The sequence below is a fragment of the Prionailurus bengalensis genome, chromosome C1 (genome assembly GCF_016509475.1).
Source record: "Prionailurus bengalensis isolate Pbe53 chromosome C1, Fcat_Pben_1.1_paternal_pri, whole genome shotgun sequence".
NCBI classification, from domain to species: Eukaryota; Metazoa; Chordata; class Mammalia; order Carnivora; family Felidae; genus Prionailurus; species Prionailurus bengalensis.
Window position 1 is genome coordinate 172,830,215 of NC_057345.1, and position 72,089 is coordinate 172,902,303.

Sequence of the window (72,089 nt, forward strand, 5' to 3'; positions counted from 1 at the left end):
TTAGTAAGCAGTATTCAGTGTTTCTACCAAAGATATCAGAACATAAATAACATGATTATATATGTATCTATACATGCTTGAGATTATGTGTGTATATATGCACACATGAGTATATACTTGTATATGTGCATGTATGTATGCATTATAATGTACACATATGTATTAAGTACCTAAGCAGCATTATATATTATATATTATGTATATATATGAGTATACACATATACATGGGTATATGTATGTTTTACATATGAGTACATGTGTATGTATATGGGTATATGTTTACATGCTTACACATTTATATACATATATATACACACACACATATATATTACATGCTTACATATATATACATATATACACACACACATATATATGTAAACATGTAAACATATACTCGTATACATACACATGTACTCATATGTATAACATACATATATATGTAATGTGCTTAGGGTAATGCTTAGGTTCCATTTTTATAGCAACTATATACCTGCACTCTGTTAATTAACAACATGTATCAGTATCTACTATGAACTGGGACCTAGTTGTTAAATGCATATTTATTCTAAGGGTGATTTGCTAATTGATAGTTTATTTAACCATTTATTATTAGTGCATGTGCAGGTCTATAAAGTTAATATATATATCTATTCCTATTTTTGTTACAATAATTTATGCTGGAACATGTCATATGAGTGGACCACTAGATCATGCTTCTAGCATTCTCTTTCTTTTCTCCATAAATGTTTCAGAGGAAATATTAGAAACATATAAAAATAGACACTAAAGAATTACTGGAGTAATTCAACACACTCCTGCTTCAGCAACGTTATTTGAATCTTTTTTATATTTGTTATTTACAACAACCCTGAATAAAATGTAAATTTCCCCACAGGTTCTTAAAATAGATGTGTTTAAAAAATTCTCAGGAGGAACATATGAGTTGAATAACAAGAAGTTTTCCTTTTATAAGTCTCTTTAGCATATTTTTTCTTGGGGCAATTCAGGCAGACTAAACAATTTTGACACAAATAAGAGCTGCTTAAATTGTAATTTTAAAAGAAGTCTTGAAATAGGTATGTCTCCCCTTGAGAAGAATTGATGTGCATGTAGTATGAAAACTCATTCCCAAAAGATAATTGGAGCATTTTTCTTTTATCTGTGAGGTGATTCTTAATAATCAGAGAGTGTTCTAATTTTAAAGATCACGGTGAATAAAAAGAAAAAAATCCCAGTTAACTCAAAAGTTAATGGTAGAATCAACTAACTGCAAATATAACTCTCTCAAAAAGTTTGTTCTTTTAAAATGTATCTTACTGTTGTTTCTAAAATTAGTTTAAGAATAAAGAAGAAATAATTTCCATGTTTCTTCTTTTCATTTTAAGCATTTTCTATGTGTGTATGTACATATGTATGTATGTATAAATTCATATAATTCTTAACCTTTACTGACAACAAATACATCAGATTTGTTTTCTGTATCTGTACTTCAGATATCATTAAATCTGTTTTAAAATGTTACTATCTGAAATGATCCATTACACAATGACTCAAACAAGATTATACAATTAAAGTTCTCTCACATTTTCACTCGACTAAACTTCAAGTTTATCATTCAATCCATAAAAGGTATTTTTAAAAAGCTAATAGTTTCTTATTGTTTCAAACATACATTCTTACACTTCTGGGAGTCAGGAATCCAACATGGGTATTACTGGACTAGAATCAAGGTGTCTCAGGGTCATATTTCTTCTGGAGACTCTCTAGAAGAACCCATTCTTGGTTTTCTAAAGTATTTGGAGGCTTCCTGTATTTCTTGGCTCATGGCCCTTCCCATTTTCAAAGCAGGAATGACCAGTTGAGTCTTTCTCACATCACATCACATCACTCTGACCTCTGCTGTCTTCACATCTCCTTCTCTCACTCTGACTCTCCATTTACCTCTCGACATTGAAGGGACCTTTGCCATTACAGTGGACACAAATGAGTAAACCAAAATAATCTCATCTCATGATTTCCAACGTAATCACAGCTACCAAGTTCCTTTTGCCATGTCAGGTAAGATACTCACAACTTCCAAGGACTTTCGTGTGAACAACTTGGCAGAGCTATTATTCTGCACAACACCAAAAGACATATATATTTTCTTTATAATTTCAGAGAACTTCTCACTCTGCCTTCCACACTCTCACTTAATAGCAGGTAATCATTATTAACTATGCAGTGTGCATCCTCCCAGACCATTTTTGATATGCACCTACATATAAATAGGTAGACGAATATGTCATGGGATAATTCATCCTGTTTTTGAACTTGAACTTTCCCTTCAAATATATTTTGTGAATATTTTTCAGAGTTTATTTTATTTATTTTATTTTGTTAATTTTTTTTCAACGTTTTTATTTATTTTTGGGACAGAGAGAGACACAGCATGAACGGGGGAGGGGCAGAGAGAGAGGGAGACACAGAATCGGAAACAGGCTCGAGGCTCCGAGCCATCAGCCCAGAGCCTGACGCGGGGCTCGAACTCACGGACCACGAGATCGTGACCTGGCTGAAGTCGGACGCTTAACCGACTGTGTCACCCAGGCGCCCCAGAGTTTATTTTTTTAATGGACCTACCACAGGTTTACATGTAAATGCATTTTTAATTTGATGATTACTGGCAAATTGTTTATGAAAATTTTGCAAAATTTAGACACTGCCTTACTGTGTTGGGAGTATTCTTTTCTTTACAATCTTTTGTGAAGATTGGACATTATAATTTATGATAATAGTAGTCAAATTGGAAAAATGTTTTTGTTTAGTTGTTTTAACCTACATTTCCATGATCATTACTGAATTTAATCATCTCTTCATAGATATTGTGATTTAAAAAAAGTGTGAATATCTAGAAGGAAAAGAAATGAACCATGTTATGTGATGAAGAGACTTACCAGAAATTAAAATCTGTTTTAAAAATGATTTGTATAATGCATACAATCCATATAATGGATTCAATTTGCTTTTCTATTATAGGTTTCTAAAGGTAACTTAAACTATTGATTATATATTTTTCTTTTCTAACATACACATTAAATGCTATAAATTTTCTAGACCAATGTCATCAAACAAGTTTCCTTCTTATTCTCTAAAACATATTTGAAAAAATATGTACCCCCTCATATATACCAAGTTAAAATCTAAAATATGTCATGGTAAGTCTATGATGTTCCAAATAATGCATTTTTTAAGTTTTATAAATTTTAGGATAAAGCTATTTCTACTTTTAAAGGTGATTTGTAGAATTTAAAGGTCATCCCAATGCACAAGCATTTATTTTAAATAATGAATATGCTCTTTAATATTAAGCAAGAGACTTTACAGCATTTATTATTTTTCATTAACTTGTATTTCCATTCCACTTCTCCCATAGAATTATAACAATGATGAATCATTTTATGTCTGGAATTCTTTTATTCACCTGAACTCATACTTCTTTAAATAAAAAATATGCATATAAATTTAATTTTTGAAAAATTTCTCATTAAACCTGTGTGTGTTGATCATGGTCTTTACTTTCTATAAATAAAAGACGCTCCAGCCTTATACTGCATATATCCTGACGTAATCCTTGCATTATACATTTATTTAAGTAGCCCTGGTTCCTTTTATTAAGGAATGATATTAGAAAACAGATTCTGAATGCTGGGTGTTTTGTTTTTGTTAATATTATCATTTAGAAGAGTAAGAACACAACTTAAAAAATCTGTACATTAAGCAAACATAAATGTCTATGGTGATACTACTTTTACCCTATGTGTATTAGTTTTCTGTTGTTGCAATAAGTAGTTATAAACCTAGAAGTTGAAATAACACAAATTCATTATTTTATGGTTCTATTGGTCTATAAGTCCCACACAAATCTCACCAAGCTAAATTCAAGGTGTCAGTCAGTGGGGTTTTTTTTATTAGAGACTCTAGAAAGAGTATCCGTTTCCTTGCTCATTTGGTTGTTGGTGGATTTCACTTTCTTGTATTTGTTGTTGTAGGAGCCAAGGTTCCTATATTCTTGGTGGCTATCATCTGAAGATCATTCCCAGCTTCTATAGGCTGGTGCATTCCTTGACTTACAGCTCCCTTCTCCATCTTCAAAGATAGTCAGGTGTGGTTGAGTCTTGGCCAGACTGCATGTCTTTAATTTTTCTGTCTTCATTTGTTCTCACAACTCTCATTGGTCACAATCGGGGAAGATTATCTGCTTTTAAGAACTCATGTGATTAGACTGGGGCCACTTACATAATACAGGATAATCTCCCCATCTCAAACTCTTTACCTTTAATCATATCTGCAAAATTCTTTTACCATGTATGATAACATATTACTTCCAGGGATTAGGTTGTGGACTTCTTTAGTGGGCAGTTATTCTACTATGGGATGATTGAAGATAGTCAGAAGAATTCTTCCTTAAAAGGCTAGAAAATACATTTAATGGTATACTAAATAAAAGTATATTTAGAGGTAATCAAGCAAAGTTGACTATTTTATTTGACTGTTAAAACTATAACTGTTATAACTGTTTTTTAACTATAACTGTTAAGACTCAGAATAAGGTATATAGCCTTACTGTAGTCTTTGTAATCAAAATATCTGTAATGTTAAGACTAAAGAGATCCTCCATGTTTAAAAAATAATGGCCCTTTTTTTTTGAATGGGTATGAATGACATACAAAATTTTCATGTTAAGTCAGGCTTCTTCCAAGTAACATGTTATAATGCAACCTCCATGAGGGCAATGGCTCTCAATGTCTTGTTTCTTGAAATACTTCCAGTACGTAAAGGCATAGTAAGTGCTCAAAAATGTGTGTGAATGAATTAAATAATGGATTGAGTGGAGTGTAATTAATAATGACTTAATAAGGAGTACTCAAATTTGATATAAAAAGTAAAATTAATGTTACTAATATCGATGACAACTATAAATACTGTAATAAAAAGGGCTGGTACACAACACTGCAAAGTTCCTATTATATTTTTTCACACAGATAGACTAACATTTCATACGTACTTGCTACCACTGTATCTTCAATAATGTCTTTTGTTGGTCTCATTTTTCAAGTCTTAACTTTGCTTTTTTACTTGTAAATTATTGTAAGTATAGTGTAATCCTCAGTCGCTTAGTTTAGTTTAGGCTTCTTATATGTTTACTTGTTTGTTTTTGGTTATGTTACAGTGTCTAGTAATAAATATTTCATCCATAATCTTTAGCCTATGGTTTTCTATATCCTGGCCTTTAAGATAAACATGAATTGCAATTCAAATATAAATAATTCATACCCTTATTTATAAAGCTGTTATATGCATAATTTGCCAAATTTTATTTGTACAATGTCTTGATTGTCATGGTGATATTCATTTTCTAGAGGCAAAATAGTGTAAGTAGGGAAGGAAAGTTTTTAGTCCTTCTTAACTGAGTTCTGGTAAAGAAATTACCATAGAGCATTAGTACTACATTCAGTATTAGATTTCATATATTATGAAAAATATTAGTACATTTTAAATAAAACCTTAGTACAATTTTTCAGAGGGCAACAGGCCATATGGAGAAAATATCTGATAAATACATTTCCTGAGACAAAATTAAACAGAAGTTTTTAAACCTGGAAAAGAGATGTCTTTGAAAGAGCGTAATAGCACTTTCATTCTAATAGCTGAGGGACCTTGTGTGTTAGAGGAATTGGACTTCTACTATTAACTCAGTAGGTAGATATGCATTAAAATCAATGAGGAGGCATTAACTAAGGCATGTTTTGGTCAAGGAAAGCAAAACTTTCTAACTTACTATGTTTAGAAATTAAATAAAATATAATACGTGTTGTAGTGAGTGCACTATCCTAGGAGGAATTCAAACTGAGCTAGCTACTAAGCCATAAGACATGAGAAGAAATGATGACACTACAAGCATAAAAGCATTTTGTTCCAGTAGAACTTGGAGGCAAAACAAAGCAAAAATTTCATCATCCATTGCTAAAAGTACATACTCATTTTAAAAGCTCATTAAGTGGTGAAAATGAAAACATATTTTATTCAATAGCATTATTTTCACATGTAAAATATGAATTTATATTCAACATGGCAGTATAATTTATGTATATATTATTTTTATTTTGTTCTGGGTCCTCTTCTATTCTAAAAAGACATCCATGAAGTTTGTGATTCCTAGCCCCAAGTGATGTGTCAGGCCAAAAGCTATAACTAATTGAATATCATCCCTTCCCTTTAGTTTTTATTTAGCATGAAACGGTCCACATTGGTGGTCTCTCATCAAATGTGCCGTTTTGGGGGGTGAGCAGAGTTACTAAAGTATTTAGTGACTTTTATTTAAAAAATGTGAACACTTATGGGACATGCACTTTTGAATTCATCAGTCTCCACTCCTGAAGGTCTTATACTCTGCTGACTCCCACCAAAAAGTTACCTGTTTCCCTCCTGAAGATATTTGAATTTCTGACCCCTAAGGTTGAGGTAAGGATTGGGAAATGAGAGAAAAGTGAAGAGAGAGACATTGAGAGAGAGTGTGGGAGAGCACATAAAATGGAGACTACTGATATGCAGATCACATGAGTTGCTTTCTGTCGTTTGTGTTATGTGCTGACTTGTAATAGGGAAGTGATAGAAACTTCTGTGCAGAGGGATGGAGAGGGAGAAGACAAGAAATGAAGGAGGGATAGTGCCTGAAAGACTGAAGCTCAGGCACTAAAGCTGTCAGTCTAGGCAAAAGTTCCTTTGGACCAGTTAGCATAAAATTCTGAAAACACTGGACACTAAAGAATCATGCTTACGTGGGCAATGATAAATGTATCAAACAGTGGCCACACAAAATTTAAGATTAGATGATCTTCCATTTAGTATATATCCTGTAAGCTTCCTGAAGTTATGGGGAAAAAAATTATTCCAAATTAGGATTGAGATGACTTGTTTTTACCATTATATAATACTAGTTATCTTATGAAGAAAACTAAAATAGGGACACCTGGGTGACTCAGTCAGTTAAACATCCGACTCTTGATTTCAGCTCAGGTCATGATCTCATGGCTCATGAGTTTGAGACCTGTGTCAGATTCTGCACTAACAGTGTGGAGCCTGATTGGGATCATCTCTCTCCCTTTCTCTCTGCCCCTCCCATTTCTCTCTTTTTCTTTGTCTCTAAAAAATAAATAAATAAAAACTTAAAAAAAATACAACTAAACAATTTGTTCATATCTTAGAGAAAATTATATATATATATATGTACATACATATACATATATATGTACATACATACATAGACTGAACAATAATCACTCTCAGGAATGGGATTTTGTGGAAAAGTAGAAGGGGACAACTTTTAATTTCTTTAACAATCTTCTGTGTTCTTTAAAATTTGCAATGAACATATATTACTTTGTTATAAATATATTTTTGAAATTTCAATAATTAAACTATATGACTTTGTCTATTCTTTCCTCCCCCCACCTTGACAGGTGTTATTTTGTGTGTAATTTCTTCCTTGATGCATCTTCAGAGCCTATAATAGTGCTTGGCATAAGACAGGCACTGAATAAATTTTGGATGCTTGAGTTATTACTAGATAGATAGGATCATACTCTAAAGGGACAGAATTATTTCATTCATGTTTAATGAACATATGGTAATATGTTGTCATTAAAAAAGGTAAATAGCAGTGTTTGGCTTTTTTTATTTTTTGATGCTTTATAACAGTTTCAAATAGTCCTTTCAAAAGAAGAGAAATATATAATATCTTTAAAGTACCTGTCATAATGATGAAAATTAAAGAAAATTTCAGTTCCATCATTTGCAGATTAATCTCCATTATCTAGACACTGTGTGAAACAGGGCTTGCCTGTTATGTGAAGGGTCCTGGGCCTCATTGCCATGAAAAACCTAGCATGGAGCCTTTTGATATTAATCTCCAGCTAAGGTTATTCACGAAGTGGGTGTATTTTTAATGTGCTAAACTATCAATTGGCAACTGTAATAATTTAAAGTCTAATACAATTTTGGGAAAGTTGCTTTCTAGTTCATCATTTCTAATTTAGTGGGAATCTCAAAATCAAAATGTCCTGGGCCTTTTTCAACCTCTTAGAAACTCACATGGGAAACATCTGAAAATGCCAGATGCCCTGAGAATTTTTTTTTAATTCTTGTTCTAAGAAGTTATTTATAAATTGTGACAAAACGGGACACTTAGGCTCTAAGTGTTAATTCCTGATGGATATTATCATTTTCTCTATTTATCATATTTTATGTAATGAGAATTAAATTTGGACATCCAGGTCTAAATTTATTTATCCCCTTCTCTGTCTGTCTTTCTTTTCTTTTTGTAGATATCACCGGGGATACTGACTAGGAATAAAATATATGAGAAGTCAAATAAAATTTAACTGGCTAGTTTACTGATTAAGCCAGACACTCTGCTAGGTATTCTCCTGTATGGGATTCCCTTCATCTTTTACTAAAGGTTGTACTATGCATGAACTTGAAAAGCATTGGTTCCAATGTGGAGGAAGGTTAAGAGAAAAATATTGAATATTTTGCTAATTTCTATATTTTTGTTTATGCTGGGTCTACCAAAAGTAAGGCTGTCATCCCTCCCTGGTGTAGTGACACTTTGATTTGTTTTTTTTTTTTTAATTTTTTTTTCAATGTTTATTTATTTTTGGGACAGAGAGAGACAGAGCATGAACGGGGGAGGGGCAGAGAGAGAGGGAGACACAGAATCGGAATCAGGCTCGAGGCTCCGAGCCATCAGCTCAGAGCCTGACGCGGGGCTCGAACTCACGGACCGCGAGATCGTGACCTGGCTGAAGTCGGACACTTAACAGACTGCGCCACCCAGGCGCCCCTGATTTGTTTTTAAACCACAGAAGACAGAAACTTTGGCAAACAAATATAGATAAATTGAATTCTAAATATATCTTCATTTCTTTATTAAGGCAATGCTAAACAATATCCATGTATTACCAGCACCCTTTTCAGTCTTGAATGGAAATTTGGAATTTTTTCCCAGATGAACACTTATGAACTGTAAATGCTGAGATCTATTTATAACTGATTTTTGCCTTATGAGGAACACAGAGAGGTATGTTCTTCCCTAGTCTCTCTGGTGGCACAGGAGTATCACACAGAAGTAAGATTTCATATAAAGGTGGTTGTAGGCTCACAAAGTTCAGATATTTGGCATTCTTTACTTAAAAACAGCTGTCTTAATTGAGTACTTCCATAAAATCCTTTGAAAAGGGAAAACACTATGTTAGAGCTCTTGGGCAACTTTTGGGAACAGAGAACTTCAATGATGAACGATACAAATGAGCAGCTTTACATAAGAGACTCTTAAACACTGAGAACAAACTGAGGGCTGATGGGGGGTGGGAGGGAGGGTAGGGTAGGTGATGGGCATTGAAGAGGGCATCTTTTGGGATGAGCACTGGGTGTTGTATGGAAACCAATTTGACAATAAATTTCATATATTTAAAAAATAAAATAAAAAAACAAATGAGCAGCTTTATTTGATTAAGCAATAGTAAAATCAATTTGTTCAGCATAACTGTGACTGTGATCTTGTTCATCAAAGTTAGACTGGCTCTGATAATTTTATTAAAATTACCAAACTGGTTCAATCCAACATTTTATTTGAAAGATTTCTCAAAAACATTCAAAAAAAGGAACTTTCAAAGATTCTGACTGTGATCTAAACATCTTTGTCTAAGAAAGAATAAAATAAAAAATGGTTGAAATTTTGTTCCATGTAGACATCATTTGGAAGCAGAATAGCAGGCTTTGGAAACAAATGGAAGTTAGCAAAGAAAAGTAATTATTTCATATATGCTACCTCCTTAAATAGAAGTTATTTATTCTATCAAACAAATGAGTCATTTTAAAATTGAAATAGTTCATTTATATATGCAGTACACTACTGTTTGCCATTATCTGAGGTATGTTGTCCTATTACTCCTACTGGTATTTACATTTGTTACTAAGCACCTTCTTTTACCAGTATTTTACTGAAATTTCAAAATGCTAATTGACCAAAAAAAGAGATTTTAGTAGATTGAGTACATATTTGATTATACCCCTTTCAGTACTTTAGCAAAAGGGGAAATAGTTACATAAGCCCACTGAAAACATAAGAGTAACAGTGAGATAGCTTCAAAGAGAGAATGAGAGTTCTTCAAATTTCTGAATGAAAGAAATAAAATTAGCTAAAAATAAAAAACTATGGCAGATTCACATAGACATTCTCTTCCCTCATGGGATGAAATGTAATACAGTAATAAAGTACATAGGTGAACTCAACAGAAAGAAATTAAATTCCTACATACAAAAAGTGAAGCATCTAAAGTCAGCTATGTAAACCAAAACAAGTTAAAGCTATTTAAATGCCATGGGTAGGATAGTGAAAGGATCAGACATATGTCTCTGTGGATTGGGATTTAGAATTTAAATCCTTACATGGACACTTTAATCGTGGTCTTTGCCCTACATGAAATATACCACATAAACAGGCCTCTGTATAAAATCGGTTCTTTGGAATGTTTAAGTTTTCCATGGAAAACAAAAACAAGTAAAACCTCATCCGTTGACTCCAGGAAACAGGTTGTTTTGTAATTTAAAACTAGAATAGAATATTTTAAATACAAAACTAATTGATAAAAAAGATTGCAAAAGAACCAAAATTTTGTAAATTATTTAACACATGTATTGATAATTCTGTCCATATATACATTTATACATTTTCTGGATATAATATAAATGAACAATAGAAAGATAAAAGTGAATACAATTTATATGTAAAAAATACATAGCCTGCTGGTAATGTCTAAGGGAACATGCATCATGGAACACTGTCACTAGGCTTACTGGTTCCTGTGGCATCAGCTTCAATTTAGAGATGGAAATGACAAGTTATACCATTGAAATGTGTCAAAGTGATCATAAAGTGAGAATTTGAGAGGCGGAAACAAGCTTAAAGGTCAGTTAATTATATCTTCCTTCAAAGAAGGGAATATGTTCCATGATATCCATGACCAATGTTCATCCACAGACAGCAAGAACACTTCCAGTGACAGGAGCTAACCACTTTGAGAGACAGCCCATTCTTTCTTGGAGCTCTAAGTTATAGAGGCACACCACTTTGTTTTGAACTGAAATCTACCTCTGAATAAATACCATCCACAGAAATTGCTTTTGTTATCTAAGGCAACAAAGTTGACTTTAGTCCCAATTTCCCATCATAGGACATCAAATATCTAAACATCTGAATTCCTTGAGTCTTGCCTTGTATAACTGAAACATCTCATCCTTTCTCAATGTTTCCTTTTATTACACAGTTACACAGTTTCAAGGCCTTTCACTCTCAAGGCCAATCATATGTTTGATAGACTATAGCTTATAAGTATCACTCTTTAAAATGAAGCAAGAATATATAAATGAGACATTTCACATTTAATTGGGGCATGGTAGAGTACTGTGGAGCTAATGACTATTTAGATCTGAGATTATTTTTCTGTTAATCCTGCTTTTTATTAAATCAGATGTTTTCCTACAAGCATATTACATCTTCAAAATCATATAGAGCTTAATCATTTGCTTTATTATTTTTTTTAGTTTTGTTTCTTACCTACAGTTAATGTCTTCCATCTACATCCTTTAACTTTGCAGTTGTTTCTTTGAGTATAACTAAAGAACTTCGCATTTGGCATTACTAATCTCAATTAGCAGATCTGCTACATGGATTGAGCTTAACAATAGTATTGACAGGATTCATCCCCTAGAATCCTGATTTTGTTAACTTATGCAATAGCTTTCTAGGTCTCTTACAATTGTTTATGACTCATCATTTAAGTAAGGATGCCTTGTAATAACTATAGTTCTAATTCATATTTAGTTGGTAAAATCTAGCACAATCACCCCTGGTTTTAAAATCTCATCTGTTCTGATTGGTCAGTGTTTGTGCCATACTTATTATCAAATAGTTTTTGTAGTTTCATTTATTTTTCATATTAGCAATTGGTTCAAAATTTTAATCTTAATTGGATGATACTAGGGAAAGAGTTCAGTAACACACTTCTAACAAATATGTATAGAAACAACATTTTCTGACAGTCCTTGTATTTTCCTAGTTATATCAGAATCTATGTAAAGTTTCTGATGCACATCAGTCAATAATGAAATGTTTTCTAAGATCTTGGTGAAGGAAAGAGTATGCTTAAACCCATTCTTTAGACATAATTTCATCTGAAATTGATACTTAATAAACTTTAAGAAGACAAACATTCTTAGTATGTTAAACTTAATTTATTCATGAAAATTCCATATAATCATATCATTCTTTTTCTTGTGTTTCCAGAAATCATCTCTTTAATGTAATCTGGAATTGTGCCAAAATGTATACTTGCATATATAAACATTTATACACAAAAGATGAACAACCAAAAACTTACAAACATTAAATGGATATTACTCAGGTGTGGGGTTAGGATTAATAAGTCTTTAAGTTGTTGATGATGTTCTAGTCAGTGGTAACTTTGCTAAAGTATTTAATTCTATCTTTGCTTTCTTAGAATTATCTTGGTTATAGGTCCTTACGCAACAGAGTACATTTCTACCTTTGTTTTACCGATGTAGATAAACAAGTGTCATGCCACTTGTCTCAAAAAAGTCACTCACAGAGCATTTTATAACAATTTTAACACTGCTGATGTTTACCTGCACAGAAGTTAACCACAGCAAACATATTCTGTTAAATGTATTGCCCTACTAAACAGGCAAAAAAAAAAAAAAAAAAAAAAAGGAAACTCCTCCTAGAACACAGGCTTTTAGAAATACTGGTTGGCATTAATTAACAGATATTCACTTGGATGCAATTGGGTCTATATGATGATTTGACACTAGATTTGTACTATAGTTTTACCTACATAGTTGCCACATTCACAATTCAGTTGTTGGCCTGCAGAATCTGTCAAATAATGGGTGGGTGAATTTTATGACCTCCAAGAATTCCAAATTGCCTAAGAAAAGGTTCTTGCTATCTTCAGTTATGACAGCAACCTCAAATGTTCTCTCTTCCATAGTAAAATGGGTGGACAAAAAAGTTTCTGATTTTTTACCTATATATGTATGATTTATATTTTCACATAAGCATATGTATTTCTTTTATATATAAGATTTTGTTCTTTGAAGTAGTCATTTAGCCTGAAGATGTAAAATTAAGAAGTAGGGGGAGGGAATATTCAATGGAGTAAACTTTTTCTCTTCAGAACCTCCAATTTCCTTCTCTGTGTTTTATTGTATATCACATCATATACAAAAAGAAAACATGGATTAAAGACCTGACCAGAAGAGGGCTGCCTGAGTGGCTTAGTCAGTTGAATGACTGACTCTTGAATTCAGCTCAGGTCATGATCCAAGGGCCATAGGATTGAGACTCTTGTTGGGCTCTGTGTTAAGCGTGGAGCCTAAGATTCACTCTCTCTCTCTTTCTCTCTCTCTCTCTCTCTCTCTCTCTCTCTCTCTCTCCTTCTCTCTTTCTCTCTCTCTCTCTCTTTCTCCCTCTCTCTCTCTCCCTCTGCTCTTCTCCCCCACTAAAACTTTTGACAATGACTTTTTAGTTGTGACATCAAAAGTACAAATGATTAAAAAAAGATAAACTGGATTTTATAAAAATTAAAACTGTTTTGTTCTTCAAAAAGGTCTATCAAAAATGTGAAAAGACAACCCATAAAAGAGGAGAAAGTATTTATAGATCATATATCTGATAAAGGATTTGGATTGATCATGCATAAAGAATAATAAAAAAGCAAACCAATTAAAAATGAGCAAAAGCTTTGAATAGACATTTCTCCAAAGAATATATAGAGGTGGTCAGTAAACCCATGGAAAGATGCTCCATGTCATTAGTTATTAGGAAAACTCAAATCAAAACCACAATAAAAAACTACTTTAGACTTACTAGCATGTGGTTATTAAAAAAGTGAAACAATAAAAAGATTATGCAGAGAAACTAGGACCTTCATACACTGCTGGTGGGAATGTAAAATTGCGTCGCCACTCTAGTTTTAATTTGGCAACTTTTTAATAAGTTACACAAGAATGTACAATAGGACTAAGCAATTCTAATTCTAGGTATCTACCTAAATAAACTATCAATATATATCTGCATAAAGATTTGTACACAAATGTTTACAGCAGCATTTATTCAAAATAGCCAAAAGGGCAAACATTGTAAATACCCATGTACTTGTACATGGACAAACACAAACATTCCACTAAAGACCACATATTGTATGACTTTCTTCATAGAAAAGATTCAGAAAAGGAAAATATTTACTGACAAAAAAAATAGATTTGACAATAGTGGATGCCTAGGGCTTGAACTGTAAATGGGGATTGGCTGTGATGGGCTTTAGAGACCTTTTTGAAATGATAAAATGATCTAAAACTGGATTGTGGTGATGGTTGCATAACTTGGCAAATTTATTAAAAATCTTGAATTATACATTTAAAACAGGAGAATGTTATGGTATATAAATTATACCATAATAAAATTGTTTAGAAAATTCACATCTTCAACATATTGAGAGCTTTCTCAAATCAATGAAGAAAAAAAAAAAGAATGTCCCACTGGAAAATATGGCAGTCATAATGGAAGAAATATGTAGCCAATATGTGTATGGAGATATATTCAATCTCAGTTGTTAAGCAAGAGACAGAATTTATTCTATTTTATTTTACTTTATACTTGCTATTCTGTCAATAAATATAGAATTAGATGTTTATAAGACCATGAAGAATAAGCTCTAGCCCAGGGCAAACTTTTTATGTTAAAGAAAATAGTAAATAATTTAGACTATCTTAAGCACAATAAATATATAGTCTCTGTCATAACTACTGTGGAGGGAGCCAGAAACAGTATGTAAATAAGTGAGTGTTACTGTGTTCCAAAAGAATTTTTTTTCAACAAGTGATGGCTGACCAGATATGGCCCAGGGACCATAGTTTACTGACACTCTCACAAAAGAAACTTATAGTGATTTAAATTATTATGTCCTTTCTGGAGACAAATTAGTCAAGTACCAAAACATTTATTTGCTTCTTTTACATACTTAAACTCTCCTTTTAAGTTTTTGTCCCAAGGGAAAAATCAGCAAATAATTATAATATACATGTCAGTTTGTATAATTAATTTATGTTGATTATGTAATATATAGAGTGAAACTCTATACAGTTAAATGTATATTTATGCAAATCAATATTTATTGGCTTGGAAATATAGTCCATACATGAAAAAATACCATTGCATAGATTGTAATGATTCCATTTTGTGAAATTGTGTGTACATTTCTAAGCATTTTTATATACCTGTAGTTCGATAGGAACAAATCTAGAAATATATGCTTTTAATTTTTAACAGTATTCTTATTTGTTGGTATAATTTCTGATAATTACATGTTTTAAAGATTTTATTTCCTGTATTACTTATTTTTCTACAGTGAATCTATAAATCAATGCTTAAAATGAAATCTGTATTGGCACATTTTCCTTAGTAATTAAAAACATAAAAAATCTGTTGTTAATATGCTGAAGTTTCTAGTTAATTAAATTTTTATGAAAACTCACTAAATCTCTATGAGAAAGTACTTATCAGCTACATTAAATAAAGTGCATAGCACATTACTTTAAAATCAGTTAATTAAATATTCAAATCCACATCTGAAGTTGAAATATGACTGATTAGAAACAATAAATTTTTAAAGCCATTTGAAAAGTCCTAATGGCTGATTCTTTGTAAAAATTGACCTGGATCACCAAGTTATGTACTTTTAATTATAGCAACAAACATATTTCTGCTACATATTATTTTGCACAATCATTCATTAATTTCCCCTACTATCTTTCAAATGTCATTTGAACTGCTACATAAGCTACAGAGTCTAAATCATTTTAATTGCTAAATTTCCTTCTCAGGACTACTTAAAAATAAAAAGGCAATTCAGGCAATTAATCTGCCAGTGTAAAAACAACATAGATAAAAGCCTTGATTAGCTAGAAGCTACCTTATCAGGCACTTCAGTTAACTATAATTTTGGGAGCACATCAACTTTAGGAGAAAAAGAAAGGGCATATTTTAGATTTAGAAACAAAGTAAACAAAATCTCCCAAAACAAAGCTTTGGAAAACAATCTGCTTCTTAAAAGCAAAAGCTTATCATTTAAACCCTTTTAATTCCTTCTCCCAAGACTCAGAGGAAGATTTGACCTTAAACTGTCCTTCCAGTGCTCCTTATTCAAGTTATATTTCCACTTCTTGATTTGATCCTTTGTCATTCTGTGATTGAACTTTCAACTATACCAGGTGTAGTATAGCATTGTTCCTTTTATTATTTTCTCCTTTTTCATGTGTCAACCTAAATAAAGAGATAAGCTAAGGCAAGTTTGAATTACCAGAAATTGAGTTTATTTGGGAAAAGTAAAGAAATCGCAATTGGAGAAACAAATGGTATAGCAAGCTATAGAAGAGTCTGTTGAGGGTTTGGGTTGGACTGTGTTTGTGGGCAAGAAGTGCAAAGAAAGGGAAGTCCATTCAGAATCCAAGCAGTAAGTTCTTTGGCTTGAGAAAGAGAAAAGATTCTTGGCCATCTCAATTTTCTGTAAATGAGGCATTTATGGCAAAGCAGACTTTCAGTTAAGTTTCATTGTTCTGAGGGTGCCTTGGTGACATTCTCCATCTCATAGTGTCTGGTGCCATTATAGATTGAAGTCTTTTCACACACTTAAATCCTTAAACCATATAACACACCCTCATGTCTTTCACGTTAAGAAAATGTTCACCTCAAAACCAAAGTTCTCAAACTATTCAACTCTATGTGTCTTCCCTACTTTATTATTCTGTTTCATTACTATTCTTTTCCCTGCAGTCTGTCTCCCCTCCAACTGTTATACTAAAATCTATCTTGGAGCATCTGGGTGGCTTAGTCAGTTAACATCTGACTCTTGATTTCAGCTCATGATCTCATGGTTTGTGAGAATGAGCCAAGCATCAGGCTCTGTGGTGACAGCCCAGCCCCTGCTTGGGATTCTCTCTCTTCCTCTTTCTTTGCCCCTCCCCTGCTTGCTTGCTTTCTTTCTCTCAAAATAAACAACAAAACATTAAAAAAAATTTTAAATCTCTCATAGGTCCTACCTATATGACCTCTCAAAAGCCACAGTCCATGCAAAAACATGGGTTCTTTATAAGAAATAATATCCACTGATATTTATAAAGGCTCAGGCAAGCTGTTTAATATCTCTCAATCTTAGTTTCACATCTTTAAGAATTATTATAGCTCTCATAGCTTTTTTGTAGGCAAGTTTGAAAGATTAAGTAGAAAAACAAATGTGAAGTATCTGCTCAACAATTTCATTTATTTATTTATTTATTTATTTATTTATTTATTTATTTATTTATTTATTAAAGTAACCTCAAACTTCTCTAATTTCTTTTTTTATAATGTGTATTTATTTATTTTGAGAGAGAGAGAGCATTTGTGAAAGCGGGGAGGGCAGGGAGAAAGAGAGAGACAGAGGATCCGAAGTGGGCTCTATGCTGACAGCAGAGAATCTGAAGCGGGGCTCAAACCCATGAACTGTGAGATCATGACCTGAGCCGAAGTTGGACACTTAACTGACTGAGTCACCCAGGTGCCCCAACAATTTCACAATTTTTTATGCAGGTATGGAATGAATAGCAAATATTATTTTAAATGTGTTAGGCTTATGAACATCTGTGGATGATTTTATCATCTACTAAACACACCATTTATAACCCATTTTTCTCACCTATACATTTTATTATCAAATTATGTCAAGCCATTCTTGTAAGTAATTATTTAATCCATTGGGGTCCCTCTCAAAAAAAAAAGCAGTATCACTACACAACCTTTCAAAAACTGCTTGTAAGCTTTGTATCACACTCCCAAATCTTTAGCACCACATAAGACATTTGTTATAATTTTCCAGACTAATAATCCCACATCTTCACTTCAAAAACTGCTCCATTGAAATGGGGCTACTCTTGGTTTCTTGATTATGACAGCCATTCTTTTCCATTCTTGTCCATGCTGCCTGGAATCTGTTCATTATCCCTTTGGCAGGATTACTCTCTTTATAATAACCACTGTAACTTGAATATATCTGATTTTGTGTTACAATATTGCATTATATTTAAATGTTTTCCTCTCCCTGACCTTTTAAACTGTAAATGCACTGATGTATGCTATAGCTCATTCATGGATAAATCCACATAGGAGTAACACAACAAATGTTCTTTGAGGGAAGTAGCAAATCATTTTATATTTCAGTCATTTCTAATGTACTGTGTGAATTTGTGTTCAGAAACTGTGATACTGAAATAATGTAAGATTCTTAAAAACTTTACATTTTTGTTGCTTATATGATGAGAGATTGCCTTAACCCCAACTGTTCAGAGTAATCAGAAGATTGCTCATTTTCAGACTTAGTGAAAAACTGCAAACAGACATTGCTGGAATTGGCATAATAAGAATAATAAGGTGCTATGTAAAAAGTACAGAAATGTATCACTTTCATTTCAGATGGCTCAATAAACAGTCCAGATTGATTTCCTCAGTTTCAATATGGATTTAAATAAGTAAACAAAATTCTTGGGATCAGTATTTTTCTGTCTTTTCATGGTTTCCTAAGTTTAAAAATGTTTAACAAGCTGCTTAGTAACACTTAAAGTTTATGCGATGAGATTCTATGCTTGAAGTAATATAGAAATGAGAAGAACATTTTCCTCATAACTGACTTGTAGTACACCTATAGATGGACCTTTATGAAATACAAAATAAGTAGGAGAATTGAAACACATATGGGATGAGCCAAAGGAGAAATAAAATCACATTGTCTAGGATGTTGAAATTAATCTATTACCTGTGGAGACACCAAGAGTGATTTGATAAATAGAGAAATAATATGATCAGATTAAGGAAATAATTCTAACTAAATGATACAAAATTTTCTGAAATAGAAGACTAGGTGTAAAGTTACCAGTTTAAGGCATTTATTCTGGGATCTCTCCAAGCACTTTCTGTACACTCATCTACACACCTCACTCACTTTACTGAAAACTCTCAGGATCTCATCTTTTTTCTTAAGGTGACGACAGATTTTAATATGATGCACAAGCCCTCTCCTTTTAATTCCCATTCATTTAACCTACTCTGGCATTCTCTCTTCCTATATCTCTATGCCCAAAATCTTTTTGTCTCTTAATTCCCCAGAATGCTCTTTGACTCCCCTCCCCCACTGCCCCAATCCTTAGCCTAGTTATCTCCTCCATTCCTTCAAACACACAAAAGGCCACTCTAATCTCTAATCAAGTCAACCACCTCCATGGAATCTCAAAGCATCATCTCTGTTCTCCTTCATATACTTGCTATAGAAACTATTTACATTTGTTTGTGTGGTTATTTGATCAGTGTTTTTCTCCCAATTTCGTTGCTATCTCCACTAGAACAGGGATGGTGTCTGTTTCCACTTGTTCTTTTTTCTGCATGTTTAGAAATTAGGGTTGCCAGATTTAACAAATAACATTACAGGATGCCCAGTTAAATTTGGATTCCAGATAATGAAATTTGGATTTCAAACAATGAATACTGGATTTTTTTTTTGTTTTTTTTGTTTTGTTTTAGTATAAATATGCATGAGGAATACTTATATCAAAAATATTAATTTTAACTAAGTATCTTGAATTATAACTGGAAAACCTACTGGAAATGGGTCACATGTTAGGTCTCAGTGAATATATTTTGGGCATCTGAATGTGTCCTGGATCAATTTGTAGGACAACTGACATGCCAGCGTTTGCCTGGTTGTAGCTTTACTTTTCCTCTTCACATGGATTTTTGAAGCATGGCCATCACTGATAACTGATAGCCTTAGTTTCCTCACATCCTTTGGTTTTATGCAAGAGTAATTTCAAAAGCCTGAATCTCTTGAATTTTATTTGTTTTTCAGTGACTGTCCTCCTTGGAAAGGTCCTATGCTATCCATATACTACTGTCCACCATTGGCAATAGCTTACACTTGCCTGCTTTCACCCCGTACTTCCCTAGAAAGGGCTGTCTTCTGCAATAGACACATTATGCACAAAACAAATGGCCTATACCCATTTCAAAGGACTACTAAATGCTTATGACATGAAAAAATATGAAAGTAAGAGGGGAAATTTGTAAATTCAAAATCCAAAAATGTAGGGGCGCCTGGGTGGCACAGTCGGTTAGGCGTCCGACTTCAGCCAGGTCACGATCTCGCGGTCTGTGAGTTCGAGCCCCGCGTCGGGCTCTGGGCTGATGGCTCAGAGCCTGGAGCCTGTTTCTGATTCTGTGTCTCCCTCTCTCTCTGCCCTTCCCCCGTTCATGCTTTGTCTCTCTCTGTCCCAAAAATAAATAAACGTTGAAAAAAAAATTTTTTAAAAAGTATCAAAAAATGTATAATTAAATGACTAACAAGGTGTTTTACTTTTATTGATTATTAAATTTAGCATTGATGAGATTGTCATTACATTTAAAAACAATGTATATGAAAGCTGTAGAGACTTCATGGTCCTTCATAAAGTTTGAAATACATGCAAAAAACATTCAATTTTTAGATAAAATTAAAATTTAATATGAGATATACATGTATTTTATTTATTTATGCTGTAAAATGCTGTCTTTAAAAGTCAGAGGGCCTATGAAAATCTTAAAGGAGTTAAACTTGTGTCCACAGATCTAAGCTTTAGAATTTTCGTAAGACTTTTAGAAGATGTAGTTCAGAGAAAATACTTAGGAATAGTGGTTTTGAGCTCTGGCTACTAGTGCGGCCTTTGATTGATACCTTAAAGCAAACATGACTTTAAAATTGTTCCTGATATAAAAATCCTCCACTGAATTCTGATTTCTCCAAGTGGATCTTTATTGTCTCTTGCTCATGAGTAAATGTATCAATGGCTTGGCTTAATATTCCAGTTTGATAAAACAGGATAATTGTTTGGTTTTGCTTATTCTTCCTATTGGGTCCAGGAGTAATGTTTCTAAAGCTTGTCCCACACCGAAAGATTTGTATATTACTGAATGTCTACATATGAACTCTGATTTTTAAAGCATGTTTTATTCACAGACACATGGTAGATAGTCAAGTAAGGGGTCAATGAAGAAAAAATATATTTTAATATTAAATTCAGTCAACACTGATTTACATGTTCTGTTATTTTACAGTGATTCTTGGAAACCAACAACATGACTGTAATTACTACCTATCATCTATTGTGTACTCTCTGGATATTATGTTCTGTCTGCCAATGTAGATTTCCCCCAAGAAAACACCTGTAGATGGGTCAGCCACCTTGATGTTTGCTCCACACCACTAAGTAGATTAGGTTCCAGATCCCTTCCATCTATGCTGAAATAGGTCATGCCTGGCTGTGTCTCAAGATATGTCATATTCCATGGAACTACTCTCCTGAAGACATTTTAAAATTATCTTTTCAGAGTCAACATAAGATAGCAGATGGATAATCTGCTTGAAGGCAGCTGAGGTCATATATCATTAGACATCAGGGAAATTCTATATGTAACCAAACATCTGCATTTGCAAAATAGAGCTGAAAGCTTTCCAAAAAAATTCTCAAAGCCTAATTTCTTGCCAATTTAACATCTGAAAAATGTAGAAAAGGTAATCATGAAAACAGAGTCAGTGAATTTTTGAGCTGAAAGTGCCCTTAGAGATCAAGTTTTCCAACCCGATAATTTCACAGATGGAAAAACAGAGCCAAGAGAAGTTAAACATTTCACCTAAGTTCACATAACTAGTTCCTGACAAAAGTGGAACTCAAGTGCAAGTTTTTAGCCAGTACTTTATTACCATGCGGCTGCCCTCAGTCTATTCAAGTTATTAAATACTGTGTACGGTATATATTGTGGACATTAAGACTGCACTCTAAATATAATACCAAAGTTCCCAATCAATTTTAACAAAGTTTCTGTAATTACGTTGGAAAAATGGTGGTCAAAGTGATCTTTCATAGATGCCCAGAGAATGCTTTCTCCTGAAGGAAATAATATCAATTAGAATAACAAGATCTTTATAAAATGAATGTTTCCATTTGCAGAATTAAATATTTAGAACTTCCCAGAAACGCGTTGGCATGATTTCACATGTTTGCCTATTTTCTCTGCAGTGTGTAAGAATATCCTAAGTATTAAGAAAATGTGAAAAGTGGGTTCATTTGTATCATCCCTGGGAACTCAGGTAGATCATTTTTTAAATGCCAGAAACTATGAAGAATTTTTAAGAGAAGGAGGTTAGATGAGCCTCTAGACAGATTGATAAATTATCTTCCTGGAATAGTATGGCTTAATGGGAAAGGAGTGGAGACAATTGACCACTGGGGATTAGGTAAAATGAGGTAAGGGCTGACAAATGGATTAGTAAATTTGATTCAAGGTTTTTTGGATTCCTTTGTTTTTGTTTTTGTTTTTGTTTTGTTTTGTTTTTGTTTTTGTTTTGTTTTGTTTTTGTTTTTGTTCCAGTGGTTTTTGACATAGGTGTTCCAGTGTGGGGGCATTATTGATTGAAAGGTGCAGTTGACATTTGAGCTAGAGATACTAAAAGCCTGGCAATACTGATAGTAGTCCTATGTAAGAAAAATCTACCCCATATTGTGCATCTCTCACACTTGGAATATCTCACTAATTATTCATGTAGGCAAAACTGGCTTATTAGTAGCTGAGACTAGAACTTTGGCTTCATCTTACAGTTAAATACTATGTATTATTGAATAGCTCTAATACTCAACGAATTTTCCAGTAATACTATTACTGTGTAGATCAAGAAAAGATGATACTTTTCAGGGGAGAGAATGAGCCATTCCTCATTTTGGAAAGTATTTGTCTTGGCATTTGAATGGCCCGTGCCAGATAATTATTTCAATACACACTTGCAGCCAGTGCATTCACTATGATTCTACATTCAGATGCAAGCATCTGACTGCTTCAGTATTTCTACTGGTATAATCATCTTAAAGCTTTCATGTATTAAAACTGGCATACATTGTTTTCCTTTTATTTTACCTTAATATTACATGTAGGGCATAGTATTGGTTTTTTCAAATATATGCAGTCACAATTCTGAGTTTAATTCAATGTTGTCAAGAGGAATCATAAAATATTTATTTAAAAATGGAGCATTGTATATGACCAGATGTGAGTTCCTGCTTTTGTCACTGTTCTGGAGAACTAAAAGGCATTGATGTTGGAAACAGTCAGGAGCCCAGAAGAAGCTAAAGAATAAAATGTGTCTTCTGCAGTGCCAACAGCAACAGCAGGAGGTATTGCTGTAGGTCAGACAACACTGGCACAAATGCAGACAGAGGCCTAACAGATAATGGGGAGGTATGACCTGGGCGAGTAGAAGACATTAGGAATGTTGCCCTGTCGCATGGAGATAAACACTCAACTCTAGCTAATTGTTATTCTGAACTGTAATAATTCATTTTGGGGAAGATGTTGATGTACCTCCAAAATACCACTTCAAGGAAGGTCTTGGTGGCCCAGTTCTGTACTGATTGTCAGTACAGCAAGGATTGTCTCAATTGCAGACAGCTGCCTTCCCAGTATGACCCATCCATCTCAGGCAGTGTATATAACAAATGCCTGTTTGAGTCAGAGCAAAAATATGGAACTGCCCTGAGCAATCGTAGCTCTAGAGTGCCCCCATGGGGTCAGCCTAGGCCATCATTGCACTCACCTCTCTAACTTGCCTTGGTTCCTCCCTTTCATAAGCATTGATTCTAAGGGCACTCCCTACTCAACATTCTACCCACTAAACTCAGTCTCAGAGTCTGCTTCTCAGACAACCAAACTTGTGACATTCAGTGTTAGTATCTCATGATAATTTTAAAGAGAAATTGGCAATGTGAATTCTTATGTGAAATGTCCTTATTTTTAACTCTTGCCAGCTAATTTAAATACTCTTCCCATCAACACATCTGTGGACTACATTTAGATCTCAGTTACTGGGACCATAAATCAAAATTTGGCCAAGATGATTGTCCCAAAATAAGAATTAATAAAACTCCTTTCACTGTTGAATGGGTCCCAGCTTAGACGACAAATGAATTTTATGATCACCCTTGGACCATCAGTTTTCCATTTCTGCTTGAGAGAAAAGACTTCCTGAGGCAGCAGATTTCTGTCAGGCTCAATTAGGTAAAGTTTGTTAAATCAAAGAATGGGCCACTGATTGTCACAAGGCGCCTAGAGTATATTTGTTCTTGCAGTGTGGTTGGCAGTTTGGTGAAATTAAGTGGAAGAGGAAGAGCCCTTTCAGTGTCAGAAATGACAGCCAACCAAAGTCTGGCGCAATGTTTTGCCAAAACCACTTCCTTAACAAGAGAAAAAAAAACATATTTCTCTTTTGAGTTTATTCATGTTCTTGGCCTCTTCTAAAGTCTATTCAGTCAACTGTAAATCCTTTAACCTGGTGACAAATTTGTCACTTTGACATTTTAGATGAAGTGTCTAATAATCTTTAAGTGTCCAGGAAACATACACAAAAATTAGTACATTACAGACCTAAAAATGGATATTAATAAACACAAAATTAAAAGATCAAACAAAACACATCCTTGTAAAATATGAACATTACATTTTCATAAAACTGTACACAAAGACAAGTTACTTGGTAATTAGTCAATTAATCAGTCAATTAACACAATTTAAAAAAAACTGAGCACTGGATGTTGTATGGAAACCAATTTGACAATAAATTATTTAAAAAGTTAAAAAAATTTAAAAAAAACAGTCTCCTAATGAATTCTTGAATCAGAGAACAAGTAAAGCTGCAATGGTGGAAAATAATGGTGTTAGGAGCATTTCATGTCACAAAGTATGCAATGCAGTTCAAGTAGAAATCAAAGCCAAATCCATAACATGAAGGGCATTTATTTTATTTTACTTTTAATAAAAATAAATGAAAGATCTAAAAATAAAGAACCAGAGGAATATAATAAGGTATTCCTTTACAAAATATATAATTTGTAAGCTCCAGAATTGCTTCTTTGAATAAATAAAAGTAAAAAATATTTATATAAGATTATGAATAGGAATTGTATATTGTAGATGTGTGTATATGTATGGATACACATACATATGTATGTGTATGTTGAAGGATGTGACAGGTGACTAATCATGTGTGCTAATTGCACTGTCAGAAGCCACTGAGTCACTGATGAAGATTTATGAAGGATGGAATGTAAAAGTAAGCATGGTACAGAATGATAAAAAACAGGATATCAGAGTAAGCTCAGTGTAAGTATTTGACATCAATTAAATATCTATTTTACTGAAACCAGGATGATGTGTGACAACTATAGCTTTCATATAAATAGAGCTAAAATATCCCTTACAGTTTTAGAGTTCCTTGCTGGCTACCTGCATAAATTCAGGGTAGTTTTTGTAAATTAGCTAAATTCTATATTAGCTGATAATATACTACTATATATATATATATATATATATATATATATATATATAACCATCTTAACTATATAAATTTGTAGGCTCTCGCTCTCTCTTGCTCTTTATATATGTGTACACACACACACACACATTTATTTATTTATTTATTCATTTATCTATTTATTTAAATATTAATTTATTTGAGAGAGAGACAGAGAGAGACACAGAGAGAGAGCCCACATGCAGGGGAAGGGCAGAGAAGAAGGAGGGAGAGAATCCCAAGCAGGCTCCACACTGTCTGCTCAGAGCCCAGTGTGGGGCTCGATCTCAGGAACTATGAGATCATGACCTGAGCTGAAATCAAGAGTCAGATGCTTAGTCAACTGAGCCACACAGGCACCCAGCTCAATATATTTTTTATAAATTATCCTTTTGAAATTTTGTGTTGAGTTAGCTAATTTGCAAATTATTAACTACCTAGTTAGGTTGATAAGAACCCAATAGGTATCTACTATTACCAGGAAATAAATTAACATGATGCATATCAATATGTCAAAGAATAAAAGCCATATTGTTATCTTTACAGATACCAAAATATGTGTTTTTATAACAATTGACATTTAGTCCTGATGAAGACATTTAGTAATAGCTAACATGTACTGTGCACCAAATGTCTGCCAGACACCATGCAGAGTTTTAAATGTATTGTTTCATCCAATTCTCAAAATATCTCTGGTTTATACTAAAGCACTCTTTACAGACAAGAGGACTAAGATGTAAAAAGGTGAATCCACTTGTTTTCAGTCATGTAAGAAATAATCTATCAGACTGAGGAACAGTGGGATAAGTGGAAATAGAGCATGAGACACAGATAGTTTTTTTGTACTGTTTAGTATACTTTTTTGTTTGGATATTTTAAATCACATTTATGAATTGCCTATATATGTGTATATATATATATATATATATATATACACATGTGAATATACACACATATATATGTATATATAAAGGAGGGTCTGTATATACTGATATATATTTTATTGATAAAAATTTTATAAAAATATAAAAATATTTTTAGATCTAATATGAATGAAAAGTAAGAATATGTAAATTATGATACTATATGTAAAGAAAATAATTTTTAAAAGATAATTGCTTGCTAAAATGTAAAGAAGCTTGTGACGTATTAGGAATAATACATAATATTATCTCAGGGCACCTGGGTGGCTCAGTTGGTTGAGCGTCCGACTTCGGCTCAGGTCATGATCTCACAGTCTGTGGGTTCAAGCCCCACGTCGGGCTCTGTGCTGACATCTCAGAGCCAGGAGCCTGCTTCGGATTCTGTGACTCCTTCTCTCTCTGCCCCTCCCCTGCTCATGCTCTGTCTTTCTCTCTCTTTGTCAAAAATAAACATTAAAAAAATTAAAAAAAATATATATATATAATATTATTTCATTAAATTTGTTTTCATAAAATTATATATCTAAACCATGTGGTGACAATCATGTTCATTAGGTCATAAACTTGTGCAAATTTATTTTATTCTATATTTTAATTGTATTTCATAGTTGTTTTCCATAAACATAAGCACTATTAATGCAGTAAAAGTATTTAAATAAAAATACCTAATGTCCAAAATTAATGGTTTTGTATAAATCATAATATTTATTTATGTTTTCTTTAACATGCAGGTATTGGACACTTACATACTAGATTAGAAACTGCATTTACAGTTCAGAGCTCTTGGAATTATAGTTTATATAATTAGATGTCAACTCTGGTTATCTTTTCTTTCAGTGTTCAAAGATAATTGGCTCAAACTATATACCATGTGTGATTGGAAGCCTTGCATCCTTTCAGATGCCTGCCAGGGAGTTTAGAGTCCCCTTGCTTCAACTAGTTACCTCTGAGGTAGATTTGTGACTTCTACCTTCTAGTAATTTCTCATGTCCATTTGCCTACAGTTATTTCCTCATTTGCAACCTTTATGTGAGAGAAATGTTCCTTTTCTCTTTCCTTTTTTTTTTTGTTCCCCAAGGCATCACTTAAGCAATGATACTGAAAGCTACACTTTATCACAGCCCAGCATATAATGCAAAATTAAATTTAGACGTATTTGGACTTTATATTTCTTAAAAGTAAATGGACTATCTTTTCTTTTCCATCAGAAAATTTCAAAATGTCCTCTCTTCTAACCGGACTCCAGCCTCCTGTTACACAGCTGAACTCCCTCTACTTTCTTCAGACTCCTGTGTTTTTTTCTAGTTTGTATATACCTAACCCCTAAAATCTTATTCATTTTCCCTCAGAGAAATTTATTCTTTCATTTATTTGAGCTACCATAAGAAAAGTCTTTTCAATTAAAATGACTCACAAAGTGTTTTGTTACCCAAAGATATCCTCCCTTCCAAGGGGAATTATGAGGCCACCTCTTAGGTTTTCCTTCCCACACATTTACATTCAAATGGTCTAAATAAATAGCTATTTTTAAGAATCATAGTCACGTCTCACAACATTTATATTGTGTGGTCCTTCAAGTTCTCAGTACTGTGGATTTAAGATGATCCATTTATCTTTTATTCAGTCACTCACACTCTAGACTTAGGCAGGCCCGCTCCCACTAGACATTGGCAAGACATGGTCTCTAATCACATTTCAGTTCGCAGAAGTATTAAATGAGACAGGTGGACTATGAGGTTTCTAAAGACGTTTTCAGTTTAAATAACAGAGGTTTGTTTTTATATATATCTTGTAAGTAAGGAAAAAAGAAAAAATTATTTACTTAACTAGTACATTTATTTCATATGCTAATAAAACTTTATGATTTGAAATATGAATTCCCAAGTGCATAAAAATGCAGTGCTAATTATATTTTAAGAAGTATCCATTTATTTACTTCCTGGGTTTTAACAAAAAGCAAGCTTTTAATTTTCAATAGCATCTTTATAAAACACTTTTATTTGTAGAAGTAACAGTACTTCAAGAAGAATTTTTTTTTTCTTTGCACCAAATCTTGTGGATGTAAAATCTAATCTACAGCTCTAAGTTTGGATTTCTCTAGGGAGAGCTGGGGTGATGGTGTCATTTGTACTAAACTGTGTGTCTCAGAGTATTCTTAGAGAGGTTTGCAATTGTTTGAACAAAACTAAAAAGAGTAAAGAGAAAATAAAGATAATTATTTAATGTTTTTTTTCAAGTTTTTATTTAAATTCCAGTTAGTTGACATACAGTGTAATATTAGTTTCCAGTGTAGAATTTGGTGATCCATTATTTACATACAACACCTGGTGCTCATCACAAATGCCCAACTTAATTCCCATCACCCATTTAGCCCATCCCCTGCTCACCTCCCCTCTAGCAACCCTCAGTTTGTTCTCTATAGTTAAGAGTCTGTTTCTTGGGTTTTCTCTCATTCTCTCTTTCTGTCTCTCTCTTTAATGTTTTTAAAAGAAACATTCTTTATGGAGCCTTTTATGGAAATAAATTAAGACTTTTAAAATCACAAACAGCCTGGGTGGCTCAGTTGGTTAAGCATGGAACTTTTGATTTGGCTCAGGTCATGATCTCACAGGCTCATGGGTTTGAGCCCCACATCAGGCTCTGTGCTTGTGATGCAGAGTCGGCTTGGGACTCTCTCTCTCCTTCTCTCTCTGCCCTTCCCCACCCTCAAAATTAAATAAATAAATAAATAACTTTAAAAAATCACAGACACTAAACTATATGCTACCAGTATATTATTTTTGTTTAAGTATCAACACATATCTACAATAAAATGAGAAAAGAAAAGGGTTGAAAGGAAGATTAAGAGAAACCAGACAATGCATAGGAAAAAATGCCTTGAAATGGTGAAAAGGAAAAGGAAGAAATATTTGAAAAGCAGAGAGATACAGTATTTTATGTTATCCCTCCGACTTAACCTTGTCATATATCCATTCAGTTAAATAAGTATGCATTTTTCTTCCCTGTGATCAAATCTGATCAAACTCTATCATTTTAAAAACAGAACTTCCATTCCATCTTCCAAAACTCTATTGCTTAAATAGGTTGTACACTGTGTGTCAAATTTCATAGACACAACATATTTTCACCCTTTGTCTCTTTTGAACCGAGTTCTTCTCAAATACAATTTGCTTTCACCTTATAATAAAGATTCTGACTTCATTTTTTTATGTTTGGCATGCGTGAACCCACATCCCATCTACCTCTCACAAAAAAATACCAGCCAACTTCCTGTACTCTGTCAAGGCTTTTTTTTTTTTTTTTTTTTTTTGGCCTGTGTGGGACCTGCCCTTTTCTCTCAAGAAAGGCTCATTACATCAATGATTAACTGTTTCATTGCTTCTTGGGATGTGTGGGTAGCATCATCAGCCTCAAAATCCAAACTAATTTTAGGTGAGGGGCCTGTCCTATTTCTGTATCTGTTCAGCACACCTCCTCTATTTAGATAAAACCTCACTCCCCCATGGAATGAAACAAGTAAAAGGGTTTCTTAGCTGGTTATTTCTCTAGGTGGGTGGCCATATTAGAAGAGAGTCTTATTTTGTAATCAAGAACATAGGGAACAAGAGAGAATTGTTCCATATAGTTCCCTCTACTTTGTTTTTTTAATCAGTGAGCATAACTGAAAAAAAAAAAATCAATGACTCTGAGCATTTTGGCTACGCTCTTTAAAGAAGGTGAATATCAGTTTAGTGTGGTAGTTTTATACCCATTTTCTGATTCAGTTCTGGTAGTAGTGTTCTATTGTTTACCTTCTGTCTCCAGGTATATTTGAAATAGTTTAGACAGACACACTAGCTACACAAATCCAAAGCCATAGTCTTTTCTAGATCCAAATTTTCCCTATTTCTGTTCTTGTCTTAATTATTTTTCCAAAGTGCAGGTTTTGTCGTGGTCCACTAGGGGTTATGTAATTATTCACATGACCCTATAAAATTCATCTTAATTCAATGTCAAAAATTTTATGCCTTATATTTAATTCACTATAAAATTTTCCCTAGTATTAAGTCCCTGGAAAGTAAGCAAGTAAAACTCCCTTAGAAATTAAAAGACGATGGAAGCGTCCTTGTTTGATATTAGAGACATCATCTTCACAAGATCCTACCACAACCCAAAGTGAAACTGTAGTGTCCATTTCAGACCCCAAAACACAAGTACAAGTACAAAACACATATTCAAGAGAAAACTAGAGATTAAAAGCATGACAAGCCCACATGTGGCTAAAGTAATTCGATGGAATGGAGAGCTCAGTGTTCATCCCCTAGGGTAACATTATGTCAGCATGTCACACTGTCACTCTGACAGAGCCACCCGAGAGGGGTTGAGCAATGTCTGTGTCTTAGGTAATGTCTTGGTTCAGAGAGCTCAGCGGACCTATGCCCTATCAGGTTCATCAGAACACTAAATCTTTAGTAAAAGTAGATTTGCTTTAATTATAAACTCAGTTCTTTCTAAAACATCAGACTAAAATAAACAGTTCCCTAAATTTGCCTTTCACTGTGATTGCTACAAATGCAAACTATAGTAGGAGTCTTAGGACATCAAAGGCTCCCAAACTTCCTATAAAAATGTCTCCACCCAAGGTGCTTTCAGTTTTTCTAGAATCAGATTGATGCAGCTTAACAGCTACTGATGCCATTTTAACCCCACTGAGGTGGTGAGACTAAACACTGTGGCCTTGAGAATTGTTAACACAGCATCCATCAGTTTAATTGTTTGATATATTATTAGACAGTTTTTCATGAAACTGTCTGTTTTCTCCATAAGAAAGTTTTATGGTTTCCATTATACGGACAAACGGACAGTTTGGCCCATTTGAATTTCGTTTCAGAGTTCTTTCATAGTCTAATGCAGAAACTTTGCTCTTCTTGTAATTTCCGGAAGTCAGTAATCTACATAGAGTTAGCATAATTTAATGGGCCATTTCAGTTATTCTCACTGCTTAGATCACTAATACTACAAGTTTAAAGACTTAGTGTCTTCTTAGAGTATTCCTTTCCTGATTCCAGTTCTCTAGATCTGGATCCATACGTGAACCATACGTGAACCATAGAAGGCTTGTATTTTACAAATCCCAATGTTAACTTTGGCAAACTTCCTTACTAACATCCTTATTTTACTTCTAGTCGGAATGTGCACACCAGTCTTTTTATTCATTGTGTTTTCCTATCATGGAGTGAGTCAGTGCCTACATACCTGTGCTTTAATGTTCCAATATTACTAGGAGATTCTCTTCCTTCATGATTGCATGACAGCTGTGGCCCTGGATAGATTGTATCTATGAGACTAGAACATGATGCTGCAAATCAGCATGCATTTTATAGTGCAATTCTAACATAAAGGACCTATATTTTTGCTGAGAAAAACACCTTTTACTACTGTTCCCCTAAATCAAAATTAGGATGGTTTCTTACTAAGAAAGTACCAATGATAAGGAGTGTCAGACAATTGAATTCTTCCTTCTATTTTGAAAGTTAAAAATGATTTGATTGTACTAATTTGGCTAGTCAGGTTTATATCTTGTAACAAGCCTTTAGAAATTAGGCTACAGGGAAACTGGCAGAGGAAAAAAAAATAACTGTGTCTTTATCATGGACTAGCTCGACTTGTTGGGTATTTATGACAGCGAGGTTTAGAATCTTGCCAAGATTAAGACCTTAGAAAAAACAAATGATTCTAAAAGTATTCTAATCTCCCCAGGATTTTGGGATACCTTAGTATTACTTCTACTTTATTCTAATAATGGCCACGACATCTCTTTAGCGGTTATACAGGTCACTAGCACCTAGTGTACTAGTAACTAGTACAGGCAGTTTTCTTATAGTTGCTCAGGCCCCATGACTTTAGAAATCCTAAAATTTTAAAACCATTAAAAAAAATTCTGCTTCTAAAGGCTAGCATATGCCATATTTAGAAGTTAAATGTTAAAAATATACAGGTTATATAAAAATATTTTTTAGGGGCACCCAGGTGGCTCAGTTAGTTAAGCCTCTGACTCCTAATTTCCACTCAGGTCACGATCTCGTGGTTTGTGAGTTTGAGTCCTGTGTTGGGCTCTGCACTGACAGCATGGAGCCTGCTTGGGATTCTCTCTCTCCCTCTCTCTCCACCCCTCCCCCACTTAGATCTCTCTGTCTCTCTCTCAAAATAAATAAATAAACTTTAATATATATATTATTTTAATAATTTCATGTATTTTAAGTGATACAAAAAATGATTTAATGGTAAAATAAAGTAGAATCATTGTACCAGTACATTTTTTAAAATTGCTTCTAAATAATTATAGTACTATATTACTGTGTAAAAAGTGAAACATAAACTTCACAACTTATAACTTTAATGATCTATTGAACATTGACTTTTTCGGTTCTCTCAATTTCCACAATTATCCTAAATATAGATGCTACTGATACCTTTTTGTTGCTTTAGCTAATTTATCTTTTAATAAAAATATTCAAATTTGAATAGTTTTTCCATACTATAAGATCCAGATTATTAGTCTTGTTTACTGTGTGAAAAGTGTTCAATTTGAACAATTAGAAAAAATATTTTCTAAGGAAACAAAAATCTGCAAAAAGTAAGAATGCCATCATAGACTACCAAATACCTAAAATATATGCTGCATTGTCATCACAGGCTAAAATGAGACTTAATATTTAGACCTATTTTACTTTTTCCAAGAGCATTCAGATGTATGGTTGCCATATTGGAGGAGTGGTCCTAGAATATCTGACCCTTCTGTACATCATATGGTACACAAAATACTCTAGGAAGAAGACAAAAAACAAAAAAAAAAATCTGTCAACCCAGTATGAATCTTCAAGTCAACCTAAAAGAAGCCTATACCTATTCTAGCATGAACACTACACAATTTTTCTAGAAATGAGATGACTTATTTATTGCTGCCATAGATCTGATCACTCTCCAAGGGTTAATCAGGAATCCCTCTGTTTATCATCATCATCATCTTCTTCATCATCTTCATCCTCTTCATCATCATCTTCATCATCATCATCATCGTCATCATCATCAACTACATCATCATCATCATTACTATTTTAATCTTGACCTCTGCCATAAAATGAAGGGTAGAAATTGGAATGACTTCAGTACCACGATACCAACTATAAAATATGTGATAATTTATGGAATAACTTTCTTATTTAATCTATATATCTCTGGGATTTCTCTTAGAAAATAAAGGAAGACTATGTGGAAGCAGACATCTTTTGAATGAAAAATAAAGACAGAAGCTCTATATAAAATTCTGTTACATGAAACATTTGCTGCTTAAATTTATTCATTATGCCATGAATATTAGTAAAAGCTACTAGCAAATTGTGAGAGAATTCCCTATGGAAAGTTTAAAAGTGAATAAAACTAGGGGCGCCTGGGTGACTCAGTTGGTTGGGTGGCCAACTACAGCTCAGGTCATGATCTTGTGGTCTGTGAGTTCAAGCCCCATGTTGGGCTCTGTCCTGAGCACTCAGAGCCTGGAGCCTATTTCCGATTCTGTGTCTCCTTCTCTCTCTGCCCCTTCTATACTTGCTCTCTGTCTCTCTGTCTCTCAAAAATAATAAACAATAAAAAAATTTTAAGTGAATAAAAATATTTTTGTGGGATAAAAAAAATTCATGGACATGAAAATAATGTAACATGTCTCACTGAAGGTTTTCTTCTCTGTAGAATTTCATGTATGACCTTAGCAAAAACAATACTATAACTTTGTTTATACTTTGACTTTATTTCATAGCTTTAAAAAATTTCTACAATATTAAAATTATGTATTAAATATAAAAATCCACCTATCTATATCTATCTATATCTATATCTATTCATATCTGTGTATCTAACTATCACCTTGTGTGCAGAATAGTACTGCTTATCTTAAAGTTCAGACGTTTAGGAGTAACAGATGCACTATTTTCAAAGAATTAAGTCATGATTCATTTATTATGAACATAAAAATTAGTTGTTTGGAGGTTCACTTTAGTTTTTAAAGGTTCACTTATGCTTTAAAGTCATTTCCATAAAACCCTATGAATTTAAACATTTAAATGCAAAAAACAATGTCAGATGCCAAAATATGACATACTGTTCTTTTTGTTTTAATTGAGTCACTTGAAATAAGTTATGACTGTATCTCATATTGGTATAGAAAGCATGCTTATTATTTTATTGATGGATTTTATAAATAAATAATATATTGATCAGTAAGCTCATTTAATATGAAGCCAGGCAGCTTTGTAAAATTCTACTAGTAACCATTGCAAACAAAAACAAAAACAAAAAAAAACAACTGATTGTACATATGAAGTTAAAGCAGCATAATATTATGATTATATCTACCCCCATGAAATGTCACGAATAATTATTTTTAATAAAGATACTAAAGTTACTGATTAATGCTGATTATTTTGTATGTAATTCACTTAAGGATTTTGCTTTTCTCTTCCTCTTGCCAGCTGGTATTCAAAGCTCTCACAATGAGAATATGCAGAGAGACACAGGATACAAACTAGCCAGAGGTACAAAACCCAGTGGTACAAGATTTATTAATACAGATGTTTGATTTATTTTAATGTTGTTTTCCTGGTTTGGGGAAAGCTGTAGGAAGATAGATGTATTATTCAAGAAATGTGATGTGGTAGTTTTTAAGGATGGCATTGAAATCTCTGACACTCTTCCCATTGAGAAGTGGAACCTATGTCCCCTTTCCTTAATTCTGGCAGGCAGGTGATGGTCTTGGGTAATAAATGTTGAGAAAATAACACTGAATAACTTTGTAGGCTTGATCATAGTAGATCATGCAGCTTCTTCTTGAACCTCTTAGAATGCTTGTTCACCAGAAACTCTGCTTGGGATGCTCAGTAGGTAGGAAGTACAACTATCTTAACCCTGCCATGCTAAAGGCACCAGTATAGGGATCTGCAGCTGACAGCCTCAGCTGAGCTTCCAGCTGACAACCAACAATTGACAAGCATGTAATTGAGTCTCTTGGATGACACCAACAGGAGAGACCCCAAGCAAGAATCACCCAGCCAAACAATTCCTCAATTCTCGTTCCACAAAATTGTGAGCAAAATAAATTACTGTTTTAAGTCACAGAGATTTGGCATTGTCACAGAGCAATGGTGATCAGATCACCTGGGTACCAACTCTGCATCCTTTACCCAGTTGAGGATGTGTCCACTGAATTTGGTTTAGGAACCAACGTAAAAATTTCTGTAAAAGAAATACTTATGTTCTGTGTGTAAATTCTTCCTGAATTGAGAGAAATATACAGATTAACAAAAGGATATGTTATAGCAAGAATTCAGCTTTTCAGGTCATCTCTCCCCTAGCTTGCACCTGTGGTCGTATGAGAGGTTTGACTAGCTGAAAAAGCAGGAAAAAGCCTTCGTTTGGTTTACAGATGGCTCACTCAGTATTTGGATCGCTCAGTATTTGGATGCAAATTGAAAAGCAATAATGGCTGCATTGCAACCACATTTGTGGTGGTCCTGAAAGACAATGAGTGCATAGTAGAGAGAAGAGGAGTAGCAGTCATAGCCCTGAAACAGCTGCATCGTGGATTGTGTTTAATTCCTGCACTTCCTGTCTTCTAGTTTCTCTTTAGGAACAGGGAGGTATGAACATCATGGAAGAGTTGCCTCCCAAACTGGTAGGAAGGAAATCGATGAGTATGACTCAAGGGATAGATTTTGGTGACAATGAGAATGTGCTTTTCAGATCTGTGACTGTAGGGAATGTAATTGATCAAGGGCTCCAGCTGATGTGCTCTGAAATCCATTGTTTTGACTTCCCATGCTTCCCATAGGCTGCTCCCGGCAAATGAAGGAGTGTAGCAAGGTACAAGGGCAAGTGGTGAAGGACTCCTCTGACGGGCAATTTGTATCAAGAATTCAATGATAACCTTACCAAACCATCCGTAGAATTGAAGTGCAATCTAGTACTCTTCACAAATTATCCTGTAAGTCTTATAAAAACTTCATGTACTAGATAATATTACTATCATTTACTTTAAGAACAACAGAAGCTTAGTGATGGTAGGGATCACTTTTTTAAGGTCACATGTTTGGAAGTGTTATAGCTGGAATTTCCAACTAGGAAGTCTGATAATGGAGTCTGTTTAATACAAATTAGCTAAAATAGCATTTCTCCAATATGATTTTATTAAATCATGTATCATTTTCTTTTAAGTACCAACAAAGTTAGAGTCTGGGCTCTGCAAGGAAGTTTAAACATTTTATGGCAGTACTTAATGCAAACAAGATGCATATTAAAAGTAACAAGTATTTTATCAGTAACTCAACAGATGAATTCTGGTATATGCTGTTACCAGAATTATATAGGCTACAGTGTCCTGAAGCAAACAATAACAGATGTTTTAGAAAGAAGATGTTTAGAAGACATGTGTCAAGCATTTTGATTTGGAGATTGCACATTTTATTTGCATAGGAGAGTTCAGCTTCAGTCAATCAATAAATCAATCAATTTTCAGTGATTCAACACTTAACAACGTTCAGAGTACTGTCCTTGTTATGAAATCACTCTGGCATGGCCACATGCCCCATATGAGGGACACTCTCAGGAGCATGACCACATTTCTTTCTATGTATATAGATGCAATGTGTATGGAAGTAACATTACACAGTACCTGTCTCGAACAATATATCTTAAAATTAGCATCATTGGTAAGAAGTGATAGTTTATTTATTTTTATTTTTTTTAATGTTTATTTATTTTTGAGACAGAGAGAGAGCATGAACGGGGGAGGGTCAGAGAGAGAGGGAGACACATAATCTGAAGCAGGCTCCAGGCTCTGAGCACAGGCTCTGAGCCTCAGCACAGAACCCGATGCGGGGCTCGAACCCACTGACCGTGAGATCGTGACTGAAAAGAACAGCTTTAAATCCAAATGACAGCCCTGCCTTAGTTTAAAGCTAAAGTTCTCTTTTCTGCTTATTATGGATCTTTGATAAGAAATACAATTGCTGAGAAGTCTGTTTTGCTTGCTGTTTGCTACGAGCATTGTGAGGCCTTTCCTGAATGTAACCCGCTGTGTAGTAGAATGGGTTGTAAACCTTCCTAAATGTAGTCCGATATGTGATGGAATGAGTGATTGTACATAAACTAATCGGCATTTCTCGCTTCTGTAAACCTGCTTGCTTAGCACATTCCTCACCTACCCTACCCCCTTCCCCCTTCCCCCTTTTTCCTCCTGCCACAAGTAATGGACAAAGCCTTCCCGCCAAAGGACAGACAAAGGACGCCCAATCAGAGAACAACAAATGTCCTTACTTTAAAATCAACCAATCAGGCACCTCATAATTTAAAACCTCCCCTGTGTTACTTGTCTCTGTCTACAAAAGCGCTGTACCAACCCTGATCGTGGCCTCTTGCGTCACCGGCGACAAGTGCGCGGGGGACCAGGTTCGAACCTGCAATAAATGACCCTTGCCGCTTGGCTTTGACTTACGACTCTGGTGGACTTTTGTGGGAGGTTTCGGAACTTCGGGCATTACAGTGACCTGAGCTGAAGTCGGACGCTTAACTGACTGAGCCACCCAGGCGCCCCAGAAGTTATAGTTTAAACAAATCATTTTTTAAAGGCTCTCAAAATTATTTTTTTCAAAACTTTTTGTTAATGTTTTTATTTTTGAGAGAGAAAAACAGTGACACAGCATGAGTGGGGGAGGAGCAGAGAGAATGAGAAGGAGACACAGAATCCCAAAGAGGTTCCAGGCTCTGAGTCCTCAGCACAGAGACCAATGCAGGGCTCAAAACCATGAACCTGGAGATCATGACCTGGGCCCACATTGGATGCTTAACCAACTGAGCCACCCAGGCACCCCTCAAAATGATTTTGGCAAACCAATAAATATTTTTGTTTCTTTATATGTATCAGTTTTATATAACTTTCCACATTTCCAGACTCAGTGGTTACACTATAAACATCTTTCCAGGAATATATAAAATTTTTACTTTGAGATGAAGAAAAAGATGTATTTTTACAAGTTTGGCATGTCAGCCAGTAGCAAGGAGACTCAAGGTTTCAAGAGGAATTATTTTAAATTAAACTAATTGGAGGTTTTATTTTAATTAGTGCTCTGAGAAGATTGTTGCAAGAAATTAAAACTCAGATTTTTTTTTGAGAAATGGCTTAAGGCAAACATTTTTAACCACTAAACCTTAAGTGAATCATGGGAAGTAGAATACTTTTTTTCTGAGTGACCTACCATTAAATACAAAAGTTTCTTCAACATGCTTTTCAATTGAACTTTTCTCCCTTGTGCATTTATAGTTGTACCAACTTTTTCTTAAATACTTAATAAATCTGCCAATTATAGGTAATCCAATGTTTTATTCCTAAGTCTGAAATCATTTCTTTTAAATGGGAAACATTTCTTTGATAAGGCAATAATGTATATAGATATAGATATGCAGTGGCAATTCTACAAAAATACTGAAGAAATGCTTCTCCAACAAAAACTTTTAAATAAACAATAGTTAATCAAACAATAATATGAATTGTGATCTCAAATGAAAATAAAAATGTAATCATTAATCATATGTTATTTGAAAGTCATGGCGTGTCTTTCCTAATTTTAATATTTAAATTTAAAACCAGTATTGACTCAAACAGAATTGCATAACACGCTTAAAGTAATACATATAATTAAATGATTAAAATTATTAAACTTAAGCATATATAAATAGTGCTATTATTTGGATTCCAAAATTATTGCTATAAACTTGGCTCTGAGCTTCTTTCAGACAGATGGAATGAAAAATAATAATGAGACACCTGATTCTTATTGCCTAATAGGAGGAAACATCGGATCACAAAAGAACAGATTCCTTTATCTTAGAGTTTAAAAAAACCTTGTCAGGAACTTCATTCTGGAGTTCTGAAACATAGAGAAATATCTTCAAATATCTATTCAGTGGCAGACTTTGGAAGCAATCCTAATTGTAAGTTGGGGCATGACACCAAAATAAATTTCAATGTGTGCAATTTTGCAAAGAGAGTCATGAATAAAATCTAGAATAGAACTGGATTTCATGTCTTTAAAACTGCCCTGAAAAAATATTTCTCTCTTAACCAAAATTTACATTATATGTTAAAGGCCTACTGTGAAATCATTAAAAATTATCCCTATATGTTATAATGTAAATATGCATATGAAATTCAGGAACCTAATTAAAACATTTGGGAAATTCCCCAGAAACAGTTATAAGTAACTTTGCCATCAAATATCAAGTATTTTCTTTTTATATTTTTGAGAGAGAGAGAGCGCACATGAGTGGGTAAGGGGGTAGAAGGAGAGAGAGAGAATCTTAAAGAGGTTCCATGCTCAGTGCAGAGCTCAGTGGGGCTCAATCTCATGACCTTGTGGTCATGACTAGAGCTGAAGTCAGGAGTCTGATGCCCAACCGACTGAGCCACTCAGGCTCCCCAAACATCAAATAAATTCTTCATTTCTAAAAAAAAAAAAACATTTTCTATTGGGCTACTAAAGTATAATCATTTACCTTTCACATCTTAGTCTATACAGAATTGAAGATGCTAATTTGTCACAGCTCTAATTTGAATTGGAGTTTTTGAGAATTAGACCAGACTAACCTTTTTCTAAAGAGAACAGGTAAAGGATTTTACCTTTGAAAAAATAAGCATTGGGGCGCCTGGGTGGCTCAGTTGGTTAAGCGGACGACTTCGGCTTGGGTCATGATCTCGCAGTCTGTGAGTTCGAGCCCCGCGTCAGGCTCTGTGCTGACAGCTCAGAGCCTGGAACCTGTTTCAGATTCTGTGTCTCCCTCTCTCTTACCCTCCCCCGTTCATGCTCTGTCTCTCTCTGTCTCAAAAATAAATAAACACTAAAAAAAAAGTTAAAAAAAAGAAAAAAGAAGCATTATAGGACAGCAAAGAACTTTGATTCTAGTTCTGCATATATATATACATACATATATGTACAATGTCCTGAATGAAAAGTATGATCCTCATTTTTAGGAAGCATGTTAGGATTTAAAGATTTTATGGAGCATAAAGGAGGGAGATGCAAAATCTAACCAGCAAAGAACAAAGTTTGGAGGCTGAAATATATACATACACATACATATATATATATAGATATTTGTAGTTGTATACAGATATATTCATTCATTTTGCTGCTTTTTGTTTTTATAGTCTCTTACTGGACACCAAGAATGCATTCCCTTTTAATCATAAGAGGTCTCACACACAATTCTTCTCAATATTATCTCTATCACTTAGCCTTCTTCATATAATAAATGTTTGACAAAATTTTGCTCAGAAAGTGACATTAGCTTTTGAGGAAACTTTTATTCTTTGAGGCCTGAGGCAGTATGTGTCATTTCTCAGTATGCTATCTCATCCTAGACATTGCTAATTTGGGGTTGTAGATATTTTCTTTTTTAATTTTGGAAAGATGTTCAAATTCTATGGAGTTGAGAGAAAGAAAATGAATGAAAAGGCATTTATTCTGACACATTTTACTTGTATCTTATAATTATTCTGTAATTGGGCAATTTTATCTGTATTGAAAATTAAAAGTTTATATATGGCAAAGGATACCTTAAAACTAAACTGAAAGACAAATGATAAACCAAGATAAAATATTTGTCATGGAAAGGGAAATGTTAAAATTCCTTATATACCACAAAATCATAAAATAACGTTTTAAACAATACACACAAGTAATTCGCAGAAAAGGAGATGCAAATAAACACACACTAGTTTATTCAAATAACCAATATTCTCAAGTGCTTACTCTGTAGCAGATACTATTCTAAGTACAGTGAATGCAGTGGTTTATAAATAAAAAGAGCAGGGGAGAAAGTTCTTGGCTTCCTGGATTACTTATAGTCTAACAGAGAGGAGTTGGGGAACTGAAAATAAATAAATAGATAATTGAATGTATAGTGCTCTAGATGTTGATAGTGTCTTGAAGTAAAATTAAGCAGGGAGATAGGAACAGGGAGAGCAGAGGTGGGCAACATTGCCCTTTTATACAGAGTGACTAGATAAGACCATATTTATAAGGTGATATTAATCAGGACCCTGAAATAAGTGAGGAGGTGAACCATGTGGGTATCTGGCAGAAAGCAGAAGGAACAAAACACACAAAGGCCCCAAGGTGTGACCTTGATTGCTTGTCCAATGTAACAGAAGAATAAGCATATGGAGTAGAATTCATAGGTGATGTCAGAAAGGCAGCTGTCCTCAGATCTTATAGTGTTTTGCCTACCATTGTAAGGCTTTGCTCTTGACTGGGAGTGACATGAAAAGGCATTGGAGAGTTTTGAGCAGAGTCATCATACATTAAGGTGACATTAAGATACATGGGACTTATTTGAATAACCTGAAAGTGTGAGTGTAGTAAAGAGGTCTGAAGTTGGGGCACTGCAACTTTTAGAACTTAGCAATGATGGTTCTAGCAAAGAGATTAAGAAAGAGATAGCAGCAGTAATGTGGGAAAGACACAAAATGCCAAGCAGGAAATATATTTTAGGGAGAAATAGTTAAAATATTTCCAATTATTTTGATAGTTTAATAAGATGAAGCCTGAAAATGAAGTATGTGCTTTGACAATGTGGAAGTAATTGGTAGATTTCCCAAGAGCTGCTTGAATGGAATGTGACAGTAAAGAGACTCTTGGGGTCAGGAGAGGTTAAAGAGCATACATGAGAGGGTCAGAGTGAGTGAAGAGAGACTAATGATTTCAGAAGTCTGCTATAAAAAGAAACAGAGGAATGAAAAGGTAGCTAACGTAGATATGGGATCAAGGGAAGGATTTCCTTAAGGAAAAATTATTGTTCTTTATATACAGATGTTCCCATAGCTCCAATAGATCAAATAGGCAAAAAAAATGATGATGTAGCAGGTAGAGGGGAAAACTGTTGGATCAACATTCTTAGGAAGGCAAAAAGGTTATGAGAGTTAATCTACAAGTAGAAGATTACCCTCAGGAGCAAAGGCAATTCCTCCATAGTATATTCTTCAGGGTGCCTACAGAAACAACACACACAAAATGCAGTAATTTAAGGAGGATGTATTATATAGGTGTGAATATAGGGAAACAATAAACAATAGCTAAGCTGTTAACAACCCTGAACCCAAAGTGACAAAATGGAGAAGGGGGAAGACAGAATGCTTCCAAGGCAGCTACCTAATGTTGAGGTGACCTATTTATTAATGGATAAATTATAGTGAATATATATACACATCTGGCCTCTGTAGTTGCTTTTAAAACTCGTGCATTTGTTCTATATCAAACTTTTCTCAACCATGCCTACACGCTGGAATCATCTGGAAAAAGAAAAAAAAATTAAAAATATTGATGCCTTGGGTGCCACCACTAGAGATTCTGATATAATAAATCTGGGTCTGCTTAGCCAAGTTTCTAACATGTGATAACGTTTAGACCTGGAAGGTCATCTATAATATTTTAGTCAAAAAGCAAGTTGCATATTAAGCAATGAATATGGTTTGATTTAGTATTTGTAAAATACAGAAAAATCAATGCTATCTATATATCCAGCTGTATTAAATTTATATAAATAAATAGGTTTATATAGGTGGAATAGAGACAAAATGGTGAAATAAAAAGTTTTGGTTTTGCTCTACTTTTTGTCATTGAAATTAATATGTAATATTTACGCATTTGGAAGAAAATCTGTAATACTATGTAAGTTAAAAAGTAAATTAAGCACTTGATCTAAAATCATTGTCTTTTGTCTTTTAGTGGCTGCTTCTTTGAAAACATAAAATAGATTATTCAATAGCTATTAATCTCTTCAGGAGGGTAACTGATCATTTTATAATCTTTGACATTTACTTCATCCTAAAAAGAAAGGTCCTGTTTTTATGTTTTTTCCCTCCATTTCTTATTATACTTTTAGCAGTGTTCACTTTGCTTTTAATTATTTCAAAGAAAAATTACTTTGGCTTTACAACTTATATTCCATTCAAGTCCCCATTTTATTTTTACTTGATATTTAAATCTCATCTTTACTCCCTTTTTCAAAGTGCATACCTTCAGGTTTTATTGAACTTTAATAAAACAGAAAGGGGATTTATTTGATAACATTTTGCTTTTTTAGTATTTCACATTTTTTCTCTGCATTGAGTATTATTTTCCCTATTTTTAAAATTGCAACTTTGTATGGCTACCTGTTGTATGTATGGATATACCTGTGTGTATTTGTGTGTTTTTGTTTACTCATATTTGATCGAGCCCTAACTAGTCGTTTTCTTACAATGGTGTAAATTCTCCTTGCTTATCCTTATTATCCAATTCTTGTTTTGCTTTTCTTCTAAGAACTTAAGCCAAAGCTCAGCTTGTGAAACATTTATACCTCTCAGTAATTACTAACCTAGGAATCCTATAACCATGGCAATCCCATCATACAGACTTCCTTACTGTGCCATTTACTGATGACTAGTGTAGCCTCCCTGGCAAGGGCCAACTTTTGGATATGACTTTCTGTCTGGTCCATCATCCATGCCAGCATCACAGCAGTCACTGGCATCCTTTTTGATGCCACTGATCTCTTTAATCTTTTCTTATTTTAGCCATGGTCTGTATCGTGGGGCATCATATATGCTAATGCATTCATGTGTTCCTAACTAGCTGTGGTAAAATTAAATCAAAGTCATGTGGGTGCAGGGTATCATCCAGGGCTTCTTGCCCAAATTTTCTTTCATTTTTAAGGCTCTTATCTGTTTTCTTGCTGTTACTTTAATTGGGCTATTTGGGTCTTCCACTGATATTAATTGCAATTGCCAATATCTCAAATTTGTTCCTTCAAAGAGGTCAAGTTCTGCAAGAGTTTTTATACTTAACCTCCTATCAAGGGCAAGCTCTTAACACCCAGTAACTATATGCTTGTTTACTTATTGTGAAACCCCCCCTCATATACAAGAGTGTCACTTCTTTAAAGTTCTGCTCATCCAAGGTATAAAACAAGTTTCAAGTGGTGTACTTACTGCTATTTCCACCTCCAGCCTTCACTCTTGAAATCCTCTGGGAGTCCTTACACATCTTTATAGGTCACAAGGTATATAGGAATGGAAGCTGTAAATCGACCTTCATAATCTCCTTCAATTTAGTTCAATGGCAACATATATCCCATTACTTCCTTGAAAGATCTTTCTTTCTAGTACAATTCTCTATTTTCCAGTGCTTTTCCAGAATTCTTCTTTTCTGTATTCTTTGGATATTTTAATAAAATTCTGCAGGAAGGGACTGAGGCAATCATTACACATATTTTATCATATAATTTGGAAGTTTGGAATTATCTTCACAAAATTAGGTTGTTATTTTAAAATTCTAAATATAGTTTATATTTTGAGACATTATTGAAGCTTAAATCCTTGCTATATTCTTAGTTGAACATCTGCATTAAGTTGTTTATAACCCATTTGCTCTTTTCATAATTTGATTGCATATGAATTAACAACTCTATTCAGGTCACAACCAGAAGTAAATAGCTTTATTTTGATTTAATCACTCTTCCTTAAATTGTGAAAGTGATTTGGACTTCCTTTTCACATTCAATAAAAGTTCCTTCTAATGTTGACATCAGCTGAGAAATCTTGTCTATTTTAATGCAACATATCTCTATATTGACCGACTGACTATATAGGTAGGAAAATGCTGCCACCATCATTTTAGTGGATTCATATAATAGAAGCACTTTTCCATTCAAGTACTGGACTGACTTAGTTTCTATGGTTGGTGTGTGGCTTTCATTCATGCAGAAGTCACAAGGACAAGGGCCCCTTCTAACATGGTTTTACTATTCTTTGGGTCCTCCTCCCCCTCATCTGTTTCTTACTGCAGAAGACTAAAGAGAATGTGGAGTAGACACACTCCCTAAAATGCTTGGCCTGTCACTTGACCACCTCAACAATTATGATCAGATTCCACTAGGGAAAACAATTTCATGGGACTATGAATTGTCTTCTCACTACAAAGCAGTAGTGAAAATGAAAACAAAATAACAAAACATCTGTATGTAAATTATTAGATCATTGATGGCAATAATAGACTGAATTGTTTCCTTCTGGGGAAAGTGAAATTCAACCATATGAAAGAAACCTGCATACTAGTTCTGGTATTCACAAAAAGGGAGCAGGAAAGGTGTTCCAGTAATGAAGAGCCTAGACAGGAAACTGTTTATCTCATCAGATCTTTTCCTCTTGTACTTCTTAGGCCCTAACTGTGATTCAGGAAGAGAAATTATCCATGCCAGTAAAGAAGTATCCATATGACAACATACATGTGCTTCAAAGGGTCACCTATGTTTATTAAGAAGAAAATAGCTTTTGAGTCCATTTACTTATCTCCTCTATTTCATATTCTAAATGAGAAATTCCTCTTCTTGTTCAATATGGCCCATTGGAAATAAGACTAAAATAAATAATAATTGAGTGAACTAACCTGGAAAACTGGTTTTCAGTTTATTTCTACAAGCTATCATAATATTTCCCTGGCATTTCAAATAATTCTTCAGAGTATAAAAAGCAATAACCTCTAAAAATTGATATTAAAATGTACTGCATGCTCAGTATAGTCTTGACAAAATGGATCAAATATGAAGTTCAATATTGTTCTATCTACATTTCCAGATTCAAACTAAAGTGTGTCCACACAGTGTTTGCATATTCCTTTGTTTTCAAAATGCCAGTGTTTGAGTAACTTAAAATATTTGCCATATGTAACTTTTTAATTTTTAAAATGATTATATTTTTGGCATATCTGGGAGAGTGAAAGGATTAACAAGACCTATTAAGAAGAAGAAAATAAACTATAGAAATTGTGAAACACACTACATTTTAACTAGATACAATAAATAATAATTTTCATTTGCAACTATTTTTGAGGTTGTAAGTGATTTAACAATATTTTACATCTAACAATATTCCTTGGGGTATCTACGTTTAAGAATTCCAAGTTTTAAAACTGACTTTTAAACTTTCATTTAACTAAAGATCCAAGTGAACCAAAGATAAATTGAAAAATGCAATTTCCTCTGACCTATTTTCCTTAATAGAGACGTTTTGTTATTATTACAGACATAATTTACGTATTATAACACGTGTGTGTTTTAATTATGCCTTTAAAAAGAATGGGCTCATTTTTGTCAAATGGCTTTATAATATTCCACTCCATGTAGATACCATTAAATATTGAATCAGTTCTCTATTAATTTTTTGTTTCTATTTTCATTTTGTGAAAACTGGAGTTTAATACTTTAAAAAAAAGTATCACTTTATATATGTATGAATAACTACAGAATAAATTGATAACAATACAATTGCTGAGACTAAATGAGGGGTAATGCATTTGGAAATTTAATACATATTTTCTTTTTTATCAATGTTGTAAGTCTCACAAATATAATGATAAGTGAAATAAGCTAGATACAAAATGATACATATTCCATTTCATTTATGTAATATTCAAAAGCAAAAAAAAACTTGTTAGCAGTCAGAAGACAGCATAATGAGAAAGTTTGAAGGGGTTAGCTTGGGGCAGGGCACAATGGGAACTTTCAGGAGACTGGTAATGTTCTGTCTCATGATTAAGGTAGTAATTAAATACGGTTGTTTCCATGAGAATGGATCAAAGTCAATTTCTTTGCATTTCGTTGTGCATGTTATACTTCAAAAAATATTTATTGACATGAAACCTTATATAATAAAAACATTAATTTAGTGAGACAAAATTATATTTATATGCTTCAGAGCCATTTGATTTGTTTTATTGAGAACTATATGTTAATCTCTTTGGCTAATTTTCCTGTTATTTCTAACTTGTAGTCTGAGTTTATGCTATTTATATTTTAAAAATTTATCGAGGTGTGATTTGTATATAGTGCTGTACATATTTAAAGTGTAAAATATAATAAGCCCTAACGAATGTATAAGTTCATGAAAATTAGTTCTATACTTTCTAACATAGATTGCTTTGAGTGTCTAAGTAGAAAGTCATAACATCTACGTAGTTGCATTTTTATGCAATCTGATCTTTTATCCAACTTCAAGTCTTTTACTTTTTCTTATGTTGTTACACTGGCTATGACTTCCAGTACCATGTTGAATAGGGGTGGTGGGAATGGAGTAGACATTTCATTTTATTTTTCCTAATCTTGAAGGGAAAAACTTTCGGGCAGGCAGCATTAAAAATGATGTTCACTGTAGTTGTTGTTTTGCCTGGGTTAGATGTTTTTTTGTCAGGTTAAGACACCTTGCTCCCAAGTTTGCAGAGAGATTATTTTCTTTTCCTTTATTTTTTTGTGTGATGAATGGATGCTGAGTTTTGTCAAATGATTTTTATGAATGTATTGAAATAATGAGCTTTTCTTTTCTAGTCTGTTAATACAGTGAACTAAATTGATGGATTTTTGATTGGTAAACAATCCTTCCTACATTGAACTCCACTTGTCATGATGTGTTACCCTTTTTATATATTTTGTCTGTTATTTAATAATAATTTGCTGGGGTTTTTGCATAATATTTGATAATTTTTTCCAGTGAAAACATATCGGCCTATAGGTTTCTTTGTTGGCATGGTTTTGTTTAAAAAATAAAATTTTTGATAGACATAGGACTAATATGATTATCTACTTCTTGAGTGAACTTTGTGTCTTTCAAGGAGTTATTGATTCATTTATTCTGAATTATACACTTATTGGGTAAAAGTTCTTTGTAGTATTCCTTTATTACCTTTCATTTATTTTTTAAAAATTTTTAATGTTTGTTTATTTTTTTTGGGGGGGGGGAGAGAGAGAGAGAGAGAGAGAGAGAGAGAGAGAGAGAGAATGAGCGGGGGAGGGGCAGAGAGAGAAAGAGAAACAGAATCCAAAGCAGGCCCCAGGCTGAGACCAATGCAGGGCTCAAAGACAGGAACCTTGATATCATGACCTGAGCCAAAGTCGGGCACTTAATGGACTGAACCACCCAGGTACCCCCCTTTATTACATTTTAAAAGTCCCTAGATCAGTAATTATATTTCGTCTTTCATTCTAGTACTGGTAAATTTGCCTTAACACTCATATCTTTTAACCTTTTGGTTTCATTGACTATTATTTTGTCAAATTTATTGATTTCTACTCTATTATTTCTTTATTTCCATGTATTTGTCTCTATTTTGCTCTTCTTTCTCATTTTTCCTTATAATATAGAATTTATATCATAAAATTTCACTTAGTGTACTCTTAACAATGGCCTACATTTAAAAAGAAAATGCTATTTTAATGTTGCTAACTAGTTTAGGAACTAAAATTTATTAAGTATCTGAAATTTTGCTAACACTATGGTAATTACTGTTTAGTCTCATTTTGTCCCCACAACTTCATGAGAAGGCACTATTGTGTTATTCCACGTTATAGATCACAAAATTGTGACTCAGAAAAATTTGGCTTGTTCACAGTTGGTAATGTGAGCAACTTATACTCAAAGCTAAGTTAGTAAGTGCATCTTGTCCATGTTTCTATTACACTAGAGTGCTACATAATATTCCCATTTTCATCTTTTTACCAGTGTACATTAACTGTATTTTTAATATCTATATTTACCTAATAAGCAAAAATGGTTCCTTAATAACCATTAAAGCCTCTTTTCTCAGAAATCTTCTTCACTTTTATACATCCCTTAATACACAATTAGATATATTCAATTTGAAATAGTTCATTAGTACATGAAATACTTATATGATTACTGGGTACATTTTGTACTGCACAAAGTCATGGTTTTATTGTGTGCATAATGAATTTAAAGTTACAACTAAGGAATATTATGACCCAATGTTGCATTTTAAAATTGTTTTCCTTCAGAGTAAATAGTCCCAGTGGTTCAAATAATTCCAATCTGAGGTTATCACAAGGCCAGTTTCAAAAATATTTTATGTATCTTACTAATATTTCAAATATAATTTTTGTGAGTCCACAAAATATATGATTATTGTAAGTGAAAACACACAAGTTGATCAAGGCTAAAGCTTTGCAAGTTTAAATTAATCTCTTCCATTTTCACTCTTTTGATTAAATTAATTCCAACTTTTTTTTTTTCTGAGATGAGATTCAATCTTTCAGTTACATAGCTATCCAACTCATGTCAATATATATGGAATGAAAGTTCTTATATAAATAATTATTAGAATGAAGAAACTTTTTCACCTTTCCATTTGATTTTTTTGAAACAAGTGAATACAGATTTAATCTAGCTAGACATAACCTTTACTCTTAACTAAATCAATTAATTATTCCAAAGTCTGACATTAAGTTTGCTGTGTTATTATAAGGTTGTTTTAACCACTATATTCCATAAAGTGATCTTAAATCCTACAAAACCATGAATTTTAAGAAGAGCTGCCAATTGTATTCTTTAATGTATCTACTGGACCAAGCACATAGTAGGTATATTTACTTCTTGAATTTATAAATTTCTTGTATTTGAAATACTTCTTTCAAAGATCTAAAGCCGTGTTTATCTGTTCAACAATTTCGTTTATCAGAGTATTACTGTATTTATGATTATTTTTAAAAACATTTCACCTACCAGGTTATATTTCACATCAAAAAATTCTTTAAAGTTCATTATATTTACCCTTGCCAATGTTTCTCCAGTTTTCAGGTTTAAAAATAATTTACAACTTAAAGATACCTACGTTCATGGTGATGCGTGGCTGGCAAAATATCTCTATAGCGTGATCAATGAGCTGGCTTTATTTCCAGGCATAAAAAAAATAGAAATCATCTCGTATATTCGATGGAATCATGAAATGTAATGACTTTGCATCTAAGAGACAAAAGCACTGATGCATAGATAAGACAACTGACAAAGTAAATTCCCTAATTGCAAGCAAAACAAAACAAAAAGAACAACAACAAAAAACAACCCACAGTTCCCTGCACAAAAAAATATATGCTTTCGTAGTCCAACACTATGTAGTGACTCAAGACTAATTCTCATATGAGTCACTATGTTTTTAAGTATTTAAATATTAGTCAAGGACTATAGCTTGACAAAACCAAATTACTGGAAGCCCAACAGGAATAAACAAAATTTCACTGATGTCTTTGTCTGCATGCTTTCTACAGAAAAATCACCTCTAACACATTTTCCCACTATTCAGCTATGTAAATAAACATGTTTACAGTAAATAGGAAATGGATTCTATGTTTCTCTACTAGTATTCACAGAATAATAGGTAACTATAATTTTGGTTGCTATGTCCTTAGAACAATGTACAGCACCTCAATAAGTAAGTATAAATCAATTTGTGAGGTGTGATCTTAAGTTTATGCTTTCGATGTTTAATATAAGACTGTTTGCAATATCTGCAGGAATGGTTTTTATTTAAAAATGCTTTTAAGCAGTAGTTTCCAATTGTATGTGTAAGTTGTTAGTCTTGATATGATTTGAGTTTTTCAATCCCTGGCTTAAAATTTAAATGTTTTGTAATGCTTTACAGCATTGTAGCATATGTAGGAGATAGAAGACTCATAAAAGAAATGTAACTAAAATTTTACAAAAGTTCACTTAATTTTCTATGTCAGTAAATAGTAACAATAAGCAAATATGGTAAGTACAGGTCAACCATACAACAAGTAGCCTCTGTAAGTATGTGAAGTATTGAGAACTCATACCTATCTCTCAGAATACTTTAGCCTGGGATTGTGAAGTAAAATAAGATCTGGGAATAGTAAAATAGAGTTAAGGCCTAAAAAATGGTGGTGTGTGTTTTGGGGTAAGGATGGAGGGCAAATATGAAGAGAGTGGAAAATAAATGTCTTTATTGTACATAAGATGTGGAATTAAGATAAAGTAATGCTTTGCCTAATAGGTTTGCAGAGCCAGTTTTCTTGACTCTAATCCAATTTTGATTACAAATTTCATTTTCATTTAATTGGAAAGTTTCCTTCCAATATAGACATATAATTTCTTTCTCTACATTCCTGCACCCTTCCCACACATCTTCAAGATATGGATTATACTTAGGCCATTTATAAATAGTTAGATTTAATCAGGAAGGTAAACATTCATATAGCAATTATTGCAATTAGCCTCTTTAATGTTAATCACTTCTATTTGTGTTTTTCAGACTTCATTTCTTATGTCTTTAACAGAAGTAACTTTATGAGCCTCATAAGATGCCAACTTTTTGAGTCATGAACATCCCTTTAAAATAAAAGGGGATCACCTTGAGCTCCAAAAATGCAAATCAACTGGAAAAACACCAGCTGGCCTTAATCTTTCAACATTACAGTTTAGTCTGCCTCATGTCAGCAGGCTAGCAGGTACTCTTTTTATAGAAACAGAACTTAGCAAATGTAGCTGCTGTTTCTTTCTTGTCAAGAGTGAATTTCTCCCTTCCCCAGCTGTATCAAAATACACACACATGCACACACACACACAACTCATACAAGTATACATTTGGAGAACAGCATGTTAGTGAAAGTTACTACTAGTATGGGGCATTCCACCGAAGACCGACTCTTAATTTTTGTGCTAAAATAGCTTAGAAACCCAAATGTGTTTTTACTGCCTTTTCAATAAATTATCAGTAGCAATAAAATAAAATATAAATAAGCCAAAGAAAAATCATTAATTATATACTGTTTCTTTTTTTTTCGTTAAATGAAATGAATGCCAAGTAATAGTCATGAAAATTAACCTAAACTTATGCTCCAGTTTAAAAATACTCAACTGCAATTCACTCTGATAAAACTTCAGTATGTTCTGATTGTCTCTCTATCCATTCTTTTGTGTCCTTATTTTTAAAGCACATGATAAGTCACTGTCTCCTTTTCTGTTACTGTGTCCCAAAAAAAGGTAAGGAGGTAATATATGCAACCCAAAATAACCATTTCTTATAATAAGTAAAGGTTAAAACCATTTGTACGGTGACTCACATAGACATCAAGTGCTGTAAATTTATCAGGCATGTGATGGCATAATTTGAGAAGTAAACCCACTCTAATTTTTCCCCATGAAATGGGACATCATTTAAAACTAAACATTGCAGAAACATGAAACATATCCTGTCATCCCTGAGTAACGACCTCTATTTTCTATTTACACAGTTATCTCTCTTTCCTTTGTTTATACACTATATTAAATAACCACATGTCATAAACTGGATAGTAAATCAGATTGCTACACATTTTCTTCCTCTCCACCACTAATCTGCAGTTGCCTCTTTCTACTCTGTAATAGCTTGCATGAGATATTTTGACTGTTGATCTCTGAAACTTTTCTTTATAAAAGAACAGTGATAGATGCTTTTTGGCAGTGAAGATCTGTACCCATGCAATTTGTACTAGCTCTGGGATGAGGTCAAAATATTAATTTATATATTTAAGCCCCTATTGAATGCCAGCCACGGTTGTAAATACAGTGGAAACTGTTGGGAATTAAAGCCAACTATCAGGCATTTTATTCCCTTCCAACACTATCTCTACTTAATGTAGCTACTCAATATAAAAGAAAAATGTGTGTTCACAAGACCTTACATGCAAAGAAAAGAAGAACCCATAATACCTGACTCATTGCCTGTATGTATTCTATATTTGTTAATGCTTCTGGTGTAGTTTTATATGAAAAGAGGAAAATATGAAATAAAAAACAACCACAGTAAATTTTATTTGATTGTAATACACAATTAGAAATAAACCACAGAGAAATAAACCACAGAGAAAATAAAAATTAAATGCCCCTACTTGTTTCTTTTTTACTATATTTTTAAACATATGCAATACTTTATACTATCTTATTATAAATTTAATTATACAATATATCAAACAAGAGAATTAATATTAAAGAAACATAATACAAAAATAAAATAAAAACAGACATAATAATATCTCTATGATCAACACAGATCAGCATTTTCTGTATATGTTTTAGATATCCTTTTTTATGAAATAGCACATATAGATGTAACTATAATTCCTTGATCCTTTCCCCAATCTTTTTCCCATAGTTTAGTTATCACTTAAAGTACCTATTAATTATCCATTAAACTTGTAAAACTTTGCTATCTGCATAGGTATTCATAGATATATAAATATATATCAATCTAATGTATCAATCTAAATTCTCTACAATTTCATAAACAACACAGTAGTAAATGTATCTTTTTTCACCCCAATTTTCATCCAAATATTTTGATTTTTATTTCTATTCTTACATGTATCTCTATATCAATAAGTGCTTTGTATTTGCATTCTAATATGTGAAAATGCACAATTTAGATATTTATTTCCTACTAACCAATACTTAATTTGTTTATCCCCTCTTCAGTTATAAACAATACTGCAAAGAATATTTATATATGTCTCTTGCCTACATGGACAAAAGTTCTGGGAAATGTGTTTGTTGGCGAATTCTATTAACATTTTTAAAGTTACTAGTTATTGCCAAATTTTCTCCAAATATCTGTACCAAATTGCATTTCCAATTTTGAGTATGAGTAAAATTTTCCCAAACACTTATCCTTCATGTTATACAATTCTATAAATGTTAATTTTTTATCTAATTGGTGAGAAGCTATGCATTTTAATTGCATTACTCTGATTTCTAGTAATTACACCATCTTTTCATGTTTACTAATAATTAAAATATCTTCTTCCATAACCTGTTTATATCATTTGCCCAGTTTTCTGCTGATTACCTATTTTTCCTTTTTGCCTCGTAAGAGTTATTTAATATTCAAAATACTTATATTCTTTTTTTTTTTTCAAAGTTTATTTATTTTTGGGACAGAGAGAGGCAGAGCATGAACGGGGGAGGGGCAGAGAGAGAGGGAGACACAGAATCGGAAACAGGCTCCAGGCTCTGAGCCATCAGCCCAGAGCCTGATGCAGGGCTCGAACTCACAGACCGCGAGATCGTGACCTGGCTGAAGTCGGTCGCTCAACCGACTGCGCCACCCAGGCGCCCCTCAAAATACTTATATTCTTAAAGGCTACATCTAACTTGTCGCCTTCTGTGGGTTTTCTTTTCATTTATATGTCTTTTAAGAAGATGTAAAGAAGTCTTTCTTGAAATTTTCATGTTATTAAATATATCTGTTTATCTCTTTTATGGTATGACATTTTGACATTTGAATAAGTCATCTTTCCTACCTTATTATACATAAATTGACTAGGTATTCTATTTTTTCCCTTTTAGATCTTCAATTTCTGTGTATTCTATTTATGTGCATGGCATAAAATAGAGATCTATAATTTCAGGAGGGGTAGCAAATATCCTAGCAGCATGGGTTGAATGGGAGAGTTTTCCCTGCTAAACCACAATGCAATGGTATTAAATACCAAGTTTCAACATACATATCTACTCCTGGATTCTCTCTTTTGTTCCATTAACATACATATGTACTCGCTCTTCGAATAATTAAGTATATTGATTCTCCTGGCAATACATCTATTCTTTTTTTTTAAATTTTTTTTAACATTTATTTATTTTTGAGACAGAGAGAGACAGAGCATGAATGGGGGAGGGTCAGAGAGAGGGAGACACAGAATTCGAAACAGGCCGAGCTGTCAGCACAGAGCCCGATGCGGGGCTCGAACTCACGGACCGCGAGATCATGACCTGAGCTGAAGTTGGACACTTAACTGACTGAGCCACCCAGGCGCCCCACACTACATCTATTCTTATATATTTTAGTCTTTTCTTATCACCCATGAATCATATAAATTTTGATGAAATGATAAATTTGACATCACAAATTTATATATATAGTTTATTTATTTATTTAATATTCAGTGTATTTATTTTTCAAATTCATTAATTTCATTAACAAAATTAGGTCAGGGGTGCCTGGATGGCTTAGTCAGTTAAGCGTCTAACTTTGGCTCAGGTCATAATCTCACGGTTCATGGGTTTGAGCCCCACGTCAAGCTCTATGCTGACAGCTCAGAACCTGGAGCCTCCCTCAGATTCTGTGTCTCCCTCTCTGCCCCTCCTCCCTTTGTGTTCTGTCTCTCTCTCTCACAAAAATAAACATTTAAAAATTTTTAAAAAATAGGTTATTTTTATATAATATTCAAAGGATGTGCAAAGTTTAGCTTTTTATTATTAGGAATTTACAGATTATTTCTATTTTATATTATTAATAACTTTTGAATTTTAATATATGTCATTTTATTTATATATGTGTGTTTGCATAACATATAATTTATATATAATATATATATCAATAAAATTAATTATAATACAACTATACATGTGTGTGTATGTGTGTGCATATATGTATATATAATATGTATTATATAATTATTTACATGGTTCAGAATCTCCAAGAGGGAGTATTAAGGCATAGGGTATATATATTTTGATATATTGTGATACATTCTGAAATTATGTCCTAATGTTTCTTTTTATTTATAATACTATGCAACATATGTCAAGATATGTCATATGTCAACAGATGTAAGATCTAGCTGCATTGACAAACTTAACATATTAAAATGTTTCTAATCTGCTGTGTAATAGGTAAGATATTGTGTATGTGCCCCTACCCTCTCCCCTCGAAGGGGACACTTAAAAGTCTCATCCACTAACTGTATCCTGCTCAAACCCAAGGTTGTTTGTGTAAAGTTGCCTGGGTAAAGTTCGATATGACTTCTCAAGGTTGAGCAATCTAAAAGGAAAGGGATGCTTTTTTAAACCAGCGTTCTTCACAGAGCTAGAACAAACAATCCTAAAATTTGTATGGGAACACAAAAGACCCAAAATAGCCAAAGTAATGTTGAAAGAGAAAACCAAAGCTGGAGGCATCACAGTTCCAGACTTCAAACTGTACTACAAAGCTGTAATCATCACAACAGTATGGTATTGGCACAAAAATAGACACATAGATCAATGGAACAGAATAGAGAATCCAGAAACGGATTGTATGACCAACTAATGTCATACAAATGTATGACCAACTAATTTTTGACAAATCAAGAAAGTGTATCCAATGGGAAAAAGATAGTCTCTTCAGCAAATGGTGCTGGGAAATCAGGACAGCAACATGCAGAAGAATGAATCTGGACCACATCTTATACCATATACAGAAATAAATTCAACATGTATAAAAGACCTAAATGTAAGACAGGAAACCATCAAAACTCCAGAGGGGAAAACAGGGAGCAACCTCTTGACCTCAGCTGCAGCAACTTCTTACTAGACAGGTGTCTGGAGGAAATAGAAATAAAACCAAACATGCACTACTGGGACTTGATCAAGATAAAAAGTTTCTGCACAGTGAAGGAAACAATAACTAAAAGGGAACTGATGGAATGGGAGAAGATATTTGCAAACTACATATCTGATACATATTTTAGTATTTAAAATCTATAAAGAACTTATGAAACTCAACACCCAAAAAACAAACAACCCAGTTAAGAAATGGGCAGAAGACTTGAATAGACACTTTTTCCAAAGAAGGCATCCAGATGTCTAAAAGACACATGAAAAGATGCTTAACATCACTGATCACTAGAGAAATAGAAATCAAAACCACAATGAGATAACACCTCACACCTGTCAGAATGGCTAACATTAACAACTCAGGCAACAACAGATGTTGGCGAGGATACACACAAAGAGGATCTCTTTTGCACTGCTGGTAGGAATGCAAACTGGTGCAGCCACTCTGGAAAACAGTATGAAGGTTCCTCAAAGAATTAAAAATAGAACTACCCTACAACCCAGCAATTGCACTACTAGGCATTTATCGAAAAAGATATAATAATGCTGATTCACAGGGGCACATGCACCTCAATGTTTATAGCAGCACTATCAACAATAGTCAAAGTATGGGAAGAGCCCAAATGACCATTGACTGATGAATGAATAAAGAAAAATATATATACACACAATGGAATACTACTTGGCTATGAAAAAGAATGAAATCTTGCCATTCGCTATAAAGCAGTTGGAACTAGAGTGTATTATGCTGTGTCAGAGAAAGACACATATCATATGATTTCACTCATGTAGAATTTAGTAAACAGAACAGATGTACATAGGGGAAGGGAGGTGAAAATAAAACAAGATAAAAACAGAGAGGGAGGCCAAGCGTAAGACACTCTTAAATACAGAGAACAAACTGAGGCTTGATGAGGGTGGGCTAAATGGGTGATGGGTATTAAGGAGGGCACTTGTTGGTATGAGTGCTGGGGTTTTATGTAAGTGATGAATTGCTGGGTTCTACTCCTGTAACCAATACTACACTGTATCCTAACTAAGCTGAATTTAAATACATATTTTTTAAAAGGATGAATATTTTGCTCTCCTGCTTTCCTCTTCCTTGCTTCCTTGCTGCTGAAATAGAAGTACAGAGAATACATTTCTGATCCAGAAATGTTATAAACATTCATTCTTATTTTTTCCTTATATGCTCTCTGAGGTTTTTGTTCTTTTAATATTATTGAAAAATAGTCTTTTTTTCACTTGTCAAATTTAATTGACAGATTTCATCTCATTAGACTGCAGGATCTTTTGAGGCTCTTGACTACTTTTTGAAGCTCTCTCATTTCTCAGCATTGTGGAAACCATACCGTTCTGATTCTGCTACTTCTCTGAGAGACTACAGTTTAGTCATCATGGTGCATTCACCAATGGGTTTTCCAGGATTCTCTCTTCTTCACATTCAAAGATTTTGTTGGCTTAAACTACAATCTATATGTTAATGATTCTCAAATCTCTAGCTTCAGGTCTCCTATGTACAATAGATTATTGGACATAGCTACTTGAAAATCACAGTACTGGCTCAAAATCTAACATGATTAACATTTTAAACCTGCATCAGTGTCTTTTATACTGATTCTTATCCTGTCATCCATTCCCTACCCCCAATGCCACCCCTACTCACCATCTGCTCTACCCGTTTTTTCTTCTACATTCCCAGTTTGGTAAGTGACTTAACAATTCACCTTTTCTTTCAAGTCAGAAACCTGGCTGTCAGTCTGAATGATCATTTCCACCTTTATAGCTATATTTAATTAAGCATAGTTTCTGTGATTTCTGTATCCTAAGTACCCCTTATACTTCTCCCTGGTCAGTACCAGTAGCTAAAATTTAGGTCTTAATTTTTCTCTTGCTTAACTGTCATAGAATCCTAAACTATCTTTTTGTCTATATTTTTATGTTATTTCCCATCCATCCTAATTCTACATGGGTGATTCTCAAAAATTCCAACTTAATCATGCTATGTTTTCTCTGCCTGAAACCCCTTTGAGGTGCCAGTCCAAAATTTGCAGGGCAGACCATCAGGCTTGGGACTCAGAGGAGAGTTGCAGTCTGAGTCCATAACAGTCGGCTGGCAGAATTTCTTATTGCTCATGGAGGTCAATCTTTGTTCTGTTAAGGCCTTTAATTTATTGGATTAGGCCTATCCACATTATGGCCCGTGGTCTGCTTCACTCCAAGTCCATTGATTTAAATGTTAATCTCAACCAATTTACGCCATCAAAGAAACATCCAAAATAATGTTTGATCAAATATGTGGGCACCCTGGCCTAGCCATATTGACATGTAAAATTCATTATAACAAGTACCCATTTCTGTGCCTCTATTTTGTAATTCTTTAGCACCCTGGATAATTTTTTTAAGAGAGATAGTTATACTTTTTAACAAAAGAAATCCATAGGCATAGTATAATAATCAAATAATATAAAAAGGTTTATAATGAAAAGTAAAAATCTCCTGTCCTTTATTTCCCTTCTTCCTGGTCCAGCTCCCTAGAGAAAAAACATTCTTTTCTGCTTCTAGTACCTCTGGTAGTTAATTGCATATTACAAACAATATTTTATATAGCTTTTTCTTGTTTTATCAGCTATATATATGATCTCTTTGTTTTCTACATGGACCATCCCCAGTAAAAATTGACCTGTCTCCAAAAATAATTTTAGATCCCCTTTATTTTTATTCGCAATTAAAGTAATATGCTTAAGAATTTTACGTGTTGGCATTTTTGATTACCCACTTTATAAGAAGAAGATATTTGTACTTTTTTTTCCTCTGTAATTTTTTCTCTGCATCTTCCTACATCTATCAAATATAACATTGTTGTTACATTATAAATTTTTATAGATTCTTCATTTTTGCTTTAAACATAAAACAACCTGTGTGTACTTTCTATATGAATATATCATACACTCTCAGCTAGGCAGAAGTTATATTCTATTTATGACTTAGCTTTAGAAGTCACATAGCATGACTTCTTACATGTTCTGTTTATAAATAGTGAGTCATTAAGCCTAATCCACATTCACGGAAAGGGAAAGTCTTCACCAACTTTAGAAGGGAGGATATCAAAAAATACAAGAATATTTTTAAGTTATATTATAAAAGTTTTATTGTAGCATTTTATTTTATATAATTGTAACGCATCTTGTTTTTTTATTGCATCTTATCATTTCCTTTATGGTGGGCTTAATACATGCCGAAGAAAAACCTATTCCTACTGGACATTTACATGCTCCTCTCTCAGGACCTACCTTCCTGAATTTTCCAAGCTTGTTCAGCCAGTCTCCTGACCCATCAGCAGAGCCTTTGGCACTTCCTTGGAATGTACAAATATCCTTAGAGTCATTCTTTCTTCACAGGAAGTAGATAACCAGTTCATTGTCTATAGCTGTAATCATTAGAGGAGTACTTCACCTTGCCACTCTCTTTGAGAGTTCACTGAGTGTGTCTCTACTGCAGAAGCAGCCCCTATTCAGCTTACACTCATATAACAAATTGACACATTCATGTGGTGTTTCAATCCCTAATCAGCTGGTTATAGAAAACCAACCATAAGGCCTTTTGTGTGTCTTGATTTAAAGATATCAGTGTAACGGTAGCATGTGTTTTATGTCATCAGTTAGTATAGCTTCCTTATTCCCTCTAGATATGCTTGGGCCCGAAGCTGAAAGTGATACCTGCATTTCATGATGGATTGCTGTTGAGCCCACTTGATCTTATGATGTACCCAGTGCAGGATGCTCCTTGGTTGGATTCTCAGTATTTACAGGACTCTTTCTATAATTTATATGCTAAGAGCTGCTTTGTGAATGGTGTAAAGCTCTTTGCTGCAGAGATCATGGCTTTGCTAATGAACATTACTTAGGGGTCTGTACTTCAACTTTCTCATTGTAGCTTGCCAGAGATTCTACATAGTCTCTTCTTTTACCACAAATACCTTTAGTAACTTGGATTCTGTTGAGTCATATGCAATAAATATCAGAGTTTCTTGCTTCTCAACCTGGACCTGCTGAAGTGCTCTTCCTAAAAGCAGTCTGTCTCCAAATAAATGGACTGTAGTATAATCCCAAGCAGAATATGCAGGCATCTAAACCCAAAAGGTATTGTTCTCCTTACGTTTTTTCTAAAATGTGAAAAGTGTAATAAATAATCCTTTACATTGTGGCACTTTTCTAGCATGTCCCAGACCACTGGAAAGTACAGATTTTACCAGCAGATCAGTTTCAGGCACATTTGTCTTCCTAAGACATTAAAAGCACATATAACTTGTCACCCTATGCTTCTCAGGTCCTGTTAACAAGTATCAGTATAGTGAAACAGTATGATGTTCTGCATAATGTCCTTTGCTCCTCTGGGATTCTCTCATTTGCATTGTTACAGGGAAATTCAGTTCCAAACTGAATCTCCTAAGGTCAACTCCAGCCTACAAGGGACAGTCATTACTGAGCTTCTCAGTGATGATTGCACACCATTCTTCCTCAATTCCATAACCCCACCAGACTGTTTCTTATTACTTTGCTAAACAAAGTGTCCTCCAGGCCCCTCAAAAGAGGCAGTTGCTGTGTTTCCTTGTGTAGTAAATTGATTTTATCATGTGCAACTCTATTAGCCTAGTTAACATTTTGGTTTCTCTATTTAATTTATTGTGAGCTATTGCTTTTCCAAGCTTAGTAGGGCCTTCCCAGAAGCATACCAGGACCGACTTGGGAATTTTACCTTATGTCAATGAAGAAAGCCCCCATATCAACAAAATTGTATATCCAGCTTTGTGATAATTTAAGATGAATGCATAAAATATTGTGAGTTAAAATGCACATTGAATAAATATGGGATAAAACTCTAGGGTCTTGAATGTGAGAAAGTAGCATTAGTACATATTAAGGAAAATAATAAATTAGATGGTGGTTTGAAGAGAGATTACCTAATATTTAGAAAGTGTACATTTTTTAGTTCTCTTAATCATATGCTTTTAGCTAATGACACATAGTCTTTTTTATTCCAGTTTTTGACTGCTATTATTTGTAGTATCAATTTAGTATTTATAAGTAAAACTGATATTTTATCTCATCTTTTACCCAACTAAAGATTATTCTGTATTAGGAGAAGAAACTCTGGTACCCCAAAAAAGTAGGGGTCCATATTAAGTTGGTCAGTATCACCTAAGTATGGATATTATATGTACTCGGTATATATCATTTCGTGATCATGTAATTTAAGTTATATATTCATAATAAAAGTCTCTAAGGTATAGATTGTCTTCATTCAATTTGATAAGGGCTCTTAATGTTGAGTCTCTTGTTTAATTATCAAAGATGCATTCATTAATGCATAGCTGGGTAATGGCTCAGATAATAGAGTCTAGGATGCATGTGTAACCAAGAAGATTATGCTTGTCTTCCTGATGGTTAATTATGGCAGGATACCAATTTGTTTAATTATATTATCATACTAACAACCAGGTACTTAGGTAGCCATCATTAACTATTTAATAGTTTGCTGGTATTCTCATAGGAATTTAGGAAATCGAGTAAACAGTAGGTGGCTGGAGGCCAACTAAAGACAAAGAAATAAATCTTAATGGAAGTGAAATAGCCGGAGTCAAGCATAAGGACAAAAGTACTAAATAAAGGAAACTACTCTAAATCTTAATTCTTTTTTTTTTACCTTCAAACAACATCTAAAAGTGCCATACAATTACGTAAGTCAGATGCACTACATCAAAAATGTTTTATTTTGCTAATAAACTCTATTCAATAGTCTATATAAAAGTAATATTTTAATCCTTATTGAAAACATGCAAGATATATATATTTTACAGGTGTGTATGTGTGCATATATATATATATATATTTGCAATTTTATTCTTTCAACTTAATAGACTTTATTTTTAGTGCAGTTTTAGGTTTACAGGAAAATTTAGCATCTGTATATTTTCCTCCATGAAAATAAAGTCTTTCACGGTATCAAATTATCAAGAATCAAAGGCCTCCAAAAAAGGTCTACATTTTCAGCTCTGAGGCATAAAGATCATGGACATTACTTCTATACCAACAGGAAAAACTATGAAAATCAATAACTTTTCTTGGACCCATCCGAGAAATGAGGTTTTAGAACAAATTGCCTACAACCTGAATTCCAAAGAGACAAGAAAACCTAGTTACAGCTAAGACCCACTTACTGGAGCCATGAACTGGTAGGAACACTTAAATGTTAATTTTTGAAAAACCCCCAGGGGCTGCAATCTTATTGAGCCCCCCAACACTTTCATGGGCTTTTCTCCCATCACCCTACCAGGTTTTTACAGAGAGATTCTGAGAAAAATTCCCTGTAGCTCTGGCATAGGGAAAGGAAAAGTCATTCTAATGATATATGCCAGAGCCTTCTCCATAAAAAAGGCCTACAGTTCAGGGAAAAGGACTTTGCCAGAGTTAAATTCTGAAACGTTCCAGCTTGGGGAAAGGAAACCGTCCCCACTTCATCCCCATATTTTCTTTCTGTCTTACATAATATAATTGTGAGACAGTCACCAGGAGTCAGATCTTCAATGAAATATATTTGGGACTCTGGAACCAGGAATAAGGGTCAGGGGAAATAAGCTATGCAACTGGAGAAATACTTGTGATTTTGCAGCTTGTGATGCAGACCCATTAAAAGACTGATATTTAATCAGATTATAGAATATTCATCTTCCCATACATTTAACCACTATACCAACAGTGGCATTGCATGATAGATGACAGAGATGCAAGACCCTATTTCTCTGAAGGGAATCCACAGGGGAGTCCAAAGTCAAGAGTGGAAGGCAAAGCAAGGGCACTAAAAGAAGTGGAAGCTTCTGGAACTCATAGCTACAGCAAACATCACACAGCCTGATTCCTCGCCAGATTAATATCAATCTTCTCACTACGTCCTATTTGACTCACTATCTATTACCCGCTACATGTCTGGTTTTCAACAAAAAAAATTACAAGCCATGTCAAAAGGCAAGAAAAAAACACACTCTGAAAAGGCAAAGCAATAATCAGAACCGGAATTAGACATCCCACAAATGCTACAATTATCAGACAGGTCAGTTAAAATAACTATGATTAATATGTTAAAGGCTCTAATGGAAAAAGTAGAAAACACACAAGAACAGATGGGTGATGTAAGCAGTAAGATGGAAGCACTAAGAAAATATCAGAAGGAAATCTTAGAAACAAAAAACACAGTAACAGAAAGAATGACTGATGAGATCATCAGTAGATTGAACACAGCGAAGGAACCAACGAGTGTACGTGGAGATAGTAAATAAAAGCTTCCAAAAATGAAATTGAAAGACTAAAAAGGATGAAAATAATACAACAGAATATTTAAGAAATGTGGAACAATATAAAAATGTCTCATACGTATAATTGGAATACCAGCAGGAAAAAAAAGACTGAATAAAGCAGAAATAATTGAAGTAATAGTGACTGAGGACTTGTATAATAAATGACAGATACCAAATCACAGATTTAGGAAGCTCAGAGAATACCAGACCAGATAAAGACTAAACACACACACACACACACACACACACACACACTCCTAAGCATATATATACTGCTGGAAATCTAAGATAACAAGAATATCTTGAAAAGAGATTCAAATTCTTTTTTTTTTAAGTTTTTTAATGTTTATTTATTTTTGAGAGAGAGAGACAAAATGTAAGCAGGGAGGGACAGAGAGAGAGGGAGACAGAGAATCCAAAGCAGGCTCCAGGCTCTGAGCTGTCAGCACAGAGCCCAACCCAGAGCTCAAACCCACAAACCATGAGATCATGACCTGAGCTAAGTCAGAAGCCCAACTGACTGAGCCACCCAGGCACTCCAAAGAGATTCAAATTATTAAGCTTAATATGGAGGGATATTTTTCTCGTTATCACAATAAATGTTTTATTAATTGATATGTAGACATCATAGCTACAGCCATAGATATATTCCTATGAATGTAAAAGGAAAATAAGCTTGTTCACACAAATCAATAAAGAGTTAAATCTTAAAAAAGGTGATTTTGAGATTGTAGTTTATAGTGTATAGATTTTCCTGAATAAGGTACAAATAAATGCATGAGAGGTATAATATGTGGGAATAGTGAAATATGCTATTCATGTTAATTAAGTTTTTTCTTGATAAACAATATATCATAATTATTTAGAAATTACATACATATACATATATGTTTCAGTGTAATTAGTATATGGATAGGAGTATCTAGTTCTAAAATTTTAAATGTCTGTTTATACTCTCAGCTGTTTACTATCTAGCAACTTGACTTCTGAGGAAATGGAAAAGTTATGTTTATAAGCATTTTCCCTTATGAAAAGGGCATCTATTTTCACTAAGTATATCAGATTCCTAGCAATATAGACATCTCCAAATTTATAAATGCCTGAGAAGACAGTACTAAGCATGTCAAATTCTGAAATTATTATTTTTCACCAGTATCATCATTATTTTACAATTTCTTAATTTGTAATAATTAAATTTCAGAACTATCCTCATTCTCCAAGCTATTCAATAATTGTATAAATTCTGAAAAGCCCAAAATTCTACCTGTGAATGACATTCAAAGCCAGACTTCTTCCTTTTCTGGATTTATCCAGATATCCTCATGTTGATGATATTCTTGATACTGACCTCTCAATGAGAATATATCACTTATGACTATCCTCATTAGCTCACTTTTACAGAACCCATTATGTTTTCACCAAACATAAGCTGATTGTAAGCCTCAAATACACTTAATTCTGGAAAGTACTTTAAGCTCAAGCATATCATTAAAATAGACTAGTGCAAAGACAATATATTAATGTCTCTCGGTTGGTTTTTGTTTTCCTTTTTCGGGCTGTTAGATTAAAAGTTTTTTCTCTTTCTTGCATAAGTGACAAAATAACATACTATTTAGACTCTTAAAATTTGGCAGATGTCTTTGCCTAATAATAAATAAATTCATTCTAACACCAACATATAACATAATCAAACACACCCACATATATAGAACAGAAAAAATTCTCTTTCCTATATGAGGATGAAGGTTAAACCAGTACAATATGATTAGCATAAATCAACTTCTAGTAAGAAAATCTCTAAATCAATGATAAAACATATTAAAGTATCAATAAAATGTTAAATTTTTATGAGTGCTTCAGAAATTCTGCCATAATAAGCAATTTAATTAATACAATTAGGTGGTTAAAATGCAGTTCTACTTATATGGTATATTATTATATTTCCATTTCAAATTTTGATTATGAATAATACTTCTTCAACAAATGATATTGGTTCAACTGACAATATTTTTAGTATGTTAACCATATCGGGGTACTTAAATCTTGTCCTTAGCTAAAAGAAAAATTCAAATATGTCCATGCTAATGAAACAAATAATAATAAGTATTATAAAATCTGAATTATTTTGAAAATGAAATTATATGAAAAATATGAAAATATATTTTATAATTTTGAACTAATTTTATATATGTATGTACATACATATGAAAAGATAATAAAAATGAAAAAAAACTGGTAAAAGTTACCACACACAAGTTTAAAATATTTGAATTTTTTATCTCAAAATTACAGCAAAGATGAGGCATCTGGGTGGCTCAGTTTGTTGAGTGTCCAACTCTTGATTTTGGCTCAGGTCATGATTTCATGGTTCATGAGATAGAACCCATACCAGACTCTGTGCTGATAACATGGAGTCTGCTTGAGTCTCTCTCTATCCCTTTCTCTCTCTGCCCTTAACCCCCACCCCTTGCATAGGCTCACTCTAAATAAATAAATAAACAAGCAAGGAAACAAACAAACAAACTTTAAAAGAGTCACAACAAAGAATTATCTGGCCCAAAATGTCAACAGTACCAAGATGAGGAACCCTGGTGTTGAGAATTAACTATAACGAATGTTGTTTAGTGTGGAGTGAAATGTGCGCTCCATGTACTCCTTTCTAAATTTAATCTTTTTATGTTTATTTATTTTTGGTGGAGAGGCTGACAGAGTGTGGATGGGGAAGGGGCAGAGAGAGAGGGAGACACAGAATCTAAAGCAGGCTCCAGGCTCCAAGCTGTCAGCACAGAGCCCCACGCAGGGCTTGAACTCTCAAACCCGTGAGATCATGACTTGCACTGAAGTCAGATGCTTAACTGACTGAGCCACCCAGGTGCCTGCATGTACTCCTTTCTGATGATTAAACTTGTAAAACTCTTTTGTAAAGCAGTTTAATGACATGCTATCAATATTTAATAGTATACATGCTTTGATTTGCTAAATATACTTCTAGAAATTATTCTAAGCATATAATTGAACAAGAACTGAAAAACTGTGTGTATATTTGTACATCACAGCACTGCATATAATAGTGCTAAAAACTGAAAACTAATTATCTGAATATAGGAATACTTATTTAAATCATGATAAATACATAAAATAGAGCACTTGTACAAACATTAGAAAATAATCTGTATCCCTTAACAGGTATGAAAATAAAGCCATGGCAAATACAGAATGAAAAAGAAATTTAAAGCATGTATATCAGGAGTTTACTTATCATAGACATATAGTTTAAATATTGCAATATACATACAGTTTTTGTACATAGGATTGTACAGACAGGTTTGCCAAATTGAAAACAATGTTCATCTCAGTGTCATGAAATAGGGAATTTTTAAAACCTTTATTTTAACACACTATAATGGTTAATTTTATGTAAATGTGGGGATTACTTTTATATTCACAAAATAGGTAACTAACGGTGATATGTATTATTTGCATAATACACGTGATTAAAGTGGTCCTTTTTAATTAACAGCTTGTGCTAAAGTTTTAGACTAATATTTTAAGCTGAATTCTACTAAAATAAGTTTACAAAGAGGTCAAGTTTAAATGTTTAGATTCTTAAAGAAATCTTTTTAGGCTGTGATGCCCTTTAGTCTTTCAATTTTCCAAGAATGCAATTTTAACTACCTGAAAAATTTACTTAATTTATTTCAACATGAATTTTTCTATCTGTTCATCCATTCATTCATTCTTTCATTCATTCAGTCACCCTGAAGGACACCAGGTTTGGGGGTTAACTGAAAATGTATACATAAAACAATTTAAAACCATAATATTAGAACTATTGCTGAACTATACAAACAATAAAAATGACACGCAAGTAGGTCAGCAAATTAGCAAAAGCAGGAGAAGTTGTCAGTTTTCCTGAGATTTTTCATAAACTCCAGTACAGCAATTTTTCACAAATTAGAAGAGGTTCCACATGTGCATATTAGAAAAGCACTTATCACTATTCTTCATATTTGTCCAAGAACAAGGGCCTAAAAAGAATCCATTTACTTCCTTGATTATTTGAGGGGAGAGATAAGAGATCAGATTAATTTCACTAAGTATACCAAGTAAGCAGTGACAAACCAATCAAACACATTAATAAGCCACTGACTAGAAGTCATAAACTATTTCAGAAACATTTCTCTGAAAATCTGGCTCAATAATTATATGAGTAATTTTAAGTTTAATACTCAAGATATGGTTTAAAAGAATTTTCAGTTTATTAAGAAATGTCAGAATGCCAATGATGTTTTCTTTACATATTGAAAATGTTAAATATTTTGAAATAATTTGCTTACTATTAGATTCTGTACAGATAGAATACATATTTACTTACCTTGGTTTAGTGGGTGAACCCCTCCATATTCTCTGATGTTTTTCCAAAATATCCTAAAATGAGTGTAGCAATGGGCAAGCCTTTCTGTACTCTAAAAAGCTATAGGAAATTAATATTTTGGTGCTATCCACTCTGCCCATGACCCTAGAAGAGTGCTTGCCCATTAGCCTTTGCAGCCTTTGCCTGCTATTATCATTATTACTTTAATTTATTGCCTCTTAGTCCAAAGTCTACTTTTTTATACTTAAAGTACTACGGCTGGAACTTTCAAATTATAAACTCTTCTGACAGCATGCTTTCAGATGTGTTCAGCCAGGGTGAGGCACTGATCAGAGATAAGAAGTTTGAAAGAGAGAGTGACACTTTTCCTATTTCTGGCTCCTTTCCATATTAGCAGCAGACACCTAAGGATTCAGTACCATTTAGCTCCCTATGTACTGGGTATAAGACAATCCCTCCTCACCCTCTCAGCCACAGCAGCCCCATCTCCAAAGTCCCCACTCTGAACTCTTTCACTCTCTTTTGGATCTTTCAGCCTTCTATCACCAGTGACTAAATTCTATGTATTAAATTCCTTATTTTGAAATTGCTAGTATGAGTTCTACTTTACTGATTGGATCCTAACTGATATGGAAACTTGGAAGTATTTGCAGTGGAGAAGTTAGGCCTTTCTCCTGATGCGTAGGTAGAGGACCATGTCTCACCATCTGGAGCAATGCTGACCTACATAAACAGGGACACTGTGTTTCCCAAACTTCTCAGACATAAAGCACTCTTACCAGCAGACTCTGGTCTTCATTTAAGTTGCTTAAGGAAAGTAAAATTCATCTATGGTACTCAGACATCCCAGAGAGAAAGATCAAGTGTATTGCACAGAAGAGGTGCTTAATAAAATATAAGCTGCAAGAGGAGATAGTGATATCTTGATCAGATATAATATGAGAATTTAGGAGCCTACATAAATGTATACACATACACAAAAAAAGACCTTCTGGAACTCAAACTCATGACTTATGATCTATACAAATTTAGTATTTAGCCTTTTAGCTGACATGGAAGAAGGTTATAGTTAACTTGAATTATGAAACTAGAAGACAAAGTGAAATTACTCAAAATAGAGTACAAGGGAACGCATTAGTGCATTTAAAAACAGATCTAATATTGAGATGATAGGAGTTTCAGAAAAGAGGAAGTAACAAGTTGAGATAAGTAAGTAGTAAACCTTTGGGCCATTAGTGGTCCAGGTGATGCGGATCCCATTCCTGATTCAGAGTAGACACACTTAGGGCCTGAGTTTCTGAGATCAAGAACTATCTGTGTGTCCCAGGGAATATAGGGCCACTATTATCAGAAAAGCAAGAAGATAGCTTTGGATACACAGTGGACACCTCCTTCCCCATATATCTTTTGTTATTTCATGTGCGTTGCTGTGTTCCCCACTGAAATTATAATAAACATCATAAGAGAAGACAATATCATAATTTTCCATGGGTCAGATCCCTTAACACAGTGTTATGCACATCTTAAGAATATTTAGCTTTGGGGCGCCTGGGTGGCCCTCCCCGCTCATACTCTGTGTCTCTCTCAAAAATAAATAAACATTAAAAAGAAAAAAAAAAGAATATTTAGCTTGGTTTGTAAAGTCCTTTCTCCTCAATTATCTCCTTCGATTCTCACAGCAACTCTGTGAGGGAAATACCGAAGACTTCTGCTTCATTTTCCATGTGAGGAAGTTGAGAGAGAGGTTAAAATATTTGCTAAGAAATGGTAGACTAAAAGCTCATTTGGCTTCAAAGCTCATTCTATGATATCACACTATCTTCCATGGTAGGGGCTGAGGAAAGACATTGACTAAAGGCTCAAAGGTTAAATCGGTGCCCCAGACTAAAAGTAGCCATGAACCATGGAGTTACTTGATGGGCCGGTGTCTCCAGCAGCTACTGGCAGCACTGTGCCAATGTGATTTGGGAAAAGGGGTAGCACAAGGGCCGAGTCTTCCATATGGCAGTGGGCCCATGTGGTCAGAACATGCCGCTACTCTACACCGGCAGGGCTAGACACCCACCCAGCACACAGCAGACACCGTGAAACTCGGAATACGGAGAAAGGGCTGAGAGCCAGGAAAACAGTGCAGAACTGTCTGGGGGTACGTGGTAGGGCAATCCAGCTTCGTTTTTGTTTTTTTCAAACAGGGATGCTTTCAGAGACCTAAAGCAATGAGATGTGACGTTTTCCTCTTCAATTCTAAGATGTTAACTCAAATATATGGGAAAATAATAACAAAATAAGTGTAAGGAAATTGGAAGGTATTTATTGATTTTTAAAAAGCAGAATGTGATGTAGTGGAAAACCAATACATTGTGGTCATGAGAATGTGCCTTATAGTCTGACTCCCTGCCCACAGTGTAATTGCCAGGAACACAGTTGACGCTCGTTGAAATCCCTACCTGCTTCTCTGTTGAAGCCAGACTTTTCAGGGGCTGCTCCTGACCAATCGCTAAGTATGACCAGGGATGCTGAGGCCTGTTCCTGGGGTAGGTGGCACTGACTGAGGGGTGACTTTGGCTCAAGAACTCTCTGAGACCCTCACTGTACTTTCCTTAGAATTGTACTGAGTCTAAGACACTTCCACCCAACCTTCTTCCTTTCACACTGTGGTTTGATGGCTCCCCCAGATTCTCCACTTCCTCCCATTTCCTCTTTTGGCTTTGTTTCTACTGATCTCTTGCACAGCTAACCCAGTTCAGGCATCTGCTTCTCTCAGGACCAGAAATAACACAAATACCAACATGCTTCTGGTCTGTGCAGTGCACAAACAAAAAAGTGAAATGTTTCAAAGGACTAGGAAAATGAACATGTACCTGGCAATTCTAGTCCAGGAAACAAATATAGAAAAAGATATGTAACACAAAAGACTAACTACAGGTACTAAGAGAATTAGAAATAAGACTGGGAACAGTTTTATAAAAATAAGTTTGAAGATTTATTTTCTCATTCAATTGTTCATGCATTCTTCATTCATTCATTCATTCATTCATTCATATATTATGCCTACTATGTTCCAAAGGTTATTTTAAGCAGAGGTGTGGCAGTAGTAAATAAAATAGACAAAAATCCTTGGCTTTGTGGATTTTATATTCTAGTTGGGAAAACAGTCAGTACCTATGATTGATATGTAAAATATTTTGCATAGTAAATAATACAAACAACTAAAATAAAGCACAAAAGGGGTAGGAAGTATTGGTGACTAGCTGCTTAAATTTCAGATAAAGTGACCTAAAAGGACTCATTAAAAAAGGTGACATTTTGGGGCACGTGGGTGTATGTATCAGTTAAGCCTCTGACTTCAGCCTACAGTTCATGAGCTCAAGCCCCGACTTGGGCTCTCTGCTCTCATCGCAGAACCCGCTTTGGATCTTCTGTCCTGATGTCACTCTGTCCCTCCCCTGCTTGTGTGCTCTCTCTCAAAAGTACATAAACATTTTTTTTTTAATTAGAAAGGTGATGTTTAAGTATTGACCTTCCTCAAGGAAATGAGGAAATAGGGCCAATAAATATATGAATTTATCAGGGAAAGTTCATCTGA